Source organism: Pinus tabuliformis, chromosome 4_1, assembly GCF_031772625.1.
Source record: "Pinus tabuliformis cultivar Carrire ecotype Pingquan chromosome 4_1, CPIR1, whole genome shotgun sequence".
NCBI lineage: Eukaryota > Viridiplantae > Streptophyta > Pinopsida > Pinales > Pinaceae > Pinus > Pinus tabuliformis.
The window spans coordinates 371066139-371138227 of record NC_142303.1 but is presented as its reverse complement, the minus strand read 5'-3'; the positions used below and the strand labels follow the sequence as shown (position 1 = coordinate 371138227).

General features: G+C 38.5%; 1 protein-coding gene and 1 pseudogene across 1 annotated transcript; both read left to right on the top strand.

The window, feature by feature from the left end:
• Positions 1-23990: 23990 nt before the first annotated feature.
• On the top strand, positions 23991-28497 carry LOC149175852 (LEAF RUST 10 DISEASE-RESISTANCE LOCUS RECEPTOR-LIKE PROTEIN KINASE-like 2.1). Its single transcript, XM_089422964.1, has 3 exons — positions 23991-24793; positions 27117-27149; positions 27274-28497. The coding sequence occupies exons 1-3, from the start codon at positions 24007-24009 to the stop codon at positions 28140-28142; spliced, it is 1689 nt and encodes a 562-aa protein (XP_089279090.1). The 5' UTR covers positions 23991-24006; the 3' UTR covers positions 28143-28497.
• LOC149175851 (putative sucrose-phosphate synthase 3) lies at positions 28172-61791 on the top strand (annotated as a pseudogene).
• The last annotated feature ends 10298 nt before the right edge of the window (positions 61792-72089 follow it).

The window sequence follows — 72089 nt, the reverse complement described above, 5'->3', positions numbered from 1 at the left end:
GGTCTCCCCGTCTGCACAATTCGGTAGCATCAACCTCTGATAGCCATGTTGACTGCTCACCGTCGACTAGTGAAAGTGAAGCAGGACAGAGAGGGAAAGCTAAATTTCCCTGTAAACTGTGTGAAGGCGATCACGCCATCCACCGTTGTCCCTTCTTAGACGAGGCAAAAAGAGTTCTGGAAGATCGCCCGATTTTACGAGCGCAACTTCCTCCTGGATATCAAAAACTCCTGCCAAGTCCTTCACTAGTTGAGAACCCGGCTGATCCGCCCAGATGGTCAGCCGAAGCACCTGTCATTGAAGATGAACCGTTTGAATCCATACCTGACGAAAGTCAAAAGGTTGATACGGCAGTTGACCCGGTTTTGCCTTCAGAGGCTCTATCTTCGAATGATACCATCACAGAGGAGAATAAAGACGACACCGTCCAAATTCTCTTCATCAGCACTGACTCTGATGAACAAGGGGGAAATGCCATCATTCCTTTATCACAAGAAGGAAGTTCATCAGAGCGATATCCGGCCGTTTATTCGGTCCCACCACCAAGCAACCTAGTTGTGTCCTTTGACTGGAACCAACTAGGCAGACCCCGCTTACCAGCTAGCATACCATTCAAAATTATTGTCCAAATATACAGGATGGTAATGGCTGGCACAGTTATTGATGAAGGGGCATCTGTGAGTATCCTTTCCTCTATTGCTTTGAAAGCGCTTGGTTCGCCTGCGCTTTTGCCTGAAATGAGAAATCTATCAGGCTTTGATAAGGGAACCAGTCGACCTTTAGGGATCCTCCCCAATGTGCCTATAACATTGAAAGGGAAGACCGTTCAAATGAACATGATGGTCGTTCAAGGACCCTTGGATTATAACCTACTCCTTGGACGAGACTATATATATTGCATGGGAGCCATCGTCTCCTCACTCTTTAGAGTAATGTGTTTTCCGCATGAAGGAAGAGTGGTCAAGCTAGTGGACCAACTTTCATTTCTCGGATCGCGCATCGCAAATAGTCATATACCATCCCTAAATGGTCTATTCACACAAGAAGTGTCTCAACCCACGGTCCGTCCTCCTGATGAGCGCGAGTAATCCGGGAGGATATGACTGGAACCCAGGGGGCATGTGTCCTGGTCTACTTCGGCAGGAAAACTTTGGGTATAGAGTAGGTTTCCGTGGGAGAATATGACTAGTCTGTACCCCGTCCGTCCAGGAAGAGGGGTTATTCTAGAATAAGATTCTTTTGTCAAAGTTACGTGTTTGGCACTAAGGTCATTCACCTTTGTCTATCTCGATAGATACCACCGAGGAGATGTTTTGTTTGAAAGATTAACGAGACAATCTTTGGGTAGCCTGAAAGAGGTAGGCCCTTCCTGGTAGAACAAATGTTTTACTTGCAAATTGAGAGGTAACCTTGAAATCGTACTTTATGCCTGGGGGCATGCAAACCTTTTGGAGTGCAAGCAAGGGGCGACTATTTATTTTTAAAATTTTTAGGACCTCTAAACCTTTAAACTCGTAGGATTAGTCGTTTCCAAACTTGCATAAAGAAAGGATAAGGAGCAAAGCTTAGTGAGATGAAGCTCCATAAAAAATAGAATCTTGATGAGACACTCTTATCTTATGACTGGGTAGACGGGCAGTTTTAGCATAAAGTTCATGCTCGTTAAAAAATAAACGCAAGATCCGAGCAGTTTTAACGCGGAATTCATGCTCGTTAAAAAATAAAACATAAGCTTGAGCAGTGTTTTGGCGCATTCAAGCTCTTTAAAAAATGAACCCATTACCGATAAAATAACCATTGTGTGTGTAACCTTATCAGCCATAAAAGCCTTGGTCGTGTTTGCACCGTCACCTCCACTTTTCATTTGGCCGATCGTTCACCTCCATATGATTGTTTACCCATTTTGAGGAACAACTGTGAAGAGTGATTTCACCTAGCCATCCTTGTGACACTGTCGTGATTGGAAAATTCCAACCTATACCTGGAATCAGCAGCTATCCCTGTTTATCACTCGTTCCTCAAAAGACGAGTCTTCTTTAAGCTCTTTTCAACTGACTCGTAAAATATGAAAAGATTGCCGAGTTTTGGCCTTCCAACTCGTTAAAGCGACCGGAAGAGCTATCCCTCCTCTAGATTTTAATCTTTTTGGACCTGAGGGATTATTGCACAAAAAGATCGAGCGCTTGTTTTGTTCGGCTCGTTAAAACTATCAAAAACTCATCCCTTCTGTATTGTTTTATACTTTATTCGGTCCCACCACCAAGCAACCTGGTTGTGTCCTTTGACTGGAACCAACTAGGCAGACCCCGCTTGCCAGCTAGCATACCATTCAGAATTATTGTCCAAATATACAGGATGGTAATGGCTGGCACAGTTATTGATGAAGGGGCATCTGTGAGTATCCTTTCCTATATTGCTTGGAAAGTGCTTGGTTCGCCTGCGCTTTTGCCTGAAATGAGAAATCTATCAGGCTTTGATAAGGGAACCAGTCAACCTTTAGGGATCCTCCCCAATGTGCCTATAACATTGAAAGGGAAGACCGTTCAAATGAACGTGATGGTCATTCAAGGACCCTTGGATTATAACCTACTCCTTGGACGAGACTATATATATTGCATGGGAGCCATCGTCTCCTCACTCTTTAGAGTAATGTGTTTTCCGCATGAAGGAAGAGTGGTCAAGCTCGTGGACCAACTTTCGTTTCCCGGATCGCGCATTGCAAATAGTCATATACCATCCCTAAATGGTCTATTCACGCAAGAAGTGTCTCAACCCACGGTCCGTCCTCCTGATGAGCGCGAGTAATCTGGGAGGATATGACTGGAACCCAGGGGGCATGCGTCCTGGTCTGCTTCGGCAGGAAAACTTTGGGTATAGAGTAGGTTTCCGCGAGAGAATATGACTAGTCTGTACCCCGTCCGTCCAGGAAGAGGGGTTATTCTAGAATAAGATTCTTTTGTCAAAGTTACGTGTTTGGCACTAAGGTCATTCACCTTTGTCTATCTCGATAGATACCGCCGAGGAGATGTTTTGTTTGAAAGATTAACGAGACAATCTTTGGGTAGCCTGAAAGAGGTAGGCCCTTTCTGGTAGAACAAATTTTTTACTTGCAAATTGAGAGGTAACCTTGAAATCGTACTTTATGCCTGGGGGCATGCAAACCTTTTGGAGTGCAAGCAAGGGGCGACTATTTATTTTTTAAATTTTTAGGACCTCTAACCCTTTAAACTCGTAGGATTAGTCGTTTCCAAACTTGCATAAAGAAAGGATAAGGAGCAAAGCTTAGTGAGATGAAGCTCCATAAAAAATAGAATCTTGATGAGACACTCTTATCTTATGACTGGGTAAACGAGCAGTTTTAGCATAAAGTTCATGCTTGTTAAAAAATAAATGCAAGATCCGAACAGTTTTAACACGGAATTCATGCTCGTTAAAAAATAAAACATAAGCTTGAGCAGTGTTTTGGCGCATTCAAGCTCTTTAAAAAATGAACCCATTACCGGTAAAATAACCATTGTGTGTGTAACCTTATCTACCATAAAAGCCTTGGTCGTGTTTGCACCGTCACCTCCACTTTTCATTTGGCCGATCGTTCACCTCCATATGATTGTTTACCCATTTTGAGGAATAGCTGCGAAGAGTGATTTCACCTAGCCATCCTTGTGACACTGCCATGATTGGAAAATTCCAACCTGTACCTGGAATCAGCAGCTATCCCTGTTTATCACTCGTTCCTCAAAAGACGAGTCTTCTTTAAGCTCTTTTAAACTGACTCGTAAAATATGAAAAGATTGCCGAGTTTTGGCCTTCCAGCTCGTTAAAGCGACCAGAAGAGCTATCCCTCCTCTAGATTTTAATCTTTTTGGACCTGAGGGATTATTGCACAAAAAGATCGAGCACTTGTTTTGTTCGGCTCGTTAAAACTATCGAAAACTCATCCCTTCTGTATTGTTTTATACTTTTTCGGACTTAAGGGATTAGATGATGAAAAAGGAATTTTGGAGTTGACTTTATGTATCTTTTCAGACTCTCTAAAAATGAAAAGGACTGAGTTATCCTTGTCGTTAGACTCGTTAAAATCATTAAATAGCGACAAACTTGTCTTTAGACGAGAACGAGTTTCACTATCGCTAGGCTCGTTAAAACATAGCGATGGGCTTGCCGGAAGGGCAGGTTATAGAACAAGCATATGTTATCCTCCTCAAGCTTGACAAAAATAAAGAGGTACTGGTCAGAAATGACTGGGGAAAAATTGGGAGAAACTAAAGAAAACTTTGATGGTAGCAAGTCGCTCTTGAACATGACACTTTTCCTCCGTACCACAATCGGGTTGGGTTGTTTCATTCACCGGTCACATCACCATGGTCTCGCCATACCATCCATATTTGGGGTAATGCTACCGATCCATCACATCAGTGTCGCCATATGTTCAAGAGAAGTCGTTCAGAAAGAGTCAATCGTGCCCCATCCACTGCCATACATTATCCTTCATCCATTCATGACCGCCACCCTGAATCATATGTCACAGATCGTTTTCACCTCCATTAAAGTCATTAGCTCCGTTCCGTGTCACTGATGTGGGATTCACTAAGGCCCTCCTTTGACGGATCGCTTCTTGTCGACATCAGCTCATTATCCAAGAGGTTGATCTAGCAACAACCCCTCCAGTACTTTGAAGCTTGCATGCCACAATGGCAAGTTTCTCACTTCCGGCGACAGGTATACATCAATGACCTTCGACCGAAAGATTTTGCGTGGTGTTCGACTCCAAGTCCTTTATTCACACCACGTGAATTGTACTATAGTACCTTGAGGGTCATTATCATTATCGGTGATTCCTCTCGTGCTTGTTAACGGTTTACATCATTGACCGGTAATCAAGCGATGTCTTTCCATGTTCGACTCCAGAACAATTCTCACGTGGATCGACTTGTACTTAGAGTGAAGATCGAACGAGTTTGAAGACCCCGGATCTAGTTTCATCCATCCGGGCTGCAATATATATTCAGGAAAGATAAAAACATTGACATGTACATCATTGCAGCAGATAATCATCCTACTCAAAGGATGATAATTTCATCAGTTATCAGTCTATCATCAGTCGATTATCTGTTCTATGTACAGAAAAGTGTATTTATAAAGCTGAGCATGGGAATGCCCGCCTCAGCTAGATCATGAAAGCAGTATGAAAAATAATGTATTGTATTGTATTGTATTACAGGTCTCCTCCCAGCATTGGATGAACTTCGGATCCCCCTGATAAAGCATTTCACCCGATAAACAGCCTCATACTTTAGGGGGCAACTGTTATAGACATTTTTGTGCCTTACAACATTGAGCATGAAATGTCCATAATCTAAGGGATCCAAAGTCCCTAAACATGTTGTTCCTACCCCTAGAGGAACAAGGCTAACAAACCACAGCAATTCACAGAAGTTCTCCACCTGAAACTGCTCAAAAACAAGTCAATTCAGGATCATGTCAACTGCTCCATTGACCATCTACGCTGAATGTCAGTGGCTCCACTGTCTACCTGCGTTGAATGTCAACTCCAACACTAGCTACCTGCGCTGAGCGAGTTTGGACATGTGGCAGACTCATTCCTCAAGGTGTCAGAAGCCAGGAAGCTTCCAAAATGACACTTGCCTCAGGGAATTCGACTGGTGATGAGTAAGAGGTTCCAAATCTCCAAGTGGAAGCAAGAACCTCCAAGTGGACTCAAGAACTGATAGAGGGAGAGGACACTAGTCAGATCTCAAGCTGACTCATCCTCTCTCCAAACATCTATATATGGATCTCTCCTCCATGAGATCTAGAGGCTGGAATTTTGTTATTGCAAAGAATTGCTATTGGTTTGAGACTGGAACTATTGGGTGCTTAATGCTTTGAAGGGGCTGAAGATAGGAATTCCATTTGCTGGGAAGGAGATGCTGGATTGGAGCCCTCTGGGTTGTATCTCTTCCTGAACCTTGTTATTCATCAATAAAGCTATCTTGGTTTCTCCTATATGCTGATGTTTTCTTGATGTATGATTGCATTAGTGTATTTGATTTATTTCTAATCCTGAATCATTTATGAATATGAATATTTGCCTTTGTGTTGTGTTCTTCTCTTGTCGCAAGTAGCTGTTCTCTTGTGATCTCGCAGGAATCAAGTAGTTGTTCTCTTGGGCGAGCGAGGAGGCAAGTAGCTGTGAACACCCAAAGAGAAGAGGATCTAGATCGAGGGACAAACAGAAGACACCGGTAAGTCTATTGATCTCTCTTCTTTCACATTTCATAAAGGAAGAAACCAGTATAGCTGTATTCGTTTGTTGCTAAGGCACTGTCACACCTTAGGTGGATAGGATCGTCCTGCATAGGCATTTTTCCCCACAACAGTGTCTGATTTTGTTTTCTCTACTGAGATTGATGAGGCCGAAACTTGGTTTGTGGATTCTGGAGCATCCAATCATATGGCAGGTAATAAGCACTGGTTTGAAATTTTTAAAGAGACCAACAGTGGTGGTAATATCTACCTTGGTGTTGACAAAATATACTAGATTAAAGGGTATGGAGATATTCTCGTGATATTGTGTGATGGTAATATTAGGCATCCAGAATGTCATTTATGTACCGGGCATTAAAAATAATTTGATCTCTATCTCCACGGTTGCAGATCATAACTTGAAGGTAAAATTTTTCAAAACATATTGTGTCATAAAGGATTTTCTAGATCATCATAATCCAATTGCATCTGAAATACGAGTTGGAGGCCTGTATAAGTTGAATGTTACAAGCATGCCACATCAAGATTTAACTTCAACAACGATGACAGACGAGAATATTTGGCATCAAATATTTGGACACATCAATCTTCATGACCTATTGCTACTATAGAAACAAGGTATGGTTAATGAACTTCCTGTTTTAAGAAATGCACATGTTGATTGTGAACGATGTGCACTTGGAAAAATGCACATGGATGAATTTCCCTCAAATTTAAATAAGAGAAAGGGAGATATACTCGAACTTGTGCACATTGATATATGTGGACCGATGCAGACAAGGTCCTTAGGAGGAGCTTACTATTTTTTGTTATTTTTTGATGATTGCACAAGATATACCTAGGTATATTTTCTCAAAAATAAAAGTCATACTTTTGAATACTTTAAAGAATTCAGAAGTATGGTTGAAAAGCATACAGGGAAGGTCATCAAAATTCTTCGCTCAGATCAAAGGGAGAATACAAGCTTTGAATATTCATCAAATATTGCAGGGATCATGGAATAATTCAATAGTTTACAGTACCCCACACTCCACAACAGAACAAAGTTTCAGAGAGAAAGAACAAAACTCTGTTGGAGTGTGCACACAACATGTTGAAAGGTAAGAACCTATCTAATGGATTTTGGATAGAAGGTATTAATATTGCATTCTATTTAAATAATAGAAGTCCAACTAAGAGTCTTGATCTCAAGGCTCCATTCAAGGCTTTATATGGTTTTAAGCCTACAACAAGTCATTTAAGAGTATTTGGTTAGAAAGCTTTTGCACATATTCCTACGGAGGATAGGAAGAAATTGGATGCTAAAGCCATAAAATGCATATTTGTAGGGTATTGTTTTGAGTTTAAAGCATATAAATTATTTAATCCATCCACTCACAATGTATTTGCGAGTAGAGATGTTATCTTCCATGAACGAGTTGATGAAGGGAACAGAGACAAAAGAAATGAGGTGTGGCACATGCCTTTACTGATTGATGATAGAAATGATGAAGCCAAAGACAACCATGTGCAATAGCAACAACAAAAAGAAGAATCTAGTGATGCAAGTAGAGTCAGCAATCCAAGTCCATTCAGGGGTGGGCAAGACATATTTGAGGCAAGTCCAGACAAGTTGCAGCTACTACCAATACGTCATATGGAACAACATTGGATGCCCTTTGGAACCACTGCACTATCACCACTGTCATGCATATAACCGAGACCAGAAACACCAACTCCTCTAGTATGAGTTTTCCCTTTCTCCTAGCATATTGTAGCTGCGCCATGGCTTGCTGCACTTTTATTTTAGATATCAAGATTCCAATATGTCGAAGATCAAGAACGCCTAGTCTGTCCAAGAACCGACAAACCCCCAAGAAAATTAAAAAAGTCACGAATACCGTGAGATTAATGTAACAGGCAGTCTCAAGTGCAGGGTACATTATGAGAAAAATTCTTAGACAAATGCATATTGATGAATTTGCTTCTTGGTTTTCTATAATGGTATTGTATGGATCTGAACAGACAGAAATAAAATTATATGCAAGCATCAATCTGTGACCCAGTTTGATTGGACTGAAACCAATCTGTCACTAACTACTGTGAGCCAAGGAATGAAGGAATTATCTCAGTAGAGGTCCAAAAAACGTTTTAGGGTATTTTAAAAGAAAATGAGGTTGAACCTTGGAAAGAGAAATGAGAGAGCCAACCAACTAGATTCCACAACTCTCTATCCATATCAGCAACCCCTTTGTTGTAGTATTGGAGCTTCATAATGTTCCCGCTTTATTTTGTTAATGTGGTAGAAAGAAAAATAAGCCAACAGTGTAAACCAACCAGCCATGCCGACCATTAATCATCCTTGTTCATATATAATTTATTAAGTTTGTTCCCAACTGAATTGAATTGAGTTGTGCTCTGCAAGGGATATGACAAGTTGCCAGACGTTGTATAGTTTGGAATTGATTGAAGAGGGTGGGTGCACAGACCTAGTAAGTTGGTTGTTACTCAACAGAAGAAACTCCTGAAAGCCCTCTGCATTAGCAAATCCCTCAGGGATTTAACCAGGAAAATTATTGGAATGTAACCAGACCTAAGTCGGGGTTATAATCCCTATAAGCACATCCAAACCAACGCTCGACTGCGAGGTGCGAGGCTGCTGGCTATTAGAAATGAACACATGCAAATTTGTGTCATTGAGGTTACTAGGAATAGTCCCCCTAGATAATAGATAATTATAGGGCAGACTGAGAACCTACAAGCTTCCCAAACTCCCCAAAAATGAGGGAATTTCCCTCTTAAGGCTGGTGTTATAGAGTGACAAGTTGGTGATTTTTTGGGAACCCAATATATCATTACACAATCTCCAACCAGTGGATTTGTTCAATAGATTGTTGTTTAAATATATCCTACTTAAACACTGATTTGTTCAACAGATTGTTGTTTAAATATATCCTACTTAAACTTGTCAAGTTTCTGAAAAAAAATAATCCTAGATGCCATTGAATTCATTGTCGTTTAGAAAGGCCACTTGCAAATTCGGAAGCCCATTGAAACTAGGGAGCATTCCAATGAATCCATTCTATTGCAAGGACATGGTTGTTAAATATTTGAGTTGGTTGAGATTTTCAGGAAGCTTACCTCTCAAAATGAGATTCCGCGTCAAAATGCCTATAACAAAGCCTGCCTGGCACTGTATATAACTCCAGACCCTGCCAGCATCATTTCCCTTGACTGAGAATCTCCTTGTTTTCCAAATTGTTGTACAAAACCTTTGGAATGGTTGGGTTCCCAAAATCTATAATGACACTGCATTGACACAATATGGGAAGCACTAGGCAAATCCTGAGTAGCAGAATCATTATAGGAATGTGGATTCGTTTTAACCAAGAAAAAAACCCACAACTAGCGTTTGTCCATCTTAATCCCATTAATGTTTCTTTCACTAAACATCGCAGGATTGAAATCCCTGCAACGTGTGGCTTCGAAGACTCTCTGAGATAGAACCTCCTACACAACGATGCGTCGTAGCCCACCAGTTGTCAAATGTGGGTGTGGTGGGTGGCCTGATTTTTTGGGAAGGAATGAGAGCCAACGGCTGCAAGTGTAACTTTGTTTATATTTGGGCAGCGGTGGACTATGCAGGTGTACAATCGACACTTTATTTCTCTCTCCTATTTTTTTTTAAGTGTTTTGTATGGGCTTTGTTTCTGCACCATATCAGGAAATCCCTTGTACCATATGGTCTTTCCTCTCATCTCTTCAATTTATTTAGTAATTTTGATCATAATGCCACATATTTAAATCTGGCTTATTGTTTTTCATTTCCATCAAAACAGTGGAGAGTTTTATTTCAAAAATTGTTTTCATCATAATGCCAATTCTCTTTGATTGGAGCTTTAAATATTATTTAATTTAAATTAATATCTATGAGGTACTTCCAAGTGAGTAGGTACGAGAATGAAATTTTTAGGTCGTCTGGGAATACATATGTTAATGAAGCATTCCATCAGAAAATAACACAAACAATAATAAAAATTAAAATTGTAGAGATAGATAATAGGCGCATGATATACATGATTGGAATATGCTGAAAAATTGAAATAAATCAAATGGAAATTTGCACAGTCCGTATAATTTGAATTCACCTTCTCACTGCCTCCATGATGGTTTTGAGTTCGTTTTGTGATGGCTTTGAGTTCGTCCACACCAACAGGAATGAAGCCTAGCTTCTGAAGATGCGATCATGCAATTTTCTCTATTTCCTACTCTTTGCGTGGATTCAACCTACAAGAATATTCAAACAAGAAATTTGCAAAGAGGAAATTGCATTTAATAACATGGACCTAACCTACCCTATCATCAATATGTATGAAAAAGAGCCCTTGCAGTTCTAGTATTTCATTAGAAAGGATTGGTGCGGCATTTAAAATAATGATATATTATTAGTCACTAGTATTGGTATGCTTATGCATTTATAATCAGCCATTGCATGCCAAACACTATTATCAGAATGCCAACCCTTTTTTTAAACACATCATCTCTAAAGATATATATTGAGAAAGAAGCGGGTTTAGTGCCAGGAGTTTTAGGTTTTGGTGGATAGGGATAATCAAGTTATTGCAAATTTTAATTACTCATTTTTAATTAAAAGTGTCTATCCAATCCAATCATCGAGAGTGCTTTTAATTATTTATTTTTTATTAAAATGTATTTTTTTTTGGTAAACTGCGGAGGTACTCATTTTTTTTCTATTACTGAAAAGCAAACAACATAATGTCAAGGTGGACTTAACCCGCCCCATGGGGAAACCGAGTTTTTGTCCACCTTAAGTTTTTTACAGCTAACCAAAAATAATATGTCCATATTCTGTTAACCCATGCTAAGTAGACTGCACAGTCATGACAGTTTCTATCACTACATGCCTGTATATATCGTCTTTCCCTATCTAGTACAAAAAGAATTTTGAAATTAACTGGACTCTGTAGGCCCATCAAAATTGGTACCTATCTTCCATTATGGGGCTTCTGTTGCCGCCTGCTGCTCCGCTCCACTTCTGGTATCCGACTGGCCTTCTTTTATCAGCTTCTGAATTTCCACTAACTTTTTGTCCTGCATTTCCAAGGTAGTCTGTATAGTCTTCAGTTCACTCCTTAGGTTTGGCATCCCCTGCGCTATCTCTACCATTTCCGTTGCTGCTTGTTCTATAGCCTTCGCCAGTAACCTCTTCATTACCCAATATATATGCAACGATTGCTTGAACAGGGTCATTCTACCCCTAGTATCACCTGGATCAGGAAGAAGGAATTCCCAATCCTCCATTTCAGAGTCTGATTGTGCCTGGATGGCTTCCTCTTCCATATGTTGTATTATTCTTCTGATTTCTGGGTTGGTATTAGTACTGTAGGCCCTTTCTGCTTTCTGCACTTTCTTATCTATGGATCTTCTTGTCTTTTTATCAGGTTTACCTGCTCTTCCTCTACCCCTTCCTCTTTGTCCCCGACCTCTTCCCCTACCTCCTTTGTTTCCATACTGTCCGACCCCTCTTCTGTTTTCTAGCCCTGACATGCTGCCGTCGGCTCGGGTTCTCTTCAGACGCTTTTTGATTTCTTCCCGCTCTTGATTCTTTTCTAGCTTTCTCTTAATTCCCTTACCTCCATTCTCCCGATACTGGTCCGCCGCTGCCCTGTCCACATCATGCATTCCCTGCTCCTCTTCAGAGTCGTCCTGTATCACAAGAACTTCCTCCTTTAATTCCTCTTTCGCCACGCTTTTTCCTTTTCGCTCCCGTTTTCTGCGTTCCATAGTTGCCGCGTCTTCCTCGTGGCTCCCTTTTTTCCTGGTCTCCATGTTGTTTTTATTCTCTCTGTTTATACTTCTGTCTTCCTGAGCTTGGAGTTTGCCTTCATCCTTATCGTTATCCGTCCTCACTCTATTTCTATTCTCGATCCCGTCTACTGCGGGGAGCTTATGTCCTTGCATGCCTTGCTCCTTTTCTTTGGTGATTTCCCTCTCCTCGTTCCGCCTGTCTGTCATGCTTGATTGGTTCTGCCACCTGTTGTTTTGCTTGTCGCCTACCTCTTTCCGACTATCATTCTTGTTTCTATGTTCTGACGGACCGTCTTTTCCTCCTCTCCTTACCACCATTTTGCTTTCAGAGTGTTGTACTGTTTGATAATTTCTGCTGCTCGCATAAACCTTATTCATTACGGTTTGTCTGATCGCGGTACTGCTCCCTGACCTCTCCTGACTTACATTTATTATCTTACCTCGTTTCTCCATCATTCCGCTTTGGGATCTGCAAGATTTGTTACTGTTGTATAGATTCCACATAGTCATGATTAATAATTGTTGTCAGCTCCTCCCATTTCGAGTTGTGTATTACCAAAGGCCATTTATTATCGATCCGGTTTTCCTGGTTATTACTTCCCCAATTGGCTAGAAAATCCGCCGCCTGATTTCCTTTTCTTCTGACATGACTTAACAATTTATAGTCAATCCTTTTCAACAGCTTTGCCAGCTCTTGAACTATCCCCGCCGTTCTCCAACTTACAACTATTTGTTCCCAGTTTTTCCCATTATTAAGTTTTCTCAGCATTTCTATTACTATCTGAGAATCCCCTTCAATTTCCAGATTTCTATAGCTATTTCTTACCGCAATTCTCAGGCCCTGGTGTACTGCCCACAGTTCTGCTTCGTTATTTGTCATCTCGCCTCCCCATTCTGCAAAGATCCACCTGGTAGTTTTCTCGCTATCTCTAAAAATTCCCCCAAAACCTGCATTCCCTGGGTTCCCTTTTGAGGCACCGTCAAAATTTAATTTTACAAATTTCCCTCTAGGGTATCTAAATTGATCTGAACTTTGAGTAATCTTGCCCATTCGCTTTACTTTCCTGGTATATACCATTTCATATTTCAGGTTTAGTTTTGCTAGGATTTGTTCTTCATTCTGATCTGCCTTCCATTCCTCCTCGTCCCATTCTTCAGCTAGGATCGTTTCTCTTACCGAACTTAGGACTCTTTTCCATATGACATCAGGGTTTTTGTTCTTATCTTGGAATATCCTACGGTTTCTTTCTTTCCACAATAGCCAGATCACAAAACCTATAGTCAACCTCCATGCTCTCCCCACTACCTTACAATGAAAGTTTTCTTTATGCCATTGGAATATGGTTTGTCTTATGTCCCTAGGATTTCTTTGAGATTTTCCATACAGGTTTCTTGTCTCAATCCATAAGTGCTTCGCATATAGACAATCGTTCAGTATATGCTCCTGAGTTTCCGCTTCTGAGTGACATAGGCTGCATCTTGACGGCCCGAGGATTCCTCTCCTTTGAATTTTATCCCATGTCAAGATTCTTTCTTTTGCCACTGGACAAACAAAGAGGGTTATTTTTGGCCACCATTTGTTATCCCAAATAATCTTCCATTCCAAATTATCCTCTATTCTCTCCTGTTGCCCCATTAGATAATAAGCCTCCTTAACAGTGAAAGTTCCTTTTGTTGAATTTCCCCATCTGAGAATATCTTTTCCAGTTCTAACTTTTATTTTTGTTGATTCCACCTCCTTTAGGTAAGTTCATTGTTGTTCTTGATCTATGTCTACATCCCATTCTTTTGGCTTTTTCCATTTGCGCCATATTCCATCTATTTCCTCTTCCTTCCAAAAGTCTTTCACGTACTTCCTGTTATCCCTAAGTGCTCTGTGTTGTAAATTCTGAAGGGGTTGTATGCTACTCAATTTGTTTCGCTGTTGCCACCTCTCATCCCAAAATCTGGCTTCTCTTCCTCCTCGAATTTCCCAAAAGGCATTGTTGCTTATCAGGTCTCTGTTTTGGCTTGCTAAGTCCCATATTGCAGATCCTTTCGGGGTTTCTTCCACACGAAGGATTTCCTCCGTAGTTCTTGGCATGTTGTACTTTTGTCTCCAAATTTCTTTCCACAGGTCATTACCTCCCCTCATCCATCTCCACCATAATTTTGCTCCAAGCACCCTGTTTAATTTCTCAGGGTCTCTCAATCCTAGTCCACCTTCCTCCTTTCTTTTCGAAAGATTTTTCCAAGATACTAAGGCCCATTTCCTTTGTTGATTCGGACCTCCCCAGATGAATTTCCGGTAGAGATCTCTGATTTTAGAACATACTCCTTGGGGAGCAGCCATTATTGATAAGGGGTAAATAGGTATAGCTTGAAGCACAACTTTCACGAGGACTATCCTTCCCACAATGTTTAAGGATCTGAATGACCAGCTTGCCATTTTATTTCTGAGCTTTTCTATAACCTTCTGCCAACTACCCAATCTCTTAGGATTTATGTCTATCTGGTTTCCCAAGTATTTGGTTGGGAGATCCCCCTGCCTGAATCCCAGAGTCCTGGTTAAGTGAACTTTGATTGAGTCAATGGTGTTAAAGATGAAGGTACACGACTTCTCCTTGTTGATTTCCATCCCTGATGCTTCCACAAACAGGTCCAAGATTCTTTTTATATTTCTTACCTCTTTAAGTGAGGCCTCTCCAAATAGCATGATGTCGTCTACAAACTGCTGGTGAGTTATGGGCAGATTGTTTCCCCATAGTCTTAGACCCTTGATTTTATTGTCTTGTAATTCCTTCTTAAAATATCTACCCAGGCCTTCAGCTGTCATTATAAAAAGAAACGGGGATAAAGGATCCCCTTGTCTGATTCCTCTAGTAGCATTGAAAGTTGTTGATGGAGTCCCATTGACCAAAATCGAGAAGTTTGGAGTTGATATTAGATTATACACCCATTCTATCCATCTGTTGTTAAAACCAAAACTCTCTAGGACTTTTTTCAAATAGTTCCAATTTAATCTATCATATGCCTTAGATAGATCAAGTTTAATCATCATTCCTTTCTGTTTCTTCATTTTTAATGAGTGAATTACTTCTTGCGAGACAACTAGTCCATCAAGAATCTGTCTACCTTCTACAAAGCCTGTTTGCTCAGGGGAGATTAGGCTGACCAGAAGGGGCTTTAGTCTTTTGGCAATCAGGGTTGCAATTATTTTATATATGACATTACATAGTGCTATTGGTCGGAAGCCCTGAGCATCTTCTAAATTTGCACTCTTAGGAATCATAGTAAAGAAAGTTGAGTTTATAGCTGGCCATATCTTTTGTTTCATGCGAGACTCTTCTACAAGCTCCAGGATTTCTTTACCCAAAAAGTGCCATCCTGCTTGATAAAACTCCACCGTGTATCCATCAGGCCCATTTTTATTCTATTAGAATTAACATGTTTTATTTTTAATTTGTAAATGTATTTTTATTCTATTAGAAATAAGGATTTTTATATTTAATTTGTTTTTAAGATGATTTTCTCAATTTTTTATCTCTTTGTGCATCTTTGCACTTTTCATGGCAATTGCTAGTTTATATTTTTGAAGTACACTTAGAGAGGATGATATGGGTTACTTGGGAAAGTACCCACAATGGATAATGTTAGAACATTTGTCATATAGTGTGAAAAATTGAAAGAAATCTTACTAAAAGGTTCTTTCGCTAGTTACTAGGAAGTTACATAGTATTCTATAAAGCAATTAACCAATAGAAGTAATATAATGCAATGTATTGTGAAGTATTATTAATCTCATAATCTTAAAATTTATTTAGTTAGATAGTTTTCCTAGATAACTAAAGTTATTTTAGAATATATTTTTTCTAGAATATAAAGTTAGTTTTGAAAGTGTATTTCCTAAAAGATAGATAGTTTTTGTCATCTTTGAAATGTTTATTAATGACACATGATATGTTGAGATAAGTTTGGGGAGGTTACATATATGTTATGTCGCTCAGCTCTTATGTAATGTTTTTATTTTGATTAATAAAATTACATGTCTTAAAACGCTTCTGCTAAATTTATAATGGTATTACATTCATGGTAAAAAGAGTTTGGTATGATGAGAATATCATGGTGTTGAGAAGGCCATGATGAATCATTGATGAAGAAGACTCCAATGCTTTAACCTAGTTTCTTCATCAACAAAGGTATTTTCATTTGATGTATTTTATTGATTCAAGAAAATTGTTTCAAATTATTATTTGTAATCTAAATTTACAATTTTTTTTAATGATTTTGTTGTGTATATTTGAAATGAATTTATAAATTTAGAAAATATTTTTTTTAAATAAAGAAAAAAAAAGTTTTTTGTAAAGACTTGTTTTAAAATATAAATTTGTAAATCTAAAATCCATTATGTTTGAGAAATAGAAAAAAAAAAGTAAAAAAAAAAAAAGAACTTTGTAATATAGAAATTACCCAAATCTTGTAGATCTGACAACTCTTTAAAAATCCTTTAAAGAAAGTTTTTATTTTGATTTTCATAAATTTGTATTGCTCTTTCCATTGTCAAGATTGCTTGCCATGAAACTAAAGTGGATTTTTTAAGGCACTTTCATCATACCATACATAGATTACATTCACATGCAATCCTCCAACAAGCATCTTCAACCTGTATTGAAAATTATTGTGTTTGAGTGCAAGCCTAACCTCATCCATTATGTTTGTTAATACTATATGGTCACCTCATAACTTATCAGTTGTTATACATTTTGGAGTTTTTTTAGGTATATTTTGGTCAAATTTTCCTGAAATTTAGTAGGTATTTATTGGATTTACAAGTTTGAGTGGTAAACTCTCCACAATCCTAATGTCTCAGGGGTTTTTCATAGAGTGGAATTTATAAATGTAGTCAAAATACCATAATTTAACCAAAAAATTGTTTCACTAGATTCTAGCCAAAAACTCCAAAACATAGAATAATTAAACAATTCCATAGAAGAATATTAGTCCTATGTTTTGTACCATAAATCAAGCCATCTTGAAATTCAAGATCAATCAATGACTCAGATAGAGAATAGTTTAATTGGGACACCATGCCTATGATGAATGGGTTCGATAAATATCATTTCTTCATCAGGAAGAATATATTTGATGCCATATTCTTCTCATTAAAATCATGCATCTTCTTCCATAGCCCTTTAGATGTCTTCTCAATCGCTATATTCAAGTATACACTCTTTGTTAGGCATTGCTGAATTGTAGAAATAGTCATCCTGCCCAATGACATTCAAACTTTATATGTCATTGTTGAGGGTTTCTTTGCCACTCCAATTAGAAAATATTGATCCTCTAAAATCACTATATGCTCCATTTGTTATTTATAGTGGGTGAAATTGACCTCATTCAACTTGTTCACATCACTTATTGTATAGTCTCTATACTGCTAAGAAAAATTACTTGATACTATTAAGAATAAGAACCTGCAACTCTAATATTAGTCGTTAATAAGATAGCAGAAAAATAAATTGAAAAAATAAAATTTAATCGACAAAGTAGACACAAGATTTAAGTGGAAAACTCCATTAAGGAAAAATATGTGGGAAAGGATTAGAATTTTTTTATTACAATAACAATGAAAATATTACATTTCACTCACTTCTTTCACCCGCTTCTTTTTACTCACACCCCTATAAAAATAAATTTCATAACAATACCAAATTCCTAATACTTTGGGTTATCCATACCATGAGTGCTGACAACTTTTACTTTAATTTGGTCTCATAACTAACAAATAATATTTGGTAACTATGATATTTTTATATGGTTATTAATTAAATAACATGAAGTTTTAAAATATCATGTTATGTTTATTCCCCGATGGGGGTGATTTAATTGCTGGACAAGTGGTGGAGGACACGACAACAGAGCCTATCCAACCTCCACGCATGCCCCACCCCCATGTTTAATAGATGTGATAGCAAGGGCCAGCATGTGAAGTTGTCACCCACGACGATGACTATTAAATCCCATCCTTGGAACTAGTTATTTCGTGCTTGGTCGTGGTGGGAGATGGTAGTGTTGTGCAGTGCAATAATGGTTGTGAAGCTCCTGCATGCCTCACCAAGGACTAGGCCTTGGGGGAGAGGCGCAGAAGCCAACAACTGGTGCATAATGCGGGGTGTGTTGATAGCATTGGATGATGATTGGGACCCTGTAACGTCGAGAGAGAATGAACCGGTTGGCATTCTCGTCGACCTCATTCGTTTGTGTGACATGGTGCAGAGGAGAGGAGAAGAGCCAGGGCTGTTAGACATTGGCCAAGAACTAGTGAATTATTCTCTTCTGGTTTTTGATCGGTGGGTAACTTGTCTAGGAGATAGGTGGTTTGGGACTGATTGGCACCTGCAGAAAGACTTTGGTTTCTCAGGGACCCCGTGACGAATTACAGTTGGGAAGGGCTCCACTAGCTAGAGGAAATACGTAGAGGCAAGTGTAGAAGAGGTGGCAAGACATTGCGTTCAGCTTCGAAGGCCCTGTACTGAGGAATCCTCGTCACGCTTTGCCTGGGTATGGAGAGTTTATTATAGTGACAACTAGTGTAGGATAGCCCCTCAATTCTCTTTGAGGGAAGTGGTAGAAGTTACATTGTTTTTGTTGCTATGTGGGTTTGGGAGGGTGTTTGCATCCGTCTCCCTTTTAGGTGTTTTGGGTACGCCTAGATGCCTCACCATTGAGGGAGACCATGCTGTGGGGGTGGAAAACTGTGACAAGCAAATGAGCTGGAGTGGGACAATGACACCTTGTCGGGTTCGTCGGACAACTGTGAGACAGAGGAGAAAGTTGATGGCTCCCCGGAGCATGTGGTTGCTCCAGTGACGTTGGAGTCTATCATTGTTCAAATCTGGAACATTCAAGTGAAAATGGACAACCTCAAGAACCGAAGGTATGATGACTGTAATGAGATGGTAGCTTTCATCAATGACATTCAATTTGGCCAAAGTGAAATCATGGAATAATTGGATAATTTGTGATGCCAACAAAGGCGCACCAATGACCACCTTCGCAGTCTGGAAGCGAGGGTGGAGCATATTGATTTTCATATGCACAAATATGTTGGATATTTCATAGCTCCCCCTGTAATCCCCCCAAACCCCCTCCTTAATATGTTTCTTTCTGTTATGTTTCTCTTTTTGTTTACAATATGTATGTCATGGCTCTAAGGTCGCTGGAAAGTAACGCACGAAGCCGGTAGCTCATGTTATCCTTTAGGTCCCAATCTCAACAAGTCTGGTCAGGCTGAGAGAAAGGGGCCTCTTAAGATGCATTTTGTACTGTGCACTTTGATGTTAATATAATGATTGAACTTTGACTGGCAAAAAAAATCATGTTATGTTTATTATGATTTTTTTTAAATGTTTATAATTCTATTAATAAAAACAAAATTACAGTATAACAAATTAAATTGAACCAAATTATTATTGTGTTATTACATTTTACTTTCTATTACTCTTTTAATTAAATCAATGCTTGGTACATAACACATTTTGAAAGCCAATTAAACTTAAATTTAAATTCAAATATAAATATTTGATGTATTATTTACATTATAGCCCATCATTTTATTTACTTTTAAGTTTATTTTAAATAATTAAAAAAAATACTGTGTTCTATATTTCTCTTAGATTTTGAAGATCTCTTAGATTGTATTCAAACTGCTATTTTGCCAACAAAATTAAATTACTTTGTTTTAAAGGAGGGCGGAGAAAACAATTAGATTTAACTTAAATTTCTTTTTGGTGTTGTCTATAGACATCAAAAATTTGGATGACAGATTTCTAGCAGGAATTAGATAATTTTTTTTCAAAAAATCAGAATGCTGAAGTGTTTAATCATTTTTTTATGGTGGAAATGGATTCAGTGTTGGAGAGGCAGAGAAGATAAAACACAAATCATCATAAATATCTTTCAGACTTCTCATCTTTCTCTTACCATTGCTTGATTCATCACCTGATTGACTCTTGGGAGAATCTCGATCTGTTGATCTGATTGAAGATCCATGTTGCTCATAAAATCTTGGATTCCTTGTTGGTGTGTCTATGTTTGGTGTCTTCACCTGTGATTCTTGCTGCTCCTTTTCTACTACATTAGTCTCACTTGCACATCAAGTGTTTTGTCTACAATTCCATTCCATGACTCTTGTTCTTTGAACACAACATCTTTGCTAATTATGGTCTTCTTGGTGACAGGGTTATACAATTTGTAAGCTTTTGATTATTCACTATAACCAGTAAATATGCATTTTTCACTTTTATCATCTAATTTGCCTCTTTACTCTTTAGGCACATGTGAAAAAGGTACACATCCAAATACTCTGAGATGTGATACGTTGCAAGACATACCTGACCATGCTTGTTTTGGTATTCTATTCATCACACTCTTTGTAGGAGAACTCTTGATCACATAAATAACACATACAACTGCTTCTGCCCAATACTCATTAGACAAGTTTCATCCTTTCAACATGCTTCCTACCATGTTCATAATTTTCATGTTCTTTCTCTTTGCTACACCATTCTGCTGCGATGTGTACCTGGTTGTAAACTATCTTCTGATTCCATGTTGTTTGCAATAATCATGGAATATCTTTCAGTTATATTCTCCACCACGATCTGACCTCAATACCTTGATCTATTGAACACTTTGATTTTTTTCTAAGGCTTTGAATTCCTTGAATTTTGCAAAACTTTCAGACTTCTACTTCAAGAAGTAAATCCAAGTCTTTCTACTATAAATATCAATGAAAGTGAGGAAGTAACAACTTCCACCAATAAACTGTGTCCTCTTAGGTCCACACAAGTTTGTATGTAGTAGCTCAAGAGGTTGCTTTGCTTTGTATGCAATTCCCTTTGGAAAACTTTCACGGTGTTGCTTTCCCAAGATGCAACACTCACAAGTACTAGCAGGTTCTTTGATGGGAGGTAATCCTCTGACCCTCTGTTTCTGCAACAACAATCTTAAACCTGAAAAGTGCAAGTGTCCAAACCGAAAGTGCCATAACCAATATTCATTAGAACATGCAACTGTAAAAGAACTGCCTGATCATTGTAATTCATAATTCGACGAAAGAGTTTGTTCCTCGTCATCTACACTTTCGCTATCAGTTGTTTGCTTGGGGGCTTGTCATATATAACACATTCTTGACCTTGAAAGATAACTCTGTATCCTTTCTGTGTTAATTGACCAACACTTATCAAATTATGTTTAAGACTAGGAACGTAATATACCTTTGAGATTGTCTTCGGATCCCCCTGTTTGGTCAAAATGTTGACCACTCCTTTGCCATCTACTTCCACAATCTTGTCAGTCCCCAACGTTACCTCTGTTTTCACAGATTGATCAAAATCTGCAACCAAATCCTTGTTGCCTATCATGTGGTTACTGCAACCACTGTCTAACATCCACACACTAGCATAAGGTTCATGCATGGTATGGCAAGCTAGGAACATGGAGTTAGTACTCTCTGTAGTGACATTAACTCTCTGGTTCCTTGATCAACTATCTTCTTCCTACAATCACGAGCACAGTGACCAAATTTATTGCAATAATGACATCTCACCTTTGATTTGTCAACTCTTTGATTATTGTTGAAGCTTATGTAGATTCTTCCACTTTCATGCTCATGCTCTTCTCGACCATCTCTCTGACCACCATACCTTCTGCTTCGTCCTCTGCATCTTAATCTACTTCTGCTTCGACCTTTGTCTCTTGATATAGAAACCTGACTTTTAAAAGCAGTCTGTAAAGTGGATTCGTTATTTTTGTCTATCCTTTCCTCATGTGATAGAAGTGATCCCATCAACTCATCAACTGTTAATGATGCCAAATCCTTGGCTTCTTCTATGGCTTCTACCACAACATCAAATTTGGTAGACAAAGATTCAAGGACCTTCTCAACCACTGTTTGATATTTAATTTCTTCACCATAAATCTTTAACTGATTTACGACCGTTATGACCAGATTCATGAAATAATCGATGTCCTCTATCTACTTCATCTGCAGTCTTTCGAAACCTCTCCTAGTATTTTTAACTTAACAATATTGACTTTGGCCATACCTGTATAGTTTGTCGCCAAAGTATCCTGTGCTACTTTTGCTGAAGACGTGATCATAATTTTCTGGAACACTGCTCGGTCCACTCCCTGCTGGATAAGCTGCAACGCTTGTGCATTCTTCTTCTATCTTTCTTCCATTGTTCCTGCTCAGTATTATTGAGAACTCATTCTGCTGCTTCATCCTTAGGTTCTGAAAACCCAAGCTCGACATAATCCCAAACATCATGAGCCTGCAAAGTGGTCACCATCTTAATGGCTCACACATCATAATCTTTCCTTGTAAATGGTGGGAACTGGGGCTGGAAATTTGAGAAAACCATCTTTCTTCAAAACTTCTCTTCAAAAACCCTAAATTTCTCTTTTTTATAAACTTGTAAAACTCCTCTTTAAAAAAAATATACTTATAAATTAACCCTCAATTATTTTTAATATAAAAATTATTTTATATAAAAAAACTTTTATAATTACTCTTTTTAAAAACTTTATTAAAAAAACTTAAAAAAGCATTAAAAAGAACTCTCATGAAATACTCTTCACACTTACGAATCTTAAAAAAAACCTGTGTAAATTTTTTTTTACGAACACTGAAGAGACTTTTTTAAGGAGTCGTTTAGGGCTGGAGGAATTTCTAAAAGATTAGAATTTGGAATTTTTTTTTTCAAAAAATCTTGTAGATGCACTATTTCAATCATGTTTTTGATGGTTGAAATGGATTCAGCACCATCAAAAACTTATTGGACACCTAAAATTATGAAGTTTGAAAGCTTTTACTTGGATTTACAAAAATCTCTGCAAGATTTTTTCAAAATATGGCCAAAATTTCCATAATTTTTAGAGCAAAAAAGCATAATCCAACAACTTTTATTAAGCCTGTGAACTTTTCCGTCAATAAAATGTCAAACAACGACTTTTTTAGGCTGGCCCTTTAATGTATGCTTTATGTATTTTTTCAGGGGTTTCGACAAATTTGCAATGCAGACACCACGTATCCTGTGATCTTCCTTAGCTCTCATACCAATTTGTTGGAAATTGTGGGAAAGACAACACCCATAACTTTTCTATTGATCACACAAAACTTGAATCTTACAATAAACCCAATGCTTACAATAAACCCAGTGAAAAGTATTTAACCTTTTTCAACTAGTTATTTGCCTAAAATATCTTGACATACAACCACACACTAAAAGTAGTCTATCACTTAAATCACTTGACTCAACACTCAAACACTCAACCCTCAACTCTAAATTAACTTACTTTCTAAGTTTAGTTAACTCTTCATATAGGAGTAATTAGCTTATTTTAAGATTCAGCACCATCAAAAATTCCTCTTATACCAAAATCTTAAAATTTAACAACTATAACCTAGATTTTTTAAAAATTATATCAAATTTTATCATAATCTACCTAAAATTACCATTATTTTCTAAAATTACCATTATTTTCTAAAATAATTTGTGAGTTTTTTTTTACTACGCTCTTATTTTATACTTCCTCAAATCGCGAGAATAACGGGATGCTGACTTTGAAGCTGGCTGTACTGTATTGAACTTATACCTAATACCAGCTGTGTGTGGCAGGTAGTCCAGTTGACCTCAACAATTTCTAAGCATATAATTCAATGCCAGGTGCTCGTGGCAGGTAGTTTTATTGACTTGTTACGATTTTGTCTTTATGAAATCCAATGGATTAATTTTCTTAAGACCTTGATTTTGAGCTGTCGAGATCATGGAGAGACGGTGGGCCATCGACAACATATGACTACAAATCGAGAAAGTCCTCACAGTTCTCTAATGTGGAAACCTTGCTGTCAACCGAAAGAATTAAGAAAAGGACAATGAAACTTCAATGCAACAAAACCATTCCAACACTGCCTCCGCTTTGTTACGTTTGGGGTTCAATCTTCTTCTTCCAATGGACTTATTTCTTGCTCGCCTTCTTCCCTGTAGACCTTCAGGCCTCTTCATCCTCATCGTTACTGTCTGCTGTGCCTCTCTCCTGATCCCTGGCCTGCTGTGCTTGGACGCGCAATATGAGTACTGTCAAAAGATAGGTAGTACATGTGGGGGCATGAATATCACGTACCCTTTCGCTGTAGGAAACCGTGGATGCGGTCTCCCTGGTTTTCAGATCACCTGTGTGGAGAACTCAAGTCCATCAATCGCCATTCATAGCCGAAGGTACACAATACTGAAGTTTTATCCTGATGTCGACGGCTTCATTATTTTCAAGAACGAGGGCTGTCAGTTTTTAGATGATCCCATCGACATAAGTTCCGGCTATGCAGACGGTGTCTTTAGAATTACAAGTAAAACAAAGTGGAATCTAAATGTATTAAAATGTAATAGATCTGTAAAAGGGGGGCAGATCATGCAATGTAATGCTACTGTCTATTACTCTCTACCTTGGGATAAACCAGTTGCAGGGTATGTCCGTGGATGTACCATGCAACAAGCGGTTGTTGAGGTGGGACGAATGAAATGGGTTTCCAATGATACGATGAGAAATACAAGTTGCAGATCATGTGAAGCAAGTGGAGGGATATGTGGTTACAATGTTTCTGATTTAACTGCTGGTAAACCCTTCATCTGCCATTGTAAGGATGGACCCCGTACCGTCAAATGCGCCGGCCACGGTATGTATTCTTTTAACGTTTTCTTTTATATATATATATAGGCTTCAATTTTTGCGAGGTCATTGAAAGAGTGTTCTGTTAAGCTGTGGGAGGGTTTTTTTTCTATCAACCGAAGAAATCGTGCCCATATATATATATATATATATGTTAAAATTGTTGTGAGTTCATAGTGTTTTGTTAAGTTTTGGGATGGTTTTTTTTGAACTAAAAAATTGTTGTGAGGTCATATTGTTTTGTTAAGTTTTGGGACGGTTTTTTTATGAACCCGAAAATTTTTGTTGAGTAGTTTTGCCGTATACGTAATTTGTTTAAGATTGGATTTCAGGCTCGGTAAGAATCAAACCTCCTTACTTCACTATTAATTATTGCATCATATTTTTAAATTAATTTTTAAAAAAATATCGCTAAAATTATAAAAAAATTCTATATAATTATTATTTACGGCAGTGTATTACTACTACCTTCGACTCCTTGTGAAATTTTAAGACCCGATAAAACTAAACCATCCAAAAACCAACTGGTTTACTGGAATTACTACTTCAGTTGAGAGTTATGATTAGAGCCTAAAACTTTTGCAGTTGTCTATAATGAGACTTTTTGGAAGTCTTTCGGTGGGTTTTCTGGTTAAAATCCGGCAGCAATTTATTGGAATCGCAAGTTTGATAGCTAGTTTCTGCACAATCAAAGCCTCCCAGGGGTTTTCAGGGTGCTGAATCCAAATATGCACTCAAAAAACCATTTTAACTGCAACAAATCAAGATTTAACCTCAATTTCTTCCACCGGATTCCATCACCGAAATCTCCAAAAAGTGGCATTACAGACAACTCCAAAACTTTTATGTTTTTTCCCTTTTAAATTATTTTTTTACATCTTTTTAGTCTTTTTCACATCATCTCCATTCAAACTTTATTTTGATAATAAATTTGGGTTTTTAAATTTATATAAATTGAATTAAGTTTTTAAATTTATATATAAAGTATATTTTAGAATTTTTTAAAAATATTTTCAAAAAAAAATATTTCAAATAAATTTTTTTTTTACAAAACATTATATACATAAAATGAGAAAAAACTTTCTAAAACACAAAAAATAATATACATAAAATGAGAAAAAACTTTCTAAAACACAAAAAATAATGATCCAGTAAAAATTATATAACCAAAAATGCAAAAAAAACACAAACACTTCTATAAGTGTAATGAATATAATTTTCTAACTCCATAATTGGCTTTATTATTGGTAACTCTATATTGCCATCATCTTATAAATATAATTAAACTCATAGACATGTATGTTTTGGATTGGAACGGATATTTTTTTTATTTCTCACTTATATGTAAAGATTAAAACAATTTCAAATATTTAGATTTTAACTTTGCAGTGTCTTCGTATAATGGATTATACACAGAAATTGTGTTTGTGAGTTAATGATATTATTGGAAAATTTTAGAGGTTCATATGAGTATAAGATGATTTTATATGTTTTTTCTAAAAAAGATTTGTCTATCTTTATTTTTTTTTTTAAACTAATAATAAAAACATTATATTATAAAAATATTTTAATTTAAAATTGTTAAAAAAATTTGAACCTTATAAAAACATTAGAAATTTGAATATTTTTATAAAATTATAGCTAAATATTTTACAATTTACATATTAAGATTAATTCGCCCAAAGTTTCTAAATATTAATATAAATATAGATTCTTAAAAATTTATTTTATATTTACAATTTAAAAGTTTATAGAAACTGTATAAAAACATTAGAAATTTTAATATTTTTATAAAATTATAAACAAACATTTTACAATTAGTATAAAACATTAGAAATTTTAATATTTTTATAAAATTATAAACAAACATTTTACAATTAGTATATTAAAACTAATTGACCAAAATTTATAAACTTTAATACAAATTTTCAGTATAACAAAAAATACCAACTTTTAGCTAAATGAACTGGCTAATATCCGAGTCTCATTCAATTTAGCTGCTTCGAATTAAATTAAATAGTTGGTTAGTTTTTAATAAAAATGGTTAAATGATGAATTTTTCTATATACAGAAATATGGATAACTGTATAACTGTGTTTTCTGATAACTGTATAACTGTGTTTTCTGAGATGTTGTTTCACAAGTAAATATTAACTAGTGTTTGATAGTAAATTTATTAGCTGTATCTCAAGTATTCATTGCCCAATTAACTTACAATTACGTTATACGACTGCCTAGTAAGAAATTTATATCCAAAAAGCTCTCATCAATCCAAATTTAAGTTATGTGAGGATCCTTCCAATTACTTACTCGTTATCGTCATTTTACAGGTCGTGAAAACATGTCAATTGCTATAATAATAGGTAAACCTTTCGAAATTCAGTATCTATGTTTTAAGCGTTAATCCCCACGGTGAATTGGTTTCCAATATTTTCATTGGCCTTGGGTGAAGGTCATACTGATATGAGTCACTTCATTCCACCGCAGGTTGCTCCTTTGGAGGACTTGCGCTGATTGCAATAGCGGGGTTCTTCATAACGTTTTATGCACAGAGAAGAAGAAAAGAGTCTGCTGGTAGCTCTTCTTCAAAGGTGGAGAAATTCCTGAGGGAATATGCTTATGAAATGCCAACCAGATTTTCACTCTCTCGCCTCAAAAAGATTACAAACAACTTCTCTGAAAGGTTGGGAGAAGGAGGTCATGGTGTCGTCTATAAGGGAAAGTTTCGGAACGGAAGTCTAGTGGCTGTGAAGCTTCTTGATAGGCAGAGTCGCACAGAGGCCCAATTCATGAATGAAGTGGCCACCATTGGACATGTACACCATGTCAACTTGGTTCGTCTGTTGGGGTACTGCTATGAAAGCTTTACAAGCGCGCTGGTATATGAGTACATGGCTAATGGATCTCTCGACAAATTTATATTTGCCAGAAAAGAGAAGGGCCAAATGTTAAGGTGGGCACAACTATATTCTATCGCTTTGGGTGCGGCTCGTGGAATTGCATATTTACACCATGATTGCGAGAAACGCATCATACATTTTGACATCAAACCTCACAACATATTGCTGGACGCTGAGTTCACACCAAAGGTTTCTGATTTTGGTCTTGCAAAACTGTGTGGGAAAGGTGAAGCCCATGTGTCCATGACGGGCGGGAGAGGGACACCGGGGTATGTTGCCCCAGAGGTGTGTGATTCAGATGCAGGTCCTGTCACTGATAAATCAGATGTCTATAGTTTTGGAATGCTTTTGCTAGAGATTGTTGGGGAAGAAATAACATCGATTGGAAGGCCAGCCATTCGAGTCAGTTTTATTTTCCTGACTGGGCTTTCAAGCTTCTCGATAGTGGAAAGTTAGGAATGATATTGAGAGGAGGAGGGGGAGAGATGGAACCAGAAGAAGATGAAGATGAGGAGAAGGCGAGGAGACTCACAAAAATTGGATTGTGGTGCATTCAGTACAGCTCCACAGATCGCCCTTGTATGAACAGGATTGTTCAAATGTTAGAAGGCAACGCAGACGACGTACCCAATCCTCCCTTGCCTTTCAACATCTTATCGGCTGCACCTGAAGAGCCATTACCGTTTTCCACAGAAGAATTGTGTCCGATTGAAAGTAGTTTGTAGATATCTGTTTTGGATTGGTTTGTTAATGTCAAACCTATCTCTGGATTATTTCTAGACATACAATGACTCAGGTATTAGCTCGGGAAGTGAATTGTTAGGTGATGATTTAGAAACTTTCGATCCTTAAATCCAATAGGTTTTATAACATGATCGTGACAAGGGCATTACTATTCAGAAATTAGAAAGAAAAGGCAATTACTAGACATTGTTTTGTTTTATTATGTTTTCTTCGTATTAAATCACTTATAAGGTTTTCTGATTAATTAATTATTTTATGGATTACCATGTTATAAATATTAATGGTATTACGAATATTTTGAAATGAGAGCTGATTTTTATCTAAGTCTCTAAGTATGGCATTTTAAGAATGTTTTCATTTGAGTTTGTATTTTGTTAAAATTACAAAATTTACAATTTTTTTTTTTAATATTTTAAGCTTCATTTACTTTTCAATTTTATAATTAAAATAAGAAATTTGTTTTATTTTTATGATTGTTCCTTAATATTCATAATAATGAGGAGTTAACTTTTAATATATTATTTAAGATTAAAGTTTTTTTTTATTATTAGCAATATTTTTTTTTAATAGTTTTTTAAATTAATATTAATGATTTTTTTTCTTATTATTAATATAAATTTTAATGATTTTTTAAAGGCAATTATGGCTTACAGTTACAGAGCGGCTAATGGTAATAATATATACAAACCCATCAAAAGCGGCTTCATATATCAGCCTAACCCTAATGGGCATCTCGGAGGTTATGACCTTCCAATAGGCAACGTACTTAGCAACAAGGCCTCGACCAATTGAGCTATCTCTAGGGCCTTGATTTCATTTTCTTATTATCATTTTTCTTATATTTAGTATATCAATGTACTTTTTTTAAATGTAATTATAATGATATTATTAATATTATTTGATATTCCAAAAGAAATTTTCTTTGGTGTTTTTCTAGCCAGTGGAATTATATAAATTAAATGGCTAGTAATTATAGATCAACATGAAGACATTTATGTGGTGATACATCTCACATTGTCAAAATTTGAAAAAATCATAAAAAATAATTAAATATTATTATTATTATTATTATTATAAGAATTAATATGAGTTAAATAAATTTAAAAACTTTTAACCATGGAGAATCACCTCACTTTACTATGGATATTCTTAATTTATATTAGACGTTGTTACAATATCATGAGCCAATACCATGTCTTACTAATACCACATATTCAAAAAACCATAACTTATATGTATGTTTTTTTTTTTTCAATTAATCAATGTATCCACCTAATAATTATTTATAGTTAAATTAAAATTCTAGAAATATTCTCCCAAAAGTATGAAAGTGGTATCTCTCTTTCACCCCTCATTTAATTTTTTGATAACCTTTATTAAACAATTTTTGGTCAAATCAGAGTATTTATAATCTAAAATACAATTTTAAATATTTGAATAGATTCACAACTCAAATTTTTAATTTCAACAAATTTCTAGAAAATAGATTTTCCGCAAAATTCACTAGAAAATATACATATAAAACCTTCAAAACTAAGAACAAATACACTATAATTTTATGTAATTATAATTTATTAACACATATTTAGTAAATTTTATATATATATTAAAATAAGAAAACATAAAACATTTATAAATATTGGAAAATAACTTTAACTTTTGTATTGAAGATGTAAAAGTAACCTGTGATAGGGTTATAAAATATGGAGAAATATTTTTTTAGTTAAATATAAATACTTTATATTATATTAGAAAAGGAGATTTACAAAACGATATTTACACTGATATTTGAATGATCTCGTGAATAGAAAGAAAAACAATCATAGCGAATACTCCAACAACAATAACACCATACATAATTACCACTTGACCAGAAACAAAAAATGTCTGATAAAAAACAATCTACCAAAACTATACAACAATGAAGATACCATATATGGCCATTCAAAAATCATGAAAAACACCATGATTGTTCTATGTAAACCTAATTCATTGGACGATTATGCAGATAGCCATCAAGGAATAAAACCATGCAACCATTTACCATAAAACATCACTCATATCACAAAATGGCTGAGAAAGAGTATCACACGACCTTTAGAGATAATAACAAAAAATAACTTATCTCCACATCCCATCAAGCTTGCCAAAAGATAATGTATCCATACATATCTCTAGAAAGAAAGAAACAACAAAAAGCTTATTTCCACAACCCACCTGACCTTCCAAAAAGAATTGCAACCATACAAGCCCACAAAACATTTTGCAAAGAATAACAGCAATCCAATATCCGCAGAAGCTGTGGAGGTTTGCCATTACACCAAAACCGGCAGGTGTTGGTAAATGTTCCAAACCAGTAACTAGGATCCCCAGGGTGGAAATTACGGATTCTATAGAGGTGCGGTGATTTTTCCAGCACCCCCCTCAAACACAACTCAAAGGAATCGAACCTGGGTCCAAGCTTTGATACCATGTAGAGGTTTGCTGTTACACCAGTTACACCAAGACCCACAGGTGTTGGTAAACATTCCAAACGAGTAACTAGGATCCCCAGGGTGGAAATTACGGATTCTATAGAGGTGCGGTAATTTTTCCAACACCCCCCTCAAATGCAACTCCGGCGAATCGAACCTGGGTCCAAGCTCTGATACCATGTGGAGGTTTGCCGTTACACAATTACACCAAAACCTGCAAGTTTTGGAGGTTTGCCATTACACCAAAACCTAAACGTTCCAAACCAGTGACTAGGATCCCCAGTGTAAGGTCCTCGGGTGTGCGACTCGTTTGGGCGCCGAGCAGACCAAGCGCGGGCGCGGGTATGAGACAAGTCGAAGCACATGAAGGGCGCGCAGGGGAAAATGGTGAGCTGGCGCACACGACGGGCGCGCGCGGGTGAACAGGCGAGCTGAGGCACACGACGGGCGCGCACGGGTGGACAGGCGAGGTGGAGCACATGCGGGTAGAGCAACAGACTTGCGACGAAACAAAGTGACAAATGAAGAGCGATGGAGCATGGGACAAGACATTTGGAGGCCGACCCATGATGGAGGGTGGGCCGACATGTTTTGCAAGCACTTGAGGGTGTGTAAACGATGGTTGGGTGGTCGGCTGGGCAGCCCCACCCACATGTTACGAAGGCTATATAAACAATGCGTTTGGGAGGCATTTAACAAGCAATCACTCGACAACGACTTCGCACAAGAAGTGCGCAGATCTAGTGCGCAGAAAGGCAAGGAGAAGAGCGCATAGCTCGTGCGCTTAAGACTTGGTTAGTGCACAGAGGTAGCTCACACTTGGAGTTGGGCGAAGGCGTTGGGCAAGGTGTGCCCGTGGGTCGGTTGAGGCAAGCACAACGATCGTGCAAGTGCTCGTTTGTGCCAAGTCTTGACATGGGTGTCTTGGTGGCTCGGGTGAGCGCCCGCCCATCGTGAAAGTGTGCATGAAGGTGAACAAAGGTTTGCCTTGATTGTAAAATTGGCTAAGTATGAAACTTGGACTTCCAAGTATACTTGTAAGAGCTTGTAATATTGAAGATTGAATAATACATATATTTCGGGTAGACTCATTGTTCAGGGAGTTGCCCCTCCCTTTATACTGTGCAATTGTGTTCTTGTTATAATTGCTGTTGATAATGAATGTGTATGGGTGTTCATTGGTATAAAGGATAAACATAATAATACTTGGTTGCGAAACACAAACTAAGTAGGAGAAAGTGAATTAGGCGTAGTCCACGAACAAGTATTGGTGAAAAGAAAGTGTTCGGTGGTGCCGCACCTCGCTAAGAGCGGTTGGAAGACTACCGCCGACTTGGGGGTGTGACAGGTGGTATCAGAGCTCAGTTGGAGCTGGTGTTAGAGCAGGGTTGCTCGTAACGAAGTGCATGTGTGGACACACATGGAAACTTGGAAATTGAAGATAGTGAAGCAGGTACTTGCAGGTGAAGGAAGCTATTCCACACAAGCGGAATAAGGGCTGGTTCATGGTTGTAGGGAACTTGGTGAAGCTGGTGAATGGTGGAACATGTTTAGCAGAGGTGAAGCTTTGTGCTTAGGCCAAGCTGAACGACAAGGCATGGCAGGTTTGGAAGAATGCGAAGGGAAGCTCTTGCTGACCTTATATAGGTTGAAGCGGATGAAAGAAGAGAATCCCCGGATTCGAAAGGAACTTGAAGTCTTGGAAAATAATGTTGAAGGCAAACTTCTTCAACTTGGTTGGACAATGGAGCAAGATGAAGTTGCAAATTGTGTTGACAAGGAAGAGGAAGCCGTGATGCTTGAGGATGTTGCAGATGTGACGACGATGGAGGATGAACTTGAGATTGATCAAGTTGAACCAGGATCGTGCAGTTTGCAGACATGGATGGATGAGGATGCTCACATGGAGGAGCCTCATGATGATGATTGTTACACAGTAATTTGTCACCATTGGTCACCGTCCTTGTTACCCCTGTGTCCAAAGACGCTCGGTGAAGAATTCGCCATCAATCTCAACCATACCGTATCATTGGCGATACATTATATCGTCTCGACGTCGACTCTGTTCTCCGCCATTGTCTTACTCTCGAGGAAGCTGAGCGGGTCTTGAATGACTGCCACTCTGGTGCCTGTGGCGGTCACATGTTCAGATATGCTACTGCCCAAAAAATCCTCCGTGCTGGTTACTTTTGGCCCTCTATCTTTAAGGATTGCATCCTTGCCGTCCGCTCTTGTCATGAGTGCCAGATATACCAACGGAAGATGCGAGCGCCTCCTGCTCCGTTGCACCCTGTTGTCACCGTCGGCCCTTTTGCCAAATGGGGCATTGATTATATGACCTGTAACCCTTGCTCGGCCGGGGGGCGTGGGTTCATTATCGTTGCTGTCGATTACTTTACTAAATGGGCCGAGGCGATGCCTACATTAACTGAAGACGACCACACAGCGGCGCAATTTTTATTTAATCATGTTATTTCGCGATTCGGCGTCCCTCAAGCCATCGTTACTGATCACGGGAAGCATTTCCGTAATCATATGATGTCGGAATTAACGACCCAGCTAGGCTTGCAGCACGATAGTTCAACTCCGTACTACCCACAGTCCAATGGCCAAGTTGAAGCTATCAATAAGGTTTTGGTTACAATGCTTCAACGTACCATTGGCATGCATAAGTCTAACTGGCATTTGATGTTGTTCCCTGCCTTGTGGGCCTACCGAACCTCTGTGAAGGATGCCACTAGTTTCACTCCATTTCAGCTAGTTTATGGACTAGAGGCTACCCTTCCGATTGAATGTGAAATCCCTTCATTAAAGTTAGCTGTCGAGCTACTTCCCAACACCACTCCGTTAGAAGAACGCCTTCTTTACTTAGAACGGCTGGATGAGACTCGTCGCCTGGCCTCCTTGGCCATCGAAACACAAAAGAAGCGAGTCAAGACTCACTTCGATCAGACCGTACGTCCGCGTTCTTTTGTTGAGGGAGACTTAGTCCTGCTCTATGATCAGGCAAAAGATAAGCTAGGAGCAGGAAAGCTCGAGTCTATGTGGCTAGGCCCTTACATTGTCAAGAAAGTTCTGCAGAAAGGGGCCTACGAGCTGATTGATTATGAAGGAAACCCTCTTGGGAAGCCCCGAAATGGGCTTTATTTGAAAAAGTACTATGCGTAATGCTGGTACATTTTATTTTGTACATACATGTACTCTAGCTAGTGTGTTGTGTGTGTGTGTGTCAGTTTTAAAGGCGTAACTGCCACTTATTGTGTTTCTCGCTTCTTGTGCAGATGTCGAATACACCTTATGTTGGTTTCGCTGATGGTGCCTGCCGCAGTACTCGCAACTTGTCCTCTGCGGCATGGGTGATCTACGATCCTCATGGCGAGCTGATAGATTGTCAGGGTGTGTGTTTGGGTCGTACTACTAACAATGTCACCGAATACTGTGTTGTAATCGAGCTACTTGCTGAAGCAATTAATCTCGGCATTCGTGCATTGGTAGTGAACCTGGACTCTCAACTTGTCGTCCACCAGCTCAACGGGCAATATTCCGTCAGAGACCATCGTATCCTAAGGTTGTATTTACGTGTGAGATTGTTAGAAAGGAACTTTAATTTTATCACATATCAACATATTCCATGAAAATTAAACACATTATCTGATGCATTGGCCAATCATGTATTAGATAGACATTTGCGTAATTTGTAACTAAAACATTATACAAGCAAGCACATGAAAAACACAATAATAAACTATAGGCATATGTATATATATATATACGTGTGTGTCATAATGTTTGCGCCCCGCGCATTACATAATCCAAAAATAATACATGTCCGAAACTCATACAGCCGCTGACAACATGTCTCTCAAAAAAATGCAAAAATGAAACCTAGGCGTCTAATCACGGTGATGCTCATGATAGCATGTCACTGCTCGCACCAAACGTCTCAACAGATGATGGACGCAAGTAGATACTCCCACCGTGTGCCTCTGGTACGCTCTAGGCACGTCTGCCAATCTGGCATAATCTGGAATCCCTCAAGTAAGTGCCTCAAGGCTCTGTACTAGATCGTCACCCGCATCACCCTCTGCCTGAGGGTCGGCTGCAGGTTGTACTCTCCGTGCGTTATGAGGCAAGTCAGCTGGTCGCTCTGCACCAACATCTGCATACATATATATAGAGGTTGTCAGAGACAGACATGTATTACAAAAAAAAAAAAAAAAAAAACTTAAATACATAAAAACGTCAAAAACACAAAGAGTTCTTACCTAGCTCCTCGTCCCAGTCCTCTCCTGCAGGCAATGGGAGATCTGGATCTCCAGTAAAATCCGTGCCCGCATAGGGCCAGTCCTCGATGACAATCATCTGGTGACGGAGCCAGATAAAGAACTCGGGCCTCCAGGCCATCTGCTGGCCCCCTCCTCCTCTGGGCATGAGTTCTGCCCATCGATTCAATCTCGACTCCCGTGGCACTGGATCTGCCACTATACCCCCCTGTACCTGGAATATCAGCAGTCGCTCCAAGAAGAACGATACCACGATAGATCCGTATCCGAACTGTTTGTTCCCATCACGCTTACACTTGGTAAGCTGCCTTTTGATGTTTGTCGTCACTGCCGTGGCCCAATCAAACAGTGTAGGTTGGAGACACTCAGTTGCCAGCAGCAAATGATTTTTGCTGGCCTCGTGGGGCGCCTGTACCCCAGCTGTCCGGGTGATAGTGAACAAAATCACTCGTAGCACCAGGTCGGGAACCATGATAATATCTACTTTGGCACTGTTTGATCCAAACTGTGCCCCAGGACAAACTCTTTCCATCACCTCTCCCATCTTCTCCCCGGAAGGCCTGCTACCAGTCAAGATGGGCCGTGCACCTCGCCGCGATAGACCAGTAATAAAGTAGACATCGGAAACATCTAACTCCAATGTCTGGTCTTTCAGGCGAAATACCTGATCCTCCGTATCCCAAGCATCCACGATGAATCGTAGCAACTCAGGTTGTGCACGTAAGTATGAGGTGAGGAAGAACTTTTTCAAGCCACAGTCTCTCAGAGCATCCATGCATGCATCATCCTCCATTGCCATGGCATCCACGGCATCATGCTCTCTTTCTCTCCATTCTATAGCCATTCTGACGAATCCCTGCAACCACAAAGTCGAAATTTTCATCATTAGATCATTGGTGAAATCAAAACTGAAGAAAATTTGCAATTTCAACGGCTAAATTCATGGAAAATTTAGGTCGCACGGTTGGCGCGACTGTTTTCGCAACCCCTTTGGGCAGAAAATCCCATTGGCGCGATCCCGAGCAGGAAACTCGCGCCAATGGCGCAACCCTATGAAATTGCAAATCCTCTTGCAGAGGACTAATCTATGGATGAAAAACTGAAAGAATGGAATGAAAACAAAGCTAAGGATGAGGCCTCTTACCTGCTTCAAACGGCGGCTCGAATGATCTCCTGGATTGATCGCAATCAGCAGTTGAAATTTGCACCCAAAACCCTCCAATGGTAAACTCACAAGGTAAAAAGTGAAAAGTAAATTTATTTTTTACCATTTCACTATTTATAGCATTTTTTGACCTAAAAATACATTAGAAATGATATTTTTTGAGTATTTTTGGAATATTTTTATGTCAAAGTGGGTTTTACGCTGTTTTTTGTATGATGACAGGGGTTGGTGCAACTCAAAGCAATGAAACGAGCTCCTTTTCGACTTTTTCAAGCTCGGTAAAACATGAGAAAAGGTTACTTTAAGGTCCGCTTTCAGCTCTTTTCTGACCATTTAAAGAGGAAAAGATTGCCGAGTTACTCCTCTTGACTCATTAAACGTTAATAAGGGGCGGTCGTTTTAAGTTCTTTTTGTCGACCGTTAAAACATAAAAAGATTACCGGGTTTTTGTCGTTTCAAACTCGTTAATGGTTACGAAACGACGTGGTTTTGATCGCTTTTTTACTTTTTCAGGTCGAAATCACTATTTATGAAAAGTACTCCTCGATCGTAATGGTCGGGCGGTTCTTTCGGGCATTATTTTATACTTTTTCGGGCCCGAGAGACACAACTTTACGAAAAAGGACACCCCTGGAGTTTCCTTTTCTGCTGTCTTTTCAAACTCTCTAAACATGAAAAGACGCCGAGTTCTTCCTTTGTCAAACTCGTTAAAACCTGATGACATCGGATTTTGTCGAAATGACCTACCACAAGCATATGCTATCCCCATCAAGCTTGTTAAAAATAATTGGGGTACTCGCCAGAAATGGCGGGGGAAAAAGGGAACCATAATTACCGTCGTGTCGGCAGTATGTCGCTCTTGAACATGGCACTTCTCTGCTTTCGTGTCTGGGTGGGGATATCTCATCTCATATTTTTCACTTGCTTCCGTGGACTTGGGTACTCCTATTTGACCTCTCATCTGCTCATTGCCTCGTCATCATGACCTCTGATACATTGATGTCAAATACTGCCAATTCCATTGACGTGCCGCCGATATGTTCAAGAGAAGTTGACCTCTGCAAAGAAACAACCTCCCTCTGATAGCTCGCACAATCTTGATTCACAACATTATCTCTCTGTCTCGTGTCGATGATGTGGGAAACATTATGGCCCACCTTCGATCAAGGTCACTTCCTGTCGACTTCAGCTCATTATCCAGGAAGTTGATCTAGAGACTCCCTTCCGGTGCCTTGGAGCCTGCATGCCTCAATGGCAGGTTCTTCGTGTTCGACGTGAGGTTTTCATCATTGGCCTCCGATCGAATGATTCTACGAGTGTTCGACGTCAGAACACTAATTCACACGCCGTAGATTGTACCTATAGTACCTTGAGGGCCATTGTCATTATTGGTGGTACCTCTCGCGTCTATTAACAGTTTTCAATATTGACTGGTAATCAGACGATGTTCATGCATGTTCGACTTCAGCTCATATATTCACATGCTTGAACTTGTACTTCTGTTCGGGTCGAGATGGAGCGCAAGACCCTGGATTGTGTCTGTTGTAATCCAGGCGTGATTCTTGATACATGACTCATTCACTGGATGGCTGCGACCATACCTGAGTCAATTCATTGATCCTAACCAGATGGCTGCGTCCATACTATGGATCTAGATTATCATGTACTCTCTTATGGATGGCTGCGACCATACCATGTACATCATGTATTTGAGCTATCAGTTGTATCTCTCAATGCAGATTCTCGGCGGTAGCTACATGTGTTCTTGTAAAGCATTTCATCCCTCTCTCTCTCTCGGGCGTCATGCTTTAGGGGGCATCTGTTACACAGTAATTTTTCACCATTGGTCACCGTCCCTGTTACCCCTGTTTCCGTACATTGGAGGATGCATTCCGGGACCTGTGAGCAGTGACATAGCCTAAAAACACTTGCATTATGTTCCCCTGAGTATGTACTTCATGTTCCCTGAAGACACCTTCTGCAAATTATCCCTGAAAAGTGCCCTTTTTCCATTGGCGCGGGTCCACAGTGTCTTACCCACGCCAATCACTGAGATCCTCAAAAGGGGGTGTGACCATTGGCGCTTTGTCTTAGAACAACACCCGCGCCAACCAAGTTTGGTAATGATTTTTGACAAATGCGCACCCATATGTTTTTTCCCTTCAGATCACGAAGTCTTTTGAGGATAAAATCCATCTGATAGAGGTCGAGAGTCATCATCTATCCTTGACATCTATCCACAGCAGCTTTTCGGAGATAATGTCAATCCACAATGGGTGTCCTAGTGCATTGTATCTTCCTCCCTTCTTCATCTATAAAAGTCTGTCCTCATGCATTAGACAAGCTAGTTTTTGAGTAATGCTAGTTGTGATTATGCTTGTCTTGAGTGATAGTAAGAGTCTTGAAGCATAGGGAGGCTATGCTGCCGGAAGTCTGAGAGAGAGAAGGTCTATTGCAAGACATACATAGCTGCTCGCCCAGCCAGAGGATAGGTTCAACGTCAAAACCTTGGTTGTATCTTTCTCTGCTTATTATTCATTAATAAACGACTACTGTTATGGTTCCAATCTCATTGTTCATCATGATAATGTTTGGTTTATTTCCTTTCTGACTGAAATATAGTTGTATGTTAGTGGATTTTATGCTTGTTCTCGTTTTGTTCTTTGCATGTGCAGGTATCCATACATGGGGATCGCAAGGATTGTGACCTGCCGGAGCAAGGGAATGAGAGTATCAACTCTTCTTCGACATTAGCGTTGGACTCCAGGTTGGTTCTCGTAATCCACTTTTAATATGCAACTAGGAACTTGCGTAGTAGCGTGATTTGATTGTTGCTAGTCCCATTTTGGGCTAGTGGGATCGCCTCTGTCCGCAGAGGGGATTTACCTCTCCAACAATGATAGTACTATTGATACTTGTGTTTCACTTGAGCATTTGGTAGATGAACCATATGCAGGGAAGAGCAAAGTCAGTTTGCTGATGCTAGGGAGCATCTTACCATGGATGTTTATGATGAGACCTTGTATGGAGAAGCAAGGATTGTTGATTGTTGCAGGACTTGTTTGGGTTGTTTGTGACCTTGTGGTAGAAGGTACAAGGGCCCGTGACAAGGGAGGAACATGATGATTGTTGCGGAGGATTGGGTCATGCTTTAGCCATATGGAGAATTGGCTAAGTGCCCGGCATGACTCATGGATAGATTGGAGGGCACACTCTTGAGGTATGATGATGCTTGGGTGGACTTCTCATGGCCGAGACCAAGAGCAAGTCTTGGTGGAACCTTTAGTGGGGGAGCTATGATGGAAGGGACTCGTGATGATGATATGGTTGGGTGACCGAGTTCACTAAACCGAAGATTGCAGACTTGGATGAGGATGACCGATTGTTGTGATGGGTCTACTTGGTTGGACTACATGGGCAGCTTAGTCATGGACATCAGGTTGGAGACATGGAGCATGGCAGTCTTATGCAGGGACATTGTGCAGGAGCACTTGTAGAGGTGTCATTTATGGGCATCCAATGGGGAGTGCCAAGGTAGGGATGTTATGCAGGTAGATCTGTTGATGTGACATGGAGACTTATTATTTATGAGCCGATGGAGAGGTTGTGCACTTATGTACAACAAGGCCATGGACTTGGATAGATTTGTGAGCAGACTATGGAGCATTCCTACTACATGGAGAGCTGAGGCATCTTGTAGAGACCTTTGCGCCGAGACTTGTATGCTTGCTTAGATGTTGGTTGGGGATGACTCATGGAGCTCATGATGACATGAGGTTGTGACTTCCAGGGAGACTTCATATATGGTGGACTTGGAGGATCTGATGCATTGAGGAGCTGAGGTCAGAGACTTTGATGCAGGTGCATACTTTCAAGTACATGCATGGGTGTGGCTTGGAAGAGTGACTTGATGTGGAGGATCGATGTGAGACACTTTGGAGTGATGGAGTTACAATGATGATGATGATGCCTTGGTGGCAACACTTGGGCATGGGTTGAGCCGAGACTCAACCACTTTGACACATGGGAGTTGATTGATCTATGATCACGGGCAGCACATGGATAGATGAGACAAGTAGATACTTGTTTCTATGGCAGACTTGAGGGATGACACATTGCGGATATGATGGAGGTTGCTTCATGGAACTGGATGTGGCACACCGAGAGTTGGAGATTGATGAGATGATCTCTTCATATTGAGAAGATACACATATGGATGATGTTGGTATAGATGTGGCTAATTTCATGCAGCACATTAACACTAAACATCATGGACAACATGTTGCAGATGAGATGAGGGCTACTTCATGGACCTGAGCATGGCTTACACTTGTATGGAGATGGATTCTTGATCGAGTTGAGGATGTGACGGGATGTCCTGAGAAACGACTGATGGTGGCATGAGGATGTGCATTCCCATGGTTTGGGTGTGACAGTTGGATTAGTGTACAGGATGATGTTGCTATTGGGATGAGATGTTGGCACATGGTAGATATGTGTTAGCACTTGTTGGAGTATCATGGCAGAGGTTCACATGGTGACACATGATGGGGTCGACACGGATGTTGCAGTGGAGATTGTGACAAAGGGGTCGATGATCATGGATTGAGAAGATATCTGATGTGCGACATACCGATGAGGTGTATACCTTGGTATGGGGAGCTTGGTGACAATTGGTTGCTGAGGTGAGACATGGTGGAGATGGAGCTCCACATATGTTGCAAGGATGTTTGCAGTATGTGGAGGAGTTGACATCATGGATATTGTTGATCTTGGTGGATGGCTACCAGGATGATATGTTGTCGAGGACGATAATGATTTCAGGTGGAGGAGGATGTAAGGTCCTTGGGTGTGCGACGCGTTTGGGTGCCGGGCAGACCGGGCACGGGCGCGGGTATGCGACGATCCGGAGCGCACGACGGGCGCATGCGAGCAAACGGTGAGCTGGCGCACACGACGGGCGCGCGCGGGTGAACATGCGAGCTGAGGCACACGACGGGCGCACACGGGTGGATAGGCGAGTTGGAGCACATGCGGGTAGAGCGACAGACTTGCGACGAAACAAAGTGACAAATGAAGAGCGATGGAGAGTTTATACCCCATGGAGCATGGGGCAAGACATTTGGAGGCCGACCCATGATGGAGGGCAGGCCGACATATTTTGCAAGCACTTGAGGGTGTGTAAACGATGTGTTATAGACATTTTTGGGCACTCAACCCCAAGCATAAAATGTCCATAAACCAAGGGCTCCTATGTCCCTAAAAGTGTTGTTCCAACCCCTAAAAGAACAAGGTCAACTGATTACAGCTTCTCCCAAAAGTTCTCCACGAAAAACTACTCAGAACTGGTCAAAACTGGACCATTTCACCTGCTCCATAGGCAAAGTGTGTTGCATCTCACCTAAATACACACAGTGGGTGCGTTGCATTTCAAAAAGCCCTTCTATGGGGTGCGATGGGCGAGAAGGGACAAATGGCAGTGTCAATCCGCGAGGTGGAGAAGCATGGAATCTTCCAGAAACTTCTCCTATGACACTTGCCTCTCTGAATTCGACCAGGGATGAGTAAGAGATCATCAATCTCCAAGTGGAATCAAGAACTATCAGAGGGAAGACACTAATCAAATCACAAGCTGACTCATCTCCCTTGCAGACATCTATATATGGATCCCTCATCCCAGAGATCCAGAGGCTGGAATTTTGCATCTTGTAAGGAATTGCTATTGGTTTCTTGAGGCAACATCATAGTGTTGGGTGATCTAAGCTTTTCATGAGGTGAAGAAGGGCTTCTTGCTGAGAGGATGATGCTGGGTCAGAACAATTGGTTGTAACTCTCTTGGATCTTTCTTGATTATCAATAAAGCTATTCAAGTTTTCCTGCATACTCTTGTGTGATTTATGTTTTATGCATTTGTACGGTCAATTTACATCTGGTCCTAGATTGTTTATGATAATAGATCTATGTTCTCGTATAGTGTTATGCTGCTTTGATTCTGCAAGTACTCTGTGAAGCTAGGTATACAAGAAAGCAAGTAGAAAAGGACTATCAGAAGAGAGAGGAATCGAGCAAGGAACCAAGCGCAAGACAGAGGTTGGTCTCCTTTATTCTTCTCTCATCTATATTTCATAAAGGAAAACGAAAGTAGTTTTACTTTGTTTGTTTCTAAGGTAGCTACCAGCCTTAGCAGTTCTGCATAGACACTTTTCTCAGGTGTACTGCTGGCCGCACAGGACCAACATCTGCATGAGCACATGAGTTCTGATTAGTCTTGACAGAGTAAAGCATAAGGACATTATAAAAGAAAAACGATAAACAGAAATATTGTCAAGAATTTACCAATGGCACCCCATTGTTCGCCAACCGGCAGTACCAAATCCGGGTCACCCCGGAAGTCCATACCAGCATATGGGTACTCGGAATAAACCATCTCCTGACGCTCGAACCACCCGAAGAAGGTATCAGAAAAGGAAATCTGAGACTGACCAGCATGCCTAGACATATGGTCGACCCATCTCTGCATACGTGGTTCAGTCGGTGGAGGTAAACCAAGTGCAATATACTGCGGCTGCATCAGTGGTATCTTTTCCAAGGCAAAGGCAGTCAAAATAGAACCATATCCAAAGTTCTTCAATCTTCCGTTTTTCACCTTGGTCAACTGTTCTTTCATCACAAGGAGTACTGCATCACACCAGTTGAACACCTTCTGTTCGAGACATTCCAAGGCATACTGCATATAAGAGCGGTTGGCCACATGAAGAGCTGCACCACCAACCATCCTACCAAAGGTGAACAGAATGGTCCTCAGTGACCTGTCAGTGATATCTCGAATGATGATCTTGCCGTCCTTACTTGGCTGAGATCCCTCTCTGCAATACCTACGAATGTAATCTCTCACAGATTCACCCCCACGGGCCGAACCTGATAAGGAGATGGGGGCACCCCGCCTCGATAAGCCGGTCAAAAAATAGATGTCCACGACAGTCAAGGGGATGGATTTGCCCCTAATCTGGAACACCTGGCTGATAGGGTCCCAAGCATCGAGCAAATACTGCAGCAAGTTGATTTGTTGCCTCATGCTAGAGATGCAGAAAAACTTCAGAAGGCCACAGTTTCGTAGTGCGTTTACTGTAACCGGATCATGTAAAGCAAGCATGTCATCTTCTTCATGCTCACGTTCTCGCCATGTAATGGTCATTTTGCTCCAATAAATCTATGAAAACAAACAAGAGAAGAGTTAGATCCTGATTTCATGAGAAACAAGCAAAAAATTCCATTGAAAACTGTGCATAAATTTCCTTGCGCTCATTGCACCTACAGTAGTGTTCTGGGTGCATTGCATGTCAATTGACCAGTGGACAGGCCAACATGCAATGCACTTTTCGATATAGAAAGGGTGCGATGGAGCCAGGGCGAGTTTTTCAAACCCTAGAGGCTCAGAAAAACAAGAAATCAAGCTTAGAATGCAAAATGGAAAGGATGAAATGAAAGAGCTCAGGTTTAGCTCCTACCTGGTCCAGATGGTGCCGAAAATCGTCCACAGAATCTCCCGGAATCAGCTGGTGAAAATCAAGGGAGGAAAGCACCTCCAAAGCTCCAACAAGCCAAAGTTCAAATGAAATGGTAAAATGAGAGGTAAAAGCACTTTTAAATTACTTTTTACATAATTCGAGTAAAATATTAGTGTCCTAACTCATTTTTCAAACATATATTGTTCATTCATAACTAGTTTGATGAAGCAATTGAGCATGTAGTACAATCTTTGAAGGAACAAAGCTATTAATGGTAAAGTCAAGAAATGACCGTTATATCGAGCAGTTTTAACGCGGACTTCATGCTCGTTAAAAAATAAACATAAGCAATGAGCAAATATTTCTCCCGGCGTTTAAGCTCAATAAAAAATGAACCAATTTCCGGTAAATAACCGTTGTGAATGTAGTACTTCATCCTTTAAAGCCTTGGTCGTGTTCTCATCATCACCTCCACTCTGTATTGGCCGATCATTCACCTCCATTTGATTGTTTACCCCTTTTGAGGAACAGCTGCGAAGAGTGATCCTATTAGCCATCCTTGTAACATTGTCGTGATTGGGAAATTCCAAACCTTACCTGGAATCAGCTGCTACCCAAATTTATCACTCGTTCCTCAAAGACGAGTCTCCTTTAAGCTCTTTTCAACTGACTTGTAAAATATGAAAAGGTTGCCGAGCCATTGGCCTCTCCAGCTCGTTAAAGTGACCGGAAGTGCTATCCCTCCTCTAGATTTTAATCTTTTTGGACCTGAGGGATTATTACACAAAAAGGTCGAGCACTTGTTTTTTTCGGCTCATTAAAAGTACCGAAAATTCATCCCTTCTGTATTGTTTTATACTTTTTCGGACCTAAGGGATTAGATGACGAGAAAGGATTTTTGGAGTTTCCTTTACGTCCCTTTTCAGACTCTCTAAAATTGAAAAGGACAGAGTTATCTTTGTCGTTAAACTCGTTAAAACCTAATAGCGACAAAATTGTCCATAACAGACAAGAACGAGTTTCACTATCGCTAGGCTCGTTAAAACATAGCGATGGGTTTGCCCGAAGGGAAAATTATAGAACAAGCATATGTTATCCTCCTCAAGCTTGACAAAATTAAAGAGGTACTGGTCAGCAATGACTGGGGAAAAATTGGGAAGAAAACTTGAAGAAACTTTGTTGGTAGCAAGTCGCTCTTGAACATGACACTTTCACTCCGCATCCAAGTCGGGTTGGGTTGTTCCATTCACTGGTCACATCACCATGGTTCCATCACACCATCCACATTTGGGGTTAATGCTACCAATCCATCATGTCAGTGTCGCCGATATGTTCAAGAGAAGTCACTAAGAGAATTCACCTGTGTCTCACCCGCTGCAATACATTTACACTCCATTCTTTCATGACCGCCACCCTGAACCTTATATCACCAGATTGTTTTCACCTCCATTAAAATCATTTGCTCCGTTCCATGTCATTGATGTGGGATTCATTAAGGCCCTCCTATGACGGATCGCTTCTTGTCGACATCAGCTCATTATCCAAGAAGTCGATCTAGGAACAACCCTTTCAGTACTTTGAAGCTTGCATGCCTCAATGGCAAGTTTCTCACTTCCGGCAACAGGTTTACATCAATGGCCTTTGACAAAAAGATTTTGCATGGTGTTCGACGCCAAGTCCTTTATTCACACCACGTGAATTGTACTGTAGTACCTTGAGGGTCATCATCATTATCGGTGATTCCTCTCGCGCCTGTTAACAGCTTACATCATTGGCTGGTAATCAGGCGATGTCTTTCCATGATCGACTCTAGAACATCTCTCACATGGATCGACTTGTACTTTGAGTGAAGATCAAACGAGATTGAAGACCCCGGATTTAGTTTCATCCATCCGGGCTGCGATATATATTCAGGAAAATAAAGACATCAAATGTACATCATTGCTGCACATATAATCATCCAATCTAAGGGATGATGGCTCTACCAGAATCATCAGTCTACACTCAGACGATTGTCTGTCCTATGTACATGAAAATGAATTTATAAAGCTGAGCATGGGAATGCCCGCCTCAGCTAGATCATGAAAATATTATGAAGATAATGTATTGTATTGTATCTTATTACAGGTCTCTTCCAGCTTGAAAGAACTTTGGATCCTCATGATAAAGCATTTCACCCGACATCAAAAAAGACTAACGACCTCATGCTTTAGGGGGCAACTGTTATAGACATTTTTGGGCACTGTAACCCCAAGCATAAAATGTCGATAAACCAAGGGCTCCTAAGTCCCTAAAAGTGTTGTTCCAACCCCTAAAAGAACAAGGTCAACTGATTACAGCTTCTCCCAAAAGTTCTCCATGAAAAACTACTCAGAACTGGTCAAAACTGGACCATTTCACCTGCTCCATAGGCAAAGTGCGTTGCATCTCACCTAAATACACACAGTGGGTGCGTTGCATTTCAAAAAGCCCTTCTACGGGGTGCGATGGGTGAGAAGGGACAAATGGCAGTGTCAATCCGCGAGGTGGAGAAGCATGGAATCTTCCAGAAACTTCTCCTGTGACACTTACCTCTCTGAATTCTACTAGGGATGAGTAAGAGATCATCAATCTCCAAGTGGAATCAAGAACTATTAGAGGGAAAACACTAATCAAATCACAAGCTGACTCATCTCCCTTGCAGACATCTATATATGGATCCCTCATCCCAGAGATCCAGAGGCTGGAATTTTGCATCTTGTAAGGAATTGCAGTTGTGTTAGGGTCCCACCCTAACCCCCTTATTTATGTCATGGGATCACGTCATAGTCAAGAGTCAATAAAGCCCATATTAATATTTGTAAGTGGTTAACCCGCAATTAATGACGGGACCACAGTTAGTTGCAAATGGGCCGTAGTATTAGATAGATGGTATTAATAAAACCCACGGTATTGGCCCGTGGTATTGCATGTATGAGTCATATATCAAGGATAGAGACTCCCTACAAGGAGCATCGTGTCTTATTTTGTAATCGAGCTCTGCTCTATTGGAGGTTGCCCCCTCGAAGAGGCATGTGAACATTGCTCTTTGAATAATAAAATCATTGCTATTCTGTGTTCTGGGTATCTTTTCTTCGCATATTCTGTGTTCTGGGTATCTTTTCTTCGCATATTCTGTATCTGGGTATTATTTTGCAGGTTAAGAGCATAACAAGTGGTATCAGAGCACTTTCCAGGGCTCGGTGGGATCTCCAATTTTTAGCAAAATTTTTTTGGCTAGAGACGTGTTCCGGCGTCTTTAAACCACGGGATCTATCGTTGAGCGCATAAACCTGCGGATTTGGGGAGGCATGCACGCAGGAAATACAAGAGGTGGTCACGTCTGTTGGACTCCCTTGTAATCCCTGTGGGTACCCCTTCGAGTAGTAGCGCATTAGACAGAACCGCGCACGGACTGTCTTCCACGTACCCTCTGGGTATATAGGAAGCCCCCTAGGCTCCCTTGAAACCTCGCCCTAGATAAACCTTCGGCCGTCTTGTGGCTATAGTACACCAAGAATAGCACTCGGAGAGATTACTCGCCCGTACGATAGGGTAGTCGGGTTGTACGGCTAAGGGTACGGTCGATCCTCCTTAGTTAGAGCCCTGAAACATTGGGCCGAGTACTACTGTCAGACCCTTATGTATATTGCGATCTGTAGCACCTGACACTCCTCTCGACCATAGTTCCTTTTTCTATCAGGGATCACACATCAGATCCGTGTGTGCAAAGACGTGCTGCAGCAGCAGACATCAGTCCCGCAGCTCCATCAGATCCGCAGCAACAGTTGTTCCACCATTCAGATCTCTCAGATCCACCAGATCGGAGTTGTTGTGCAGGGTTCCTATACAGGGGAATACTTTTCGCAGGAATTTTGGCAGCATTGACATTTTGAGGATTTGGCGACTGCAGTATTGATCAAGAAGGAGTAAAACTCCGTTAGGAGTTTTCCAAAAAAAAAAAAAAAAGAAAGTCTGAGATCTTCCGGGGCGCTTATTGGTGATCTAGCCCATCAGAATCAGGACGACGAGCTGAGCAAGGTGGTACCATTCAATTTATTAGTAAAAATTTTTAGGCGGTCCCAATTTTTCATCAGGTTGGTGTATGGTAGAAACTCGCGCTCAAGCGATGGCCAATGAAAGGATGGACAAAATTGAAGACAAGGTGACCTCCATCCAAACTGTGATGGACAACATCCAAACTGAGATTCGCGGAATAAGTCTCCAGGTACAGCTAGCACTCTCGAAGGGCAAGGAGCCAGCCCACGAGGAGGCGTATAAGGGCCATGAATACCATGAGGGTGAATCTAGCCACTCTCCTCACGTCTGGCACACCCATCCACCACCCAGTCAGCGACCTCCCAAGTTGGATATGCATAAATTTGACGGTTCTCACACGTCCGCATGGCTAGCACAAATGGAGCAGTATTTCCAATTGAATCATATCCTAGATGAGGGGACTAAGCTTATGGTGGGGACCATGTACTTGGACAATGAACGATGGCAATGGGGGGAATGGCATCAGCGTTGCAATGGAACTTTTCAGAATTGGGCCCAATTTACCAAAGCTCTTCGAAATCGCTTTGAACAGGAAGACTCTTTTTTGGGGCGTCTCACTAAGCTCCGACAGACGGGTACAGTGGATGAATATATTACCGCTTTTGAAGCCTTAGCCTTCCGCACTAAGGGTCTCACAGATGAGTTCTACATGGAATGTTTTATCAGCGGTCTTAAAGAAGCCATCAAAGCTCAAGTTCTACTCCACCACCCTCCCACGTGGACAGAGGCTTGCTAGGTAGCTCGTAAGGTGGAACGTGCATTAACAGCCCAATCTAGCCACCCCAACTTCCCCGCTAAAGGTCGTCCCCCACAGGCTCCCAACACGACTCAGACACTTAAGGTTCAAAAGGTGTCACCTGCGGAAATGGCTGAAAGAAGGAAGCAAGGACTATGTTACTGCTGTGATGAAAAATATTCCCCGGGTCATAAATGCAAGGAGCCCAAGTTTTTTCAAATAGATGCCACTGACTACAGCTCCACCGAGGAAGATCCACCACTTGAGGAACCAAAGGCGATCGAAGAAGACAACCAAAAGGAGATTGTATCTGACGAACTAGTTATTTCGCTAAATGCGTTGGCAGGAATTTCTTCCCCTCAAACTCTCAAAATCAGGGGTTTTCTTAAACATCGCCCAGTAGTAGTCTTGATTGATAGTGGAAGTACCCATAATTTCATCCATCAAAAAATCGTCGAAGCAACGTATTGTTTTGTACGGGCAATTTCTAACTTCCAAGTCCAAATTGCAGATGGGGGCACAATGAGATGTGAAGGCCGCTGTGAAAATGTCAAACTTCAAATGGGGGATTATCAGTTGAAAACCCACATGTTTGCCATACACATGGGGGGATGCGACATTGTCCTAGGCGCTGAATGGCTCCGCACTCTTGGGCCAATCACAATGAATTTCCAGGAGTTATATATGAGTTTTAAGCAGAACAAATCCACACATACCCTCCGTGGACTCCAGGCGGGAGCCCCCTCTGTCATCAGCTCGCATCGGATGGAAAAATTGTTAAAAAAGGGCCATCATGGAGTGGTAGCTCAATTTAATGCCATCCAGGTAGTCGAAACCATGTCTCTGCCAATTCATCCTGAGATGCAGTAGATTTTAAATAACCATCGGACGGTCTTTGACAAGCCTCATGAGCTTCCACCCTCGCGAGGAGAACATGATCATAGCATCACCTTGGTTCCAGGGGCCCAACCCCCAAATGTGCGGCCATACAGATATCCGTTCACTCAAAAGAATGAAATAGAAAAAATCATCAAGGAATTGTTGGAAGCAGGTGTCATTCGTCCCAGCATTAGTCCTTATTCATCCCTAGTGGTCATGGTCCTCAAGAAAGATGGGGAGTGGCGGATGTGTCCCGAATTCAGGGCCCTCGACAAGTTGACAGTCAAAGATAAATTTCCCATTCCGGTGGTTGACGATTTGCTGGACGAACTCAATGGGGCTCAATTCTTCACTAAGTTGGATCTTCGCTCCAGCTACCACCAAATTCGCATGAAGGAAGTCGACATTCCCAAGACGGCTTTCAGAACTCATGAAGGCCATTATGAGTTCCTGGTCATGCCATTTGGTCTCTATAATGCCCCTTCTACTTTTCAGAGTCTTATGAATCACATCCTCAAACCATATCTCAGAAAATTTGTCCTTGTCTTCTTTGATGACATTCTCATCTATAGTGGCACTTGGGCGGCACATCTTCAGCATGTAGAGCTACTCTTGCAACTGCTCCGCAAGCATAAATTATTTGTTAAGATGTCTAAGTGTTCGTTTGGCATGGAAGAAGTTGAGTATTTGGGCCACATTGTGGGGCGTGAAGGTGTCAAGGTGGACCCCAAAAAAATCCAAGCAATGCAAGAATGGCCTCAACCTAAGACTTTGAAGAGCTTGAGAGGATTTTTGGGTCTCACAGGCTATTATCGTAAATTTGTCCGCAACTATGGCCGCATAGCGAAGCCCCTCACTCAACTCCTAAAGAAAAATTCCTTCTTCTGGAACGAGGAAGCACAACAGGCATTTACCGCTCTCAAAAACGCCATGTGTTCCACTCCAGTCTTAGCACTACCTGACTTCACCAAATCCTTTGTCATTGAATGTGATGCTTCGGGTACAGGTATTGGGGCAGTCTTAATGCAGGAAGGGCGACCATTGGCCTTCACAAGCCAACAACTCAGTGGGAGGAATCTGGGCCAATCTACCTACGAGAAGGAAATGATGGCCATCTTACATGCAGTCGAGACCTGGCGACCTTACTTATTGGGGCGACGTTTCCAAATCCGCACAGATCATCACAGTCTTAAATATTTTTTGGAGCAATGCCTATCCTCCCCACAACAAAATAAATGGTTAGCCAAAATGCTGGGATATGATTATGAGATCATTTACAAGAAAGGGAAAGACAACAGTGTAGCAGATGCATTATCGCGCCAATTTGAGGAGGAAAGTACTCTGCTCGCAATTTCCCTTCCCATTCCAGACTGGATTGAAGAGGCTCGCAGGGAATGGTTTTCACACCCAGGGCTCTCCCAACTCATTTCTCAATTGCAGGTAGATCCTAATTCCAGCAAGGGCTACTCGTGGCATAATGATATTCTTCGCTACAAGGACAGAGTCGTAATATCACCAACATCTACCCTCAAAATTCGCATTTTGGCAGAATTGCACTCATCTCCCATTGCAGGACATTCGGGCTTTCAGAAGACATATGCTCGCACCAGAAGATCATTCTTTTGGACAGGCATGAAAAAGGACATCCTTACTTTCGTAGCAGAATGTGATGTCTGTCAACGCCACAAAGGGGAAACCGTCAACACACCAGGCACATTACAACCATTTCCCATTCCGGCATCAGTTTGGACGGAGGTTTCTATGGATTTCATTACAGGCCTTCCAAAGTCAGGGAACAAGTCAGTCATCATGGTGGTTGTGGACCGACTGTCGAAGTATGCTCATTTCTGCGCCCTACCCCACCCATTTACACCAACTTTGGTTGCTCAATCTTTCATAGATCAGATCTTCAAATTACATGGCATGCCCACTTCTATAGTGTCCGACCGTGACCCGATCTTCACCAGCAATTTTTGGCAGGAACTCTTCAGAATACAAGGCACTCAACTCAAACTCAGTACTTCATATCATCCGCAAACAGATGGTCAAACCAAAGCCGTCAACAAATGTCTAGAAACCTACCTTAGGTGTTTCACTTCAGAAAAGCAACACCTTTTGGCACAGTGGTTACCTCTGGCTGAATGGTGGTATAACACCAACTATCATGCCACCACCAAAATGACTCCCTATGAAGCAGTCTATGGTCAACTTCCGCCTTCCCCTACTTCTTATCTCAAGGGGTGCTCCAAAGTACAAGCAGTGGATCAACTCCTACAACACCGCGCAACCATGCTCGCCCATCTTCGCGAGAATCTTCATCAAGCTCAGAACCGCATGAAGCAACAGGCCGACCAACATCGCTCAGAGCGCCAATTTCAAGAAGGGGATCAGGTCTTTTTGAGGCTGCAACCATATAAGCAAACATCACTCAAAGACAAGGGTTGTCAAAAGCTCTCTCCAAAATTCTACGGACCATACCAAGTACTTCAGCGCATTGGAGAAGTGGCTTACAAGTTGGCTTTGCCACCTACGGCAAAAATCCATCCAGTTTTCCATGTATCGTGCCTCAAGAAAGTGATTGGGAACAATTGTCGAGTTCAAACCAGTCTACCTGAATTAGACGAAGAAGGGTCAATCTGGCTTCAACCCGAACAGGTTCTAGACACACGAGACAAGCACCTGTGCGGCCGCATGATTAAGGAAGTCCTCGTCAAATGGAAAGACACCTCTCCGGAAGATGCAACTTGGGAACCGACCACTATTCTGCAGCAGTTTCCGCAGCTTCAGCCTTGAGGACAAGGCTAGTCTTAAGGGGGAGGGCATGTTAGGGTCCCACCCTAATCCCCTTATTTATGTCATGGGATCACGTCATAGTCAAGAGTCAATAAAGCCCATATTAATATTTGTAAGTGGTTAACCCGCAATTAATGACGGGACCACAGTTAGTTGCAAATGGGCTGTAGTATTAGATAGATGGTATTAATAAAACCCATGGTATTGGCCCGTGGTATTGCATATATGAGTCATATATAAAGGATAGAGACTCCCTGCGAGGAGCATCGTGTCTTATTTTGTAATCGAGCTCTGCTCTATTGGAGGTTGCCCCCTCGAAGAGGCATGTGAACATTGCTCTTTGAATAATAAAATCATTGCTATTCTGTGTTCTGGGTATCTTTTCTTCGCATATTCTGTATCTGGGTATCATTTTGCAGGTTAATAGCATAACAAGTTGGTTTCTTGAGGCAACATCATAGTGTTGGGTGATCTAAGCTTTTCATGAGGTGAAAAAGGGCTTCTTGCTGAGAGGATGATGCTGGGTCAAAACAATTGGTTGTAACTCTCTTGGCTCTTTCTTGATTATCAATAAAGCTATTCAAGTTTTCCTCCATACTCTTGTGTGATTTATGTTTTATGCATTTGTATGGTCAATTTACATCTGGTCCTAGATTGTTTATGATAATAGATCTATGTTCTCGTATAGTGTTATGCTGCTTTGATTCTACAGGTACTCTGTGAAGCTGGGTATACAAGAAAGCAAGTAGCAAAGGACTATCTGAAGACAGAGGAATCGAGCAAGGAACCAAGCGCAAGACAGAGGTTGGTCTCCTTTATTCTTCTCTCATCTATCTTTCATAAAGGAAAACGAAAGTAGTTTTACTTTGTTTGTTTCTAAGGTAGCTACCAGCCTTAGTGGGATTAGCAGTTCTGCATAGACACTTTTCTCTGTAACACGATGGTTGGGTGGTCGGCTGGGTAGCCCCACCCACATGTTACGAAGGCTATATAAACAATGCGTTTGGAGGCATTTGACAAGCAATCACTCGACAACAACTTCGCACAAGAAGTGCGCAGATCTAATGCGCAGAAAGGCAAGGAGAAGAGCACATAGCTCATGCGCTTAAGACTTGGTTAGTGCACGGAGGTAGCTCGCACTTGGAGTTGGGCGAAGGCGTTGGGCAAGGTGTGCCCGTGGGTCGGTTGAGGCGTGCACGATGATCGTGCAAGTGCTCGTTTGTGCCAAGTCTTGGCGTGGGTGTCTTGGTGGCTCGGGTGAGCGCCCACCCATCGTGCAAGTGTGCACGAAGGTGAACAGAAGTTTGCATTGATTGTAAAATTGGCTAAGTATGAAACTTGGACTTCCAAGTATACTTGTAAGAGCTTGTAATATTGAAGATTGAATAATACATATATTTCGAGCAGACTCATTGTTCAGGGAGTTGCCCCTCCCTTTATACTGTGCAATTGTGTTCTTGTTATAATTGCTGTTGATAATGAATATGTATGGGTGTTCATTGGTATAAAGGATAAACATAATAATACTTGGTTGCGAAACACAAACTAAGTAGGAGACAGTGAATTAGGCGTAGTCCATGAACATAAGTATTGGTGAAAAGAAAGTGTTCGGTGGTGCCGCACCTCGCTAAGAGCGGTTGGAAGATTACCGCCGGCTTGGGGGCGTGACACCCAAGGTGGAAATTATGGATTCTATAGAGGTGCGCTGATTTTTCCAATAGAAGCACCTCCCCAATAAAACAAAAATGCAAGACACAAATACCTAAAAGTAGCGAGCTAATAATTATCCCAGGCCATGGGTGTGCACACTATCATCTGAGGATCAATAAGATCCCTAGTAAGATCCCTAGAAACATAATCGTTGACCAAAAAATCCCCTTCACCAATTGAGAAACTACACTATCAAAACAGTACAGCAGGTTGCTCAACCTACGTTTAATATCTTCACCTAGGTTGAGAAAATATTGTAAATTCCCCACTTACTTATCCTTAAAAGATGAGAAGCAACAAAGTCCACAATTGAAATAAAGTCTCTTTTTCCTAAATCTACTAGAAATAGACAACCATTTTTCATGTTTCCTTACCAATTATAAATCTGAGAAATCTGAGTATGCACGTTGCCTGCCTTCTCATTCTATATCTGAGTAGTATGCACGTTCCCTGCCCTCCCATTCTAAATCTTTGTATTCACGTTCCTGCCTTCTCATTCTCTAGCACAAAAATCCCCTTTGGCACCTCAAAGAGATTGCATCAAACACAGTTAGCAGAAGGTAGGTAATTTTTATGATTCGAGTGTAATTTTTATATATATATATATATATATATAATTAAATAAATTTACGTTCTAGTTATAATTATGATTTGATATCATTGCTTAAATTAGAAATATAATTCGAGCAATATTTTTTTAATTGAATAGAGCTTATGTTGCATATTATTTATGATTTGATATCATTGTTTCAGTTAGAAATATAATTCGAGCAATATTCTTTTTAATTGAATAGAGATTATGTTGTATATTATTTAGCTTTTTAATATTGTTTATTTTTATTAATTATGTTCTATATATAGTTTTAAATTTTTAATTAGATAATAATAATAATATTTTTTAATTATTAAAAAAATAATTATATTAATAATTATAATATGGTATATATTTATGTTAGTATAGATTTAGTTCGTTTTTGGTTAAATTTTTTTGGGTGTAAATTTTTTTTGGAGTTTAAAATAAAAAATGTATCTGTTAAGATTTTTTCTTGGAATTTAAGGAAAATTGGCAAAATAAAATATACCTAAAAAATGACCAAAATTTAAAATAGTGACACAGTTTCAAGTGTTTTAACCATTAAAACTTATCACAAAGTCCAAAAAAATCTTTGTTGAATTTCAGGGAAAATTTACAAAAAAAATAGGAACAAAATGTACAATAGCCAGAGTACTTCAAGAGTTTAGTTAACATTGGAATATTTTACATATTGATAACCCATATTGATATTTTAAAGTTGATATAAAATTATATTATGTCATGTGGACATCAAAACATTTTATTTATTTATTTATGACTCAGAGTGAGTGAAATATTTTACCACATTGAATTGTAATATCAAAAACAAATTGAGTGACTATAATGAAGTTAGGATTATTGATGTTTTATAATGCTTTTAATTAAAACTAACTAAACATGCATATTCATTTTTGTATATTTCTACTTTGAGCACAAAGGAATCACACATGACCGTCATGGAGTGTTGGAATTTGGATTTTTCTTTACCCATCATATAATTTTTTTTGACGTTTTCAGTCCTTATGCTTCCCGTCAAGAAACTTCAAGTTTAAAATGTTTCCCTTCAAGAGTTATGTTCTCATAATAAATTAACCCTTCATCAATAAATACTTGATTAAAAAATTAACTTTCAAGAAACGTTATGTTTAAAAATTTTCCCTTCAAGAGTGATGTTCTCATAATAAATTAACACTTCATCAATAAATACTTGATTAAAAAATTACCTTTCAATACGTAATTATGTTAAAAATTTCAGATATTTATCATAAAGCAAAAAACAAAATGACCACAACACACAAATGACTTATTAAATCTCCAATTTTGATATGAAATTGCATGGAACACTTATAGTAAAATCTTTGGAATCTGACATGCCATAGCATTTGTATATATGACATATGACTAAATAAATCTTATAAGACATATAAGATGACCAACAAAGTAAAATCACTTAATATTATCAATAAAAACTCAAAAATAAATTAATTTAATATGGTTTATATTATAATTTATATAATTTAATATATATTACTCAATTTAAAAATAAATTGTGGGTCTCTTAAAACATTAATAATCAGATAACAACAAAAACTCATTAAATCATACCATGTAAAGAATAAAACAAAACACTTAAATTGGCTCAAAACCATAAAAATCTTATTTTAAATTTATATTTTAATTATATAATTATACTTGAAAACAAATATTCTTTAATGTGGTTTTTTCCGATTTTTTTTATTTTTATTTTTTTTATAATATAAAACTCACCACCGATCTTTAGTGAAACGACAAATGCATTTACTTTTCAGAAACTTTTGTCTTGAAATCAATAAAGTTTGTGTATACAGGTTTCGTTGAAGTAGAATATAGACGTCCATTCATCATGTCCATAGTAAGACTGGATATGATATCTATATGTTGAAATCAATTTGTGCATGTGAACTTTAACCTAATTCTTAAACATCATGCTTTTCACGCGTTGTCAAGGGTCTTTTACTGTGGTGAGAATCATAGAGATTAACTTTTGTGGTGGAATTCATTTAAGAACATTTCGATATTTTATTTTGGTATGAAATGTAAGTTATGTGATTACTTGTAAAAATAGACTTATGTGTCTATTACTTAAGATCTTTCTTAAGTAATCAAGATTTTTTAGCTGTATATGTCTTATTATAGCAGTTAAGGTGTTCATGGTGGGAATGAATGGGATTAATTTGACAAGGATATTCATCAACTTAATGTTAGTAGGTGACTTCACGTTATTGTTATTAGGATAAAGATAAAGTAGGTTCATAATCATATATTATCACATATAAATCATCACAATAATTGTAAGATAATTAACAAAAAAAGGAAGATATAGTGATATAATTAATTATTAATATAAGAAATTCAAAGGTCCATAAGGGAGGTGGGAATGTCAAATGTAGTATACCCACCCAATAGCTATTTAACTATTTATAGACAACTTGTGGGTTCATTTATGTATTTGGTGATCACACGAACAGACATGTGTTTTGCAGTTAACCAACTTAGTCAAGCCATTGTTAAGGAACCATACTTTATTGGAAGGTAGCTAAACATGTGTTGAGATACCTCAGAGGCACCACTCAGTTTGGTCTCTAGTACAAATAAACAAAGGGAGTGAAGCTTCAAGGATTCACAAATGCAAATTGGGTAAGGAGTCCATCTGACAAAAAAGCACATTAGGGGGAATCTTCAGTATTAGGTCAACAACAATTTCTTTGTACAATAGGAGGCAGAGATCAGTTGCACTTAGTTTAGTAGAAGCATAGTACATGGCTTCTAGTCAAGTAGCCCGTGAGGCTCTATGCATGAGGAAGATCCTTGTTGGGTTATTTGGTCAGCAGATGGATCCTACAGTGATTTACTATGACAATAAGAGTTGTATCAAACTCTCTGAGGATCCAGCTTTTCATGATCACTCAAAGCATATCGACATCCAATATCACCATCTATGAGATTGTGTGCAGAGGGGAATCATGTTGATGGAGTACATTCCTATAGAGGAGAATGATACAAATATTTTAATAAAGGCATTGTCAGGATGAAAATTTGAGTTTCACAGAGTCAGGATTGGGATAGCAGATAATCCCTTTCTTGTTGAGAGGGAGTGTTGAAAAATGCAACAAGAAAATCCTAATTTAATTTGTCCTTGCCAAGCAGCTTATGCTTCCCATCTATGCCTAGTTGCACCTCTCTTATCTTTGCCTTCATGTGCTTGTTGCATATATCCCATCCTCACTTACTACTAAAAAGCTAAATATTGACCCCTCTAGCTCCAGATCAGGAAACTACCTTTGTTAAATATCATCAAAATATTCTTTCAAGGAGCAACTATTGGTACATGATTGTTGTTTTCTATTCTACGTTTCACTACTTTCCCTTACTGTAACCACCTTTCTCCACTATTTTTTGCGCTATCCTGGGTTCTCATTTATTAGCAACCCTTCCCATCCTACACTCAAAGAGGGTTTTGTGGGGTTTTTATAAGAATAGAACACCTCCTACTCAACTAAGCCTGGATTTCATGGAGGTCCCATTGGAAAATATACTATAATAATTTGTTCAAATTATGCCTTTCTGTTTTCATGGCATGATTTCTCTCCTAACAACAAAGGTTAAGGGAACAGCTTCATGTAAGGGAATGGAAACATTAAATGAAATCATTATGTGTTATAATTGTAACAAATAATACTTATGATGAGAAGAGGAGCTTATTTTAGGTTTGAATTTTTTCTTTTATAATTCTTTTGCAGTCAGTTTTCTCTTCTCTTTCCTTGTCCAATATTCCATACTGAGAATAGAAGTGTTAGATGTAAAAATCTTCATAGAAAAATTTACTTTGTTGATTCTCTAGTTTGTGATTAATATGCCAGTTTGCATGGCCTAGTGTGAGGGTAGAATGTGGAACTTGGTCGTGATTCTGATACAAGTGGACAGGTAAATTTATTACAAAAGATTTCCATTTTCTTTTATTTTTCTTCAACTATTTCTACAATACTCAATAGTTGTAGTCAATTTTCTCACAAATTAATTTAGAAAGGTAGGGGATCAAAGCATGATTACCTTATTTCACTAGGAGTATAATTGGATTACCACCAAGTGAAACATGTGTTCATTTCTCATGCAGGTGAAATATGTTGTAGAGTTTGCAAAAGCACTTGCGAAAATGCTAGACGTGTATAGAGTGGACTTGCTAACATGTCTAATATGTTCTCCTAAAGTGGATTCTAGCAATGGAGAGCGAACTGAAATGTTGAATTTTGATCAGGATGAAGACATTCTAGAGAGTGGAGCGGCATACATAGTTTGAATCCCTTGTGGATGTAAATAAAAGTATATTCAGAAAGAATTATTATGGCCATACATTCCAGAGTTTGTAGATGGAACACTAGGTCATATTCTTAATATTTCCAAAGTATTGGGAGATATGATTAGAGAAGGCACACCTGTATGGACTTATGTAATCCATGGCCACTATGTAGATGCACGAGTGTTTTTTACTTCTTTATGGTATTCCGAACGTTCTAATTGTTTTGACAAGTCATTCTCTAAGCCAAAATAAACTAGAACAATGCTTGAAACAAGGATCACATTCCAAGGAAGATATCAATGCAACATACAAGATCATGCGTAGGATTCAAGTTGAAGAATTGTGCCTTGATTTCGCTGAGCTTGTGGTCACAAGTACAAGGAAAACAATTGAAGAACAATGGGGTCTGCATGATGGTTTTGATTTGGGATCGAATAGAAATCTTAGACATCAAGAAAAACATCTTGCACATTGTTATGGTTGTTACATGCCTCAAATGACGGTAAGAGAAAATAATGACACTCCTGTTGACATTAAATTGCTTTTTGTGTCAATTTGTTACATGGGGATTTACCCATATGCTTATTTAACTATGTAGGTAGTGTGTTTCATTATCAAATGTGGAAATCATATTTTTCCTTGATAATTATTCCATGAGTTATTAGGTAAAAAAAGTACATGACATTTAGGTGGTGGGTTTTGTTTTACATATATATGCTTTGTTGTAGGTCATACCTCCTAGAATGGACATCAATAATGTTGTAATGCAATATTAGAATTCAAATAATGTCTCTGTTCAATTCCCCAAATCTCCTTTACAGGGTGAGTTAAGCATCAGGGCAAGGTTTAATTCCTTTTCACCATTTAAGATTTCACATACTAGAAAAATTATATCCCTCATTCCACATACGAGGGGCATAATAACATTTTGTATTTTTAGATCCCACAGTTTTTGAAAAATCCTTCAAATCCCATAATTTTGGCTCTTTCTTGACCTAATCCCAAGAAGAATATGGCCACTTTAGTCAAGGCTTTTGGTGAATGTATCAAATTGAGGAAGCTGGAAAACTTGGTATGTCTTTTCTTGGTTCCTAAATTTAGCTTTTTCTTTAGAGGTATGTTTTGTGGCTTTGCCCTTGTTTGATAAGTTGATAAATGATATTTTAGTTATCCATTTCAAAATTGTAGATGTTGTTCATGGGAAATTGAGATGATATTGATTAAATGCCTACAAGAAGTTCTAGTGTGTTGACCACTGTCCTGAAGCTTATTAACAAATATGATTTATATGGAGAAGTGGCATATCCTAAACATCACAAACAATTAGAAGTTGCTGATATATATAGGATTGCAACAAAGAGTAAGGTTTTATAAAACTTCCTATCAAACTACAAAATAAACTATCCATTATTGCACTTCTAATAGACAGAAAATTTGAACCGCATTTTTTGTGGGTGAAACAAAAAGAAAAAAAATCTTGTCTGCGTAATTTTGAAATGATGATGATTTTGTGTCTAGGGTGTTTTCATCAATCTGGTCCTGGTGGAACCCTCTATTTTGACTCTCATTGAGGTATCTTGACCAACCTCTTTTTTTATCATTTTCTTCAAGATGAAATTTTTTCAAGAAGATACCAATATATCAAGTTTTGATATTATGACCATTCTGGTAGTTTTGGAGTATTTTGAATATAAGAATTCAATATATATTAATTTTACATACTTGAATGCTTCTCTTTGAAATGATCCAGAACTAATGGCATAATGTTCATAATATGAAAACTTGAAACATATGTATCTTCTAGATTTAAAAGAATATCATTTCTTTTTCATTTAGAGGCATGATATATGAAAGGATGCTTCAATGACTAGTATATTTTCTTCTGAGTACTGTTGAAAATTTCAATTTTATATTTGTGTGTATTTATGTATATGTATTCATATATATGTATCCAGAAAAGAACAATATTTGCATAAAAGTACAATTTTTTAATCTATGTTTAGTTATGGAGCATTTCAGAGAGAAGAATTCAGTTACAAAATAGTGAATTGCATTCCATTTTTCAAGGAACTCTTTGTTCATAAGGAAGCAATAAAATGTATTAGTTTTGATAGTGTTTCCAAGGTTATGTTCTCCAAATTTCACAAATAACTTCAGAAGAATCCTTCCATAATTTCATAGTAGAAATTTGATTGAAATAATTTTTGGTTATGTAAAGAGTAACACATGTCATGCTTCCAATTTGTTATAATGTAGGTAGCTGCACATGGATTACCTATGGTTGTCACAAATAATGGATGATTTGTAGACATTCAATGGGTATATTGAAATTTTCTCCATCTAATATAAAAGTTTGATTGGATCTTACATGTGATTGATCACTAAAATTGGTTTATTGTTGTGCAAATGTTGAATAATGGTATGCTAGTAGATCTCTATTATAAAAAGGAAATTGCAAATTCTTTGTACAAACTAGTGGCTGATAAGAACCTTTGGGTTTAATGTAGGCAAAATGGTCTGTAGAACATTCATCTGTATTCTTGGCCACAACATTGCAAAATATATTTTTCAAGAATCTCCCAATGTAGAATTCGACACCCCCAACGGTGGAGTGAAAACGACCAAAATAAAAATATAGATTCCGAATCAAATAGTGGTTCATTCAAGGATGCCCTTGATACATATCTTCAGTTCTCATTAGATGCAAATAGGCCTTCTCACTCCAGTTCACTTAATAGTCCCTTTGATCTTGATAAACTTATCAAAAACGAAGAGAACATGGGAGGTATTTCAGAACACATTAGGATGATCTTAGAGACGACTTAAGGACAATTAGTATAAATTTTGGAAGACAAATGACGTGAATTAATAGGAAGAACAAAGTATATATCATAGTATTAGCTTATTTTCTTCAAGGAAACTACTTCTCAGGTTAAGAACATGTATGTTTGTGATTGCAGTGGATTGGTATTATGATTTTGGAGAACCCCTTTTTAGTAGACAAGATATTATCATCCAAGCAATTATGAATGCAGTTCATTCCATTGGAAACTTTTCATCTCCTATGTTCATTTTATCTACTACATTAACAGTTTCAGAAACAATTTATATGTTTCATTCTATTGGAATCAAAGCATCTGCATTTGATGCTCTAATTTGCATCAGTGAGAATTAACTTTTATATACAACTGGTTACAATTCATATTCACCCATATATCCACATCCAGACTATGATTCTCATATTAATTAATGCTCGGGTGCAAAAGGACTGAGAAAAAGCATGAAAAAATTGAGAGGTCCAGAGAATTCTCAATTCCTAGTGGAAGATCTTGAAGCATCTAACTTCCATTGCTTGATCTATCAAGTCAAGAACATATCCATTGTAAGTTTCAATTCTAGATGTCATTTTCAGTGACTGGTTCTTGTTCTATGATTGAGATTTAGCATCTTGAAAATCCAGAAAAACATTGGTTGTTGATTTAGGCACTTCTTTACTGGTTCCAATTTGAAGACACTAATATCCTATTGTAAACAATTAGAATGGAGTACATGAGATAGCTTTATTTATGCTAGATATTAGGGATCCATGACAACTATTAGTAGGATAAAAATAAGATTGAAGACTATCATTGAATATTAACTAGTCTTGTTAGCTTGTTAACATTTTACTTGGGTATTGTTTTACTAGGCTACCAAAGTAGATGAATTGAGGTGGCAACTAAGAATTAGATGTTTGAGATTCCATGTGGTTTACACTCAAAATTGCTCCTAGCTATGTGTGATGCATCTTCATGCTTTGAGATCTCAAGCTTTAAGGTGATAAAGTTGAAGACAAGTCTTTTTCCTCTGTATTTAATTTGATTATTTTAGACTTTAATTTGGTGATTTTGGACATATTACTAAGCCTTCACCAAAATTTTCCACAGTAACATATTGTATTCTTAAAATAGTGAAAATTGTTACATCCCTCAAAATAATCATATAATGACTCCTCAAACAATACTGGATGCAAACTTGGTGGCACAATGACAATCACTACAAATATCAAATTCAAAGATTTTGGTTATGTGAATAGATGACTTGTAGCTAATAAACCCAAAAGAAATGATAAAATTTCGACTTTGGTTTCAAAACATATACTTCTTGTCACATTCCTTCATCATTGTAATGCGGGATAAAGTTCTTGTCCATTATATTACCTTCACCAATGATTAGCTGGGCCAAGATCTCTAAAACCATGTATATTTTCTGTGACTGTGGGTGCGATCTAGTTGCTTCAACAAATGCATGGACCCTCTTATTGATCTCAACCCAACTGCACCTTGGATTTCCTTTTAACCCCCTGTGTTTTAATATTGTTCTCACTTTGACTGAATCAACCCATCTTCTAGCTGCAACTAAGAGGTTTCATACCAATACATATTTTTCCACATTTTTGGAGCCTAACTCAAAAATCCATTCTGATGCCCAATCTCCTAGCTCCACATTGCAATGAATGTTACAGACACTAAGTGAGGAATTCCATATGGTAGAACTAGGTTCTATTGGCACCATCCTTATAAAATTTTGATGTTCATAAAGATGCTGAGCACAACCAGGAATGTCAACCATGCATGCATATTGTTCCGTCCTATTAATGCCATAATCTTGACTAAAGCAACAAAATCATTTCCAACTCAATTTCAGTAAGGCTACATGACTACATGCATACAAACGACAAGTAAAATTGATATGATATGGTTTAACTCCCATATGTTGGATTTGGTGGAAACAACAAAGGAATCCTCAGCACAACCATGATTCCATACCCATCAATCATCATGTTCCATGAAACCAAATCTTTTTCAGACATATTGTCAAACATCTAGTGAGATATATCTATGCTTCCACACTTGCAATATATGGATATGTTGGTAATATCTAGAGAAACATTCAATTCTATTCCATTTTTGAGAATAAAATCATGATTAGACTTACCATGTTGAACGGATGTTAGATACACACATCCATGGCGAACACCCAAGTTGATCACTCGGTTAGGTTTAATATCTATCAATTTAAACTGATTAAAAAATGTTAATGCATCACTAGCATGTCCATTCTACATGTATGCTAAGATCATGTTGCTGAGTGAGATAATATCCCTTTAGGAGTTTTGATAAAGAATTTGTGTGCACTTGAACAATTTCCACACCTTGCATACATTTCCAGAACAAAGACATCAAACTCAAATCCAATTTTGACAAAATGGGCTTAGATATTCTCCCTTTTATCTTAGAACAAACAAGTCGACACATGCCTAAAGAGCAGAGGAAAAAATTATTGTATTTGGTTGTACACAGACTCCATAAATTTTGTAATATGGAAAGGTCACATCCCCATAAAGACCACTTGTCACATGGAATTTAATTGTTTCATTCCATAAAAAAACATTTTGAATACTAATGTTGTCAAAAAAGTTACGTGCATTCCCGATGCTATTGCACATGGCATACATAATCACAAGTTTGGGGATAATGTTTCGATCGAGTTTAATCCTCATCATGTAAGAATACATCCATTAATCATCTTGCAAAACCCCTAAGTGTGCACACACTAACAACACACTAACCATGACAAGAACATCATGGCTCACTCTTTCTAGCCTCAAGGCCTTGTTGACATCTTCACTCTGAGCATAAGCAAAAATCATGATACCCGATGAGATGGAATCTCGTTCATGGCACTGGTCACACAATTGACGTGAAAACTCCAAATTCCTGTATTTGGCATACATTATAACAGGTGAATTATCCACCGATATATTTGAATAAACCATGTTTGACCACATGGATGTGAATCTTCTTCCCCCCTAGAAGAACATGAAGCTTACTTCATGTCTTGAATACAAAGAGAAATGTAAAATTATTCAACTATCTGCCTGTAAAATGCATTCAAAAATTGAATGTGAGAGCTTCCTTGTATAGACCACTTGAGATGTAGACGTTGAACATCACATTCCATAAGAAAATATATGGTTTATGCATTTTATGAAACAATAGGCATGCATTCTCCATACTACTGCAAGTGGCATACTTTCTTACAAAATTGGTATCAAAACTGGTATTCTCGTTAAATCCATGTCTGCGCATGTGGTTATGGACTTGATTCACTGCTTTTTTGTCTCTACATGGTTGCAATATAGAAGTACACAGATTGCATCCACATATAATAGCTCGTTGGCCCAATTCATACTTTAATAATACAAGTCCATATATCAACATATAACGATACACTAACATTGATTAGGCAAGAAGAGTCGATGACAAAAAGAGCACACCAAGATATGTTTTTCATTTGGGTTCGGGAGCAATTTTATCGGCTTCCAAGAAGTAGCTAATAGTTTCATTGTCAACCATAGAAGCTGAATATGTCACCGCAACAATAACAATGTGTCAGGTAGTTTGGATGAGAAGGATGTTGAGGGATCTATGCCATGACCAAGAGGGAACAACAACTATTTTCTATGACAACACTTCCGCAATTGCAATATCAAAGAATTATGTTTTTCACAAGAGGACCAAACACATTGATGCTAAGTATCATTTTATTAGATAGTTGATTAACACTAGTGAAATTGTATTGCAACACTGCATGTCACAAGAACAGTTTGTTGATATTTTCACAAAGTCATCGGCACATGAAAATTTTGTTTATCTCAGAGACTGCTTGGGAATTGTCAATGACGACAGTTGTGATTAAGGGGGAGTGTTGGAAAATTAATCCCAACCACCGCATTAAACACATTGACAACAACCATACTTGTTGGATGGATTTTTTCACCCCATTCGGCAACACATCAAACCATTTTGCAACACGCATCAAACATTTAAGAGCAAATGGAAATTTAATGAAGTTTGGTAAATACATATGGGCAAACATTCACTCTGACTGTTATCTACACTCCACAACACCTGCAAGTTCAGAAATTCATTTATTATGTAAAATCGCCCACATTGTGTATTAATGTTTTTGTTGGGTCCCTATAATACTAGTGATTACCCCATTACTATTGTAGTTATACCCCTTATTTATATTGTTGTGCCCCTATTACCCCCATATTGTTATTTTTGTGCCCCATAGAATCCCTCTATTGTTATTTTTGTGGCTTTATATTATTATTGTTAGGTCGGCTGGATTATACTGTGACTCCTTAGACTCCTATATATAGAAAGGAGGTTTTGTCATTTGAATCATCCAAGAATTGTTCATTTATGCAATGTAAATGAGGTTGCCCCCTCGAAGAGTATGAATTCTAAGGCGTTGATCTATCTTTTCTATCTTCTCTTGAGCCGGTTTCATAACGGTTTTGATCAGTCATGTATTAATGAGTCAAAATGTATGTTTTGGATAAATATGAATGTAAAAAAAATGTTTATTTTACTTTGATGTTTTCTTAATGTTTTGATCAATCATGTATTAATGAGTCAAAATGTATGTTTTGGATATCATGAATGTAAAATTATTGCAGTAAAAATGTTTATTTTACATAAGTTCTGGATATGTAGACGGTGTCTTTAGAATCACAAGTAAAACCAGGTGGAATCTAAATGTATTAAAGTGTAATATATCTGTAAAACAGGGGCAGATCATGAAATGTAATGGTAGTGTCTATTACTCTTTACCTTGGGATAAACCAGTTATAGGGTATGTCCCTGGATGTACCATGCGATAAGCAGTTGTTGAGGTGGGACGAATGAAATGGGTTTCCAATGATACAATGAGAAAAAAAAGTTGCAGATCATGTGAAGCAAGTGGAGCGATATGTGGTTACAACGTTTTTGATTTAACTACTGCTAAGCCCTTCCTCTACCATTGTAAGGATGGACCCCATACCCTCAAATGTGTCGGCCATGGTATGTTCTCTTTTAACGTTCCGTAAAATATATGCTTAAATTCTTGCAAGGTCATTGGAAGAGTGTTCTGTTAAGCTTTGGGAGGTGGGGAGGTTACCACTAGAATGATGAAGGGTTCGATAAAAACTGATGTCTGATTTGACCGTTGTTATTCCCAGTGTACTACTACCTTCAACCCCTTTCCTATGAAATTTTAATACATGATGAAACTAAACCAACTGGTTTACTGGAATTACAAGAATTACTAGTTCATTTGAAGGTTATGATTATAACCTAAAACTTTTAAACCAACTGGTTTACTGGAATTACTAGTTCAATTGAGGGTTATGATTATAACTTAAAACTTTTAAACCAACTGGTTTACTGGAATTGCTAGTTCAGTTGAGGGTTATGATTATAACCTAAAACTTATTGCTTTTTTTTAAAGCTATTTTTTCACATCATCTAGGGTCAAAAATGGTTTCAATACTAGATTTGATGTTTTAAATTGTTAGCCGTTAAATTGAGTTTTTAAATTTGTATAAATGAAATATTTTGAAGTTTTTTAATAATATTTTGAAAAATATATTTCAAATAACAAAAATTGTTTTAGAAAACATTATATACATAAAATGAGAAAAAATAAAAATCTATAAAATAAAATAAAATTATATAACCGAATTACTAGAAAAAATAAAAATCTATAAAATAAAATAAAATTATATAACCAAATTTTAATTAAAAATGTGAAAAATAAAAACACACAAACTTTTATAAATGTAATGAATTTAATTTTCTAACTCCAAAATTAAATTTATTGTAACTATATATTGCGCATCATTTTACTCGTTATCATCATTTTACATGTCGTGAAAACATGTCAATCGTTATAATAATAGTTACAATTTTCGAAGTTCATTATATACGTTTTAAGCGTTAATCCCCACAGTGAATTCGTTTCCACTATTTTCATTGGCCTTGGATGAATGCCATATTGATATCAATCACTTCATTCCACCACAAGTTGATTCTTTGGAGGACTTGCGCTCATTGCAATAGTGGAGTGGTTCTTAACATTTTATGCAGAGAGAAGAAGAACAAAGTCTCCTGGTAGCTCTTCTTCAAAGGTGGAGAAATTCCTGAGGGAATATGCTTATGAAATGCGAACCAGATTTTCACTCTCTCACCTCAAAAAGATCACAAACAACTTTTTTGAAAGGTTGGGAGAAGGAGGTTATGGTGTTGTCTATAAGGGAAAGTTTTGCAACAACACTCTAGTGGCTTTGAAGCTTCTTGATAGGCGGAGGCGTACGGAGGCCCCATTCATGAATGAAGTGACCACCATTAGATATTTGCACCATGTCAACTTGGTTCGTCTATTGGGTATTGATATGAAAGCTTTACAAGCGTGCTTGTTTACGAGTACATGGTGCTGGTATTTCTAGATCAATTTATATTTGCTAGAAAAGAGAGGGGGAAAATGTTAAGGTGGGCACAATTATATTCTATCGCTTTAGGTGTAGCTCGTGTAATTGCATATTTATGCCATGATTGCGAAAAAGCGTTGGAAAGGCAGAAGAGACAAATCATGAATTCACACATAAAAAATGAGCTGTTATTCTCTTATTGATCACACAAAACATGATACTTACAATGAACCTAGTGAAGGATATTTATATTTTTGCAACTAGCAACTTGCCTAAAATATTTTGACATGCATCCACATGCAACCACACACTAAAAGTCATCTATCACTTAACTCGACTTAACTCAACATTTAAACACTCAATCACTCAACACTCAGTCAATCAACTCTCTAAGTTTAGCCAACTCCACATGCAGGAGTAATTATCTTATTTTAACACTCCCCCTTAATTACAACCACTAAACTAAAACATGACTCGTGACAACTCAAACATGTCTGCTGGTCTATGTCTCAGCTAGGCTTACAACACCCAAGTTTCTTTTATGAAATTCAAACATATCTTTTGCTATTGACTTAGTAAATATATCATCCAATTGATCACTAGATTTACAAGGCTTCAAGTGAACTTATCCATTGCTCACAAGTTCTCTAATAAAGTGATATCTAGTATCAATATGCCTGCTCTTCTCATGAAACACACTATTCTTGGATAGTGCAGTCACTGAGGTGTTGTCACAATATATTGTTGTTGATCCTTGTTGTTTCTACTTGAGTCCATCAAATACTCTTCTTAACCACACTGCTTGACATGCTGCTGATGTTGCTGCTACATATTTTGCTTCCATTGACGAAAGTGTCACAATGGGCTGCTTCTTAGATGCCCATGAAATCACACCTAAACCAAGGTGGACCACAAAAGCAAAAGTGTTCTTCCTATCATGCAAACTGCCTGCAAAATCATTATCTATGTATCCAATCAAATATTTATTTATTTATTTATTTTTATTTTATTTTTTTTAATTTTATTTTATTCTTTTACTTTTCTTTTTTGATTTATTTTTTAATTTAATTTAATTTAATTTTTTTTTTTTGCGCTTGCATACATTATGGCACAATCTCTAGTTCCTACTATGTATCTCAGAATTCTTTTTCCTGGACTCCAATGTGTGTCTTTTGGAGTCTCCATAAATCTGGAAATCAAACATACTCCTTGCATGATATTTGGTCTTGTAGCTGTGAGATACATGAGGCTACCAACCAATCTTTTGAATAGGATTGACATTTGATCCTTCATCATCCTTGCTTAACTTTGTACCTGTTGCAACTGGTGTAGGGACATGTTTGCAATTTTCCATCCTGAATTTTTTCAACAAATATTTGGCATATTTATTTTGATATATAAAAATTCATTTTTTTAGATTTGCTCAACTTCTATGCCAAGAAAATATTTCATGAGACCAAGATCTGTCATCTCAAATTCTTTCATCATGGTTGCTTTAAATTCTTCTATCTCAAAATCATCTGTAAAAATCATGTCATCAACATATAATTAACAATCAGAATCTGTCCATCCTAATTTACCTTTGTGTACAAGGTAGGCTCAATGTTGCTTGTACAAAATCCATTCTTGATCATTTAGTTTCCAATTCTTCTATACCAAGCTTTAGGCGCTTGGTTCAGTCCATAGAGTGCTTTCTTCAACCATTAAACTTTCTCTTCATTACTTTCAATTTCATATCGTGGAGGCTGCTGCACATAAATTTCTTCTTCTAGAATTCCATTCAAGAAAGCCAATTTCACATCCATCTGATATACTTCTCACTTGTTCTGAGCTACTGTGGCTAGAACTGCTCTTACAATATCCAATCTGGCTACCGGAGCAAATGTTTCTCCAAAATCTATTCCCGATTGCTGTGAGAATCTTTTTTCTACAAGTCTAGTTTTAAATCTATCAATTTCACCTTTATCATTCAACTTTGTCTTGTACACCTACTTTATGCCAATGATATTTTTGTCTTTTGGTAAATCAACCAAATCCCATGTATCGTTGTTTTCAATAGCTTCAATTTCTTCATCCATGGCTTTCACCCAATTTTCATCTCTGATTGCTTCTTCAAACGAAGAAGGTTGGAGTGACAACAATGCAAAATTTGAACTAACATCCAAATCATCATAAATATCTTTCAAACTTCTCATATTTCTCTTACCATTGCTCGAAACATCACCTGATTGATTGCTCAGAGAATCGTGATCTGTTGATTTGCTTGAAGATCCATGCTTCTCTGAAAATCTTGGAGTCCTTGTTGGTGTGTCTCTGTTTGGTGTCTTCACCTGTGATTCTTGCTACTCCTTTTCTACTACATCATCTTCTTCCATCAGTGGCACTTTTGCATCAATTGTTTTGTCTATAGTTCCATTCCATTACTCTTTTTCTTTGGACACAACATCTCTGTTAATTATCGTCTTCTTTGTGACATGGTTATACAATTTGTAAGATTTTGATTACTTGCTATAACCAGTAAATATGCATTTTCACTTTTATCATCAAATTTTCCTCTTCGCTCTTTAGGCACATGCGCATAAGTTACACATCCAAATACTCTGATATGAGATACGCTGCAAGACATACTTGACCATTCTTGTTCTGGTACTCTGTTCATCACACTGTTTGTAGGAGATATGTTGATCACACAAATAGCACATGCAACTGCTTTTGTCCAATACTCATTAGACAAGTTTCTTCCTTTCAACATGGTTCTTACCATGTTCATAATTGTCCTTTTCTTTCTCTCTGCTACACCATTATGTTGTGGTGTCTACCTAGTTGTAAACTATCTTCTGATTCCATGTTGTTTGCAGTAATCATGGATTGCCTTTGAGTCATATTCTCCACCACGATATGACTTCGATACCTTGATTTGTCGATCACTTTGGTTCTCTGTTAAGGCTTTGAATTCCTTGAACTTTGCAAAAGTTTCAAACTTCTTCTTCAAGAAGTAAACCCAAGTCTTTCTACTATAATGATTAATGAAAGTGGGGAAGTAACAAATTCCACCAATCGACTATGTCCTCATAGGTCCACACAAGTCTTTATGCACTAGCTCAAGAGGTTGCTTTGCTTTGTATACAACTCCCTTTGGAAAACTTTCATGGTGTTGCTTTCCCAAGATGCAACGCTCACAAGTACTAGCAGGTTCTTTGATGGGAGGTAATCCTCTAACCATTTGTTTCTGCTGCAACAATCTTAAACCTAAAAAGTGCAAGTGTCCAAACCGAAAGTGCCATCACCAATAATTCATAATTAGACCAAAGAGTGTGTTCCTCGTCATCTGCACATTCGCTTTCAGTGGCTTGCTTGGGGGCCTGTCATATATAACACATTCTTGACCTTGAAAGATAACTCTGTATTATCAAATTATGTTTGAAACTAGGAGCATAATATACCTATGAGATTGTCTACTGCTCCCCCTGCTTGGTTAGAATGTTGACCACTCCTTTGCTATCTACTTCCACAGTCTCGTCAGTCCCCAACTTTACCTCTGTTTTCACAGATTGATCGAAATTTGCAACCAAATTTTTGTTGCCTGTCATGTGGTTATTGCAACCACTGTCTAACAACCACACACTAGCACAAGGTTCATGCATGGTATGGTAAGATAGGAACATGGAGTTAGTACTCTTAGTAGTGACATTAGCTCTATGGTTCCCTTGATAAGCTATCTTCTTCCTGCAATCACGAGCATAGTGATCAAATTTATTACAATAATAAAATCTCACCTTTGATTTGTCAACTCTTTAATTACTGTTCAAGCTTTTGTAGTTGC

What these genes read in the sequence shown, in the direction of transcription:
- LOC149175852 (XM_089422964.1), top strand. Translation starts at nt 24,007, where the DNA reads ATGCAACAAAACCATTCCAACACTGCCTCCGCTTTGTTACGTTTGGGG. An exon ending in CGTCAAATGCGCCGGCCACG is followed by an intron (nt 24,794 to 27,116) that starts GTATGTATTCTT and finishes GTCATTTTACAG; the next exon opens with GTCGTGAAAACATGTCAATT. An exon ending in GTCAATTGCTATAATAATAG is followed by an intron (nt 27,150 to 27,273) that starts GTAAACCTTTCG and finishes ATTCCACCGCAG; the next exon opens with GTTGCTCCTTTGGAGGACTT.